A 72,089-nucleotide genomic window follows, 5' to 3' on the forward strand; every position below is an offset into this window, starting at 1 on the left:
CAGTGCAGTGATGAAGTAGACAGATACCTTCAACATATCAATTAAAGGGTCATGGTCCATTTACTGGTTCAATGAAGTGAATTAGGTGGACTGGTAAACTTTTTTCACACTACTTAGTATTTACTGTAATGCAAATCTGGAGAGGACTCCTTTCTTCAGGATATATTTTTCAATGAGAATTTCCTTTTCATATTTTCCTCTTAGAATTTGCAGAACTCCGCACTAAATTCGTGTAGACAAGGGGAACGAGTGCCACAAGAAGAATGTTAATGCAAGAACTATCAAAATTATTGCTCTTTATGTAAGAGAATAAGCCACAAGGAGCCCATTGTAATGAGAGAAATATTGATCGACATACTAAGATATAATATGCGACGATTGGGTCCGAAAGGATCACGTTGATTGACTAAAAAAACTCAAGGATCCCATGCGCACAATGGTCACAGAATTCCTCATTTGTGGTAGTAGATGTAGAAGAAATATTTTAAGTTATTCACATGAGTACATTCTAGATCACTATAAGAACTAATTTAAAAAGTTATAGCTCCACAAATATTATATGTGCAGCAGTCTACTGTGTGTGTGTATGTATGCATATGTGTTGGGTGTGTGTGTGAGAGAGAAAATTTTGAAAAGTTATAGCACTACCAATATTCATATGGGCAACACTCTACTCTATGTGTGTATGTGCATGTGCACGCGTGTGTATGTGTGTGTGAGAGAGAGAGAGATAATTTTGAAGATTGTGACATGTGTTATTGGGCATCTTAGACATTTGGATCAAACGCATGAGTGAATCTTATAGACATTTGCATCAATGTTATCAAGATCAGACTGGGGGTTTGGTCTAGTGAAAATTAATCCAACCACCAGTAGAACTAGATTTGAGGAAACAAAACAAAAGACAAATAAATATAATCATTCAAAAATATAAGCTATAGCACATTGATTTTGATTAGTTTTTTTAGCCAAACTCAATTTTTTCTTTGGACCAAACCGGCCAAGGCCTTAACATCATAAAGTGTAAAATCAGTTAAATCGGTCGACCGCCAGTTCGGTCCAGTCTTGATAACTATGATTTGGTCCAGTCTTGATAACTATGATTCATTATATCTCGAACTCTCTCTTCTTGGCTACAACTTATTTGTTATTACTTGGTGGAAAACTAGGAGCATATTTTATGGAGAGTACCAGTACAGTGGAAGTGGAGCCAATACAACATTGAGGGTTTCGTACACGCATATCCTCGATGATAGCCAGGCTGCTCCGTTCCTCAACATTTCTTACATTGATGGTCAGCAATGGTTGCAGCCCTTCACAAATTAAATGTGACACTTGTTGTCTAGACTACCCTACCCTCCCCCTCATGTTCTTCCACATATTTCTGCTGGTCGTATTATTTCAATATCTCTCTCTTTCTCTCTCTCTATCTATCTTTGTGTGTGTATGTGTGACATCTCTTGGTTAAGATATATTTTCTTAGACATAGAGGAACATTAAAAGGTGTCTACCATAAATATATTTCCAGTGTGTGCATCTAAGATTAGGTTCAAAAGACAAAAAAGTGGATCGCAATAGCACTCCCAAAGTTACAAACAAGTAAAAGAGAGGTGCCTAAATATTTCAACAGCAAAGAGAGAAATAATATTCGGAAGGACATATCAGTTTAACCATGTAGCATAATTTTTTACACATGGACTAAATGACTTCAACCCTGATGTTAAGGCCTAGACAATTTTACAGATTCTTGAAGCCACAAATAAAATTCACGGAACAACAAAGGTTTGAGATGAACCAGAAAGTTCACTACTGAAGCACTTACTACAGAAACCATTTCGAAGCAGAAAATGATACTCATGATTCAGATGAATATCGAACAAATTTGCAGCACAGTGCATATCAGAAGACAATCTTTCACTTCTCATGCCTATGACCATTAGCTTTGCTTCAGAGGGGGGCTGGAGGTGAAGCATCAGATCTGGAGAAACTAGGCTTTGCAATCTCCACATAGATGAACCTGCCATTCAAATACTAAGATAAAAGTGGATTTAAGCTTTCAAGACACGAAATGTTCAACAAATTCATATTCAAATTTACAGAAGTTTTCAGACCTTCCTGTCCATGTGCTTCACAGCATGGCATCTTCTTGGCATGAGTATTGTATGAAAACATATCCCTTTGACTGCTTGGTGGCCTTAATCTTTGCAAACTTAACTGTTGACACTAGGATAAGCAATCATAAGGAATGGTAATCTTACAAGGATTGCAAACAACCCTAGATCAAGCATAGCTGATATATGAGGCAAGCAATGTCATAACCCATTCCTTCTGCGAGGTGGCCAAATTGTGAAAATACATTACACAGGGTGGTCAAGAGGTAGAATATGACAAATCTGCACCAAAATTATGCCACTTATTGAAAAATAAAATGGATAAGAAACTTAATTCCTAGTACAAGACTGATTAATGAAAGGAAATTAAGACAACATAAATAAATGTTAGGGGACAAACGTAAAAGGAAAAACATTCCTCTATAAATTGTCAACTAGAAAGAATGTAGCTTACAGAAGGATCCACGTACCAAAAAAGAAAGAGACATTGTGGTACCCCAAATATATTTCAAAGGTCAAGAATCAAAGCTATTAAACATAACAAAATTTAATATTATATATTCAACTATTTTACATTTATCTAATATCTATTTTCTAAACTTTTCTTATTTCTTTTTATTTCATAGGTTGCAGAACCTCAACTTTTAGGCTATGTCTCGTATCGTGGACACATGTCAACCATTGAAATCATATCAGTGTCAAGGCGACACTGATCTCAAGCCACCCATGAAATACAACTACTTGCACTTCAATTATGATAATATAAATATCAATAAACTGAGATTTTTCATCCAAATTTCTTTTCAGAGGATTAAGGATCAAACCCTGGAAGTTTCTGGATTCCCATCAATACTAATGGAGAAATCCCCAGAAACGCATGATACAGCTAAAAAGCAAGCAAGGACATGCATTTCAGCTCTCATTTTTAAATGCACTCAAACAAGCAAGGAGTATAAACATCAAAGGATAGCTCAGCGTCTCCTAGATTAGAAGGTATCTCATCTCTCCATCATACTTCAATCTCATGCAAAACATTCCATTCATCCCTTCCTTTGCCTCTCCATGTCTATGTATTTCTCTTATCTGTAGTATATCTAGGATTTCTCTTAGAACAACTAATTGGTCGAGTGTCAGCTTCACTTGACAACACGTTAAAGTGGTTCCACGAAATCTTCTTATTATTGTCCCACACTTTGGCTATGTGCTAGAAATCCAGGCCACTACTCAATCTGGCCAGCATGGCTGAGGACTTCATCATGTTTCAAATTCTTGCTGCACCTGATTTAGCACTACATTCTGAAATGTTGAATCTCTTGATGCAACTTACACTGAATTCCATCTATCCACTGCTCCAACACTAAGATCATCAAGGGGCACTATACCATGTCTCTCCATATGCGACTTATAAGTTTTTGGCCTTATCTCAAATTCCATGATTCTCATTAGCAGAAGGTAACTGCCTCTAGCATGGTACTGATGCCCTCTACCATGGATTGTGCTTTCAAAACGCTTCACCAATCTATCATCCAGAAATAATGTGCTTCTCAAGTAGACAAGCTCCCAGCATCTCGAAAAAGCTTGAGGAGAAGTAAAGCCCAGCAATATACACCGCAGTAGTGATCAACACACAATTAAATTCGGTTCCCACCCTTAAGCTAGCAAATGATGCATGCATTATACCATAAAGTACCTCAATTTATTTTTCATATGAAAATATCCCATTTTTTTGTAATTACCAAAAATGAACCAGAAGCGAAGCGCTATGGCTGGGCAGGGGGACTTGAACTCAATCTATGAGGTCAACTTCTTATGATGCTTCCACCAAGTCAACGAGCTTTGAATTTGCTACAGGCACAAAAGCTGAAGGCGCAGGAGGTCAAAATGAACGTGGTAACAGTTCAAGTGCCGAAGAGAAAGAGTTCCTATCTGGAGAGCGCGGTATTGAGACTCCGGACCAGTTGAAAGCGAAAGTGCTTTGTTGCATTGTTCTATGTTTTATCGCTCTTTAAGGCAGTTGTTCAAGTTTTTTCCTTATTTGAAGCAGCTATTTAAGAGTTTTAAACGCTCTTTTATTACTAAGCAAGTGCAGTTGGCCCTTACTAGTAAAGGGGCTTAGATCAAAGCTTTGGTTTCCTTCTTTTTCGGTAGGCGAGTCAGCTACAGATTGTATCATTTCTTTTTTATTATCAGAAAAGTATCTCATTTTATTTTAATTAGCCAAAATTACCTCATTTCATAAACTACAAAAATTAAGGTTCTTTCTGTTCTATATACTTATAGCTATTATCATCAACTATTTCATTTTGATAGTTTCTGTAGTTACATGGATTATACCTATTTGTACAAAAACATCAGCGATTCCCAATCATTAATACATAGAAGCCAATAAGCATATCTTGAGTTGGTACAGAAATAGGATCTCCAATAGTCGGAGACAAGAGATTCATATGAGTATACATAAGTAAACGAGCTTCTGCTTGAGTTTTCAAAGACAGCAGTATATGAGCAGTTATGATCCCCATCGAAGTCTGCATTAAATCCCTTACAATCTAATGGACGTAAACAAATAGCACATCCCTCCACTAGAATTAATTGGAATTCCTATATGGCTAATCTATGCAAAATAGGTGCTGTATTCAACAATACAGGATGTCCTTCTATAACTTTTTGAAGTATTTCCCATACAATTGGTTCTTATTCCCGAATTTTACTTTTAGCAATCCCTATGTTGGAAGCAACATGTTGTCGGATTAGACCACAAATTAGTTAACCATAAAAATATTTTAGTTAATGGTAGTCTAGTAGTTATACCAAGTTATTATTGCAAATCCAGAGATTTTGTTACTACGAGGGAGAAAGAAAGATCCAAAGATCTGATTCAAAATCATATATTCATCCCCCAACGAGGATTTTCCAAAACATTTGACTCTTTAATCATTGCAGTATAAAGGATTATTAAATCAAATAATATATAGTAAATGGATCCGTTTGAAAATCAATGAATTGTTAGTCGTAGAATATTAATTCCATCAGTCTTAAACCTAAAATTATGATTTTTAATTTTTCTTGTATCAAGGGGTTTATTCATAGGTACTTTTGTTTGATTCGAATTTATAATTGTGTGAATTGTGTAATCTCCAACTACAGATATTGGTAATCGACCCAAAACAATTTGACTATAATTCAATTCATGACTATCGTAGGTGAGAAGCTCATATTCTTTAGTCATTGATTGTTTGAAGACATTTTTCAGCACCTTGGTCCTTGATGTGGAATAAAGAGGATCAATAAAGCGTAATATATAGTGGAATTCTTGACAGTCTCAGAATTTCCCCAGAATGGGTTACAATATTTCTAAGCACTTCAAAAGGCCACTTGCCAAGTTTCGTCGCAATCCGACATGTCTAAGGCAATGCAGACAAAGAAACAATTTTGAAATAATTAGTCTCTAGCATCCTGAAACGAACCCCGTGACTAGAACTATATTTTTGGTGCATCAAATTATTGTGGGACCACTGCCATTGGATCCGATACAGTCGAAAACCCTTATGGGTAAAATACCAAAAAGGGATTGGCCGCACACTATTCCCGTGTGGCCTCCTTGTACCAAATCACCATTAATGGTGACTATTTTTACAATTACGGACAATGAATTTGGAGGCCCATATCTCATTCTTCCTAAGCCAGATCATGTTCAAATTTTGTGAGCGTGTTCGTCTCATCAAGATGAGCATTTCGATATGTGGAATGGCCCTTGACGATGTCCGAGCAAGGAGAAAAGCTAGAGAGAAGTTGTTGATCCGTGAAAAACGTTGCAGAAAAATCAGCAGCAACATGCCTCGCTTGAGCGGCCAAATCACGGCGCTCACAGATCGGATTGACATGATACTAGTTCCATTGTGTGCATAAAGTCTAGGGCTATCTCTAATCTGAACTCCGTATATGATGAACGGTCTGATTTTGCACACGAAGCCAATAAAGTGACTAAAAATTCTGGCACCGAAATTCCAGATTCCGGCCAAAACTCTAAAGTTGCGAAATATTCGTCCGGGTATGAAATCGAGCTGCGTTTGTTGCCATGCGATCATGACAGTATGCTTAGTGTGACCCAATGAAGAAACCATGAATAAATATCAAGGAACGAGCACACTATCGAACTGTAGTTTTCACGATTCATCCAAATTTCACGTCGCATGATCGTGGCTTAAAAATACGATCCGTGACTCGAAATTGGTATCAAATAGATCGCCATGCCCCGCGCAACAAGAGAAAAATCATCTTTCAGTCGAACAGGCATCAAAGTACCCCCGGATCATCCACGAAAGATCATGCAATTTCTAGGGCAGCAATAGGGACTGTTTTTGAGTTCCATATATTGTTGGGCAGGGGCAAAACCATCATTTAGCACCCAATTTTAAAATTTTTTTTAATTCAATTAAATTATAATTATCATCAATTTAGGTAGTTTTTCGACATATACCATGTTTGGAATCAATTCTATAAGTACATGTTAAACACAACTGTCATGGAACCCTTTATTTTTCAATACTCATCAGTAAAGTTTGAGTGTTTTCATGTTCAAATTGTGGGCACGTCTTAGAGAGAGAGGAGAGAGAATAAAAGGTCTGGTACCCTTTGGTGAAGGTAAATTTCTCTCTCCTTCCTCATCTCTCTCTTTCTTTCTCCTCCTCTCATCTCTCTCCTCCTCTCATCTCTCTCGTACTCTCTCCTCTCATCTCTCGTTCTTTCTCCTCCTCTCATCTGTCCCTTTCTCTCTCCTCCTCTCATCTTTCTCTTTCTCTCTCCTCTCATCTAGATCTTTCTTTCCTATTTCTTCTCTAATCTTTTTTATCCACTTCCCTTTTTTTTCTTTATCTTTCTTTTCTCTTTCTTTTTTTTCTTATTCTCTCTTTGTTCTCTCTCCTTCCTCTCTGTTCATGCATGATGAAGTCTATCACCTAGCATTATGGCTTCTTGCTTCAGGGACACGAACAGTGATCCGGGCCTTAACCTAAGTGACGGGCTGGGTCCCTGTCAAAGTTCCTTGTTTTCCCTTTTTTCATGAACGACAGATGCTCATCACTGCCTATGTTTTCTCTCTTTTCTTAATCCTCTGTCATGGGTGGCGGAGGCTCATCGCCACTCATGTTTCCTCTCCCCTCTCACTCCCTTGTTATGGATGGTAGATGCTCATCGCCGTCTCTTGTCTTCCTCTCTGTCATGGACGATAGAAGCACATCGTCGTCCATATTTTCTTTTTCTTCTTAATCATCTGTCATGGACGGTGGAAGCACATTGCCATCCATATTTTCTCTCTCTTCTTCTTGATTGTTTGTCATGGACGGTAGAAGCTAATCGCCGTCCATGTCTTCTCTCTCTTCTCTCATTCTTCTGTCATGGACGGCGGAAGCTCATCGTTGTCTATCTCTTCTCCTTCTTCTTATTTCTATGTCATGGACGGTGGAAGCTTATCGCCGTCCTTGTCTTCTCTCTCTTCTTTCATTCTTTTTTTATGGACTGCGGAACCTCATCACTGTCTAGGTTTTATCTCTCTTCTTATGCCTCTGTCATGGACGGCGGGGGCTGATCGCCGCCCATGTTTGCTCTTTCTTCTTACCCTTCTATCATGAATGGTGGGAGATCATCACCATCCATGTTTTCTCTATCCTCTCTCTCCTCTGTCATGGATAGTGGAAGCTCATCACCGTCCATGTTCTTTCTTATCTTCTCTCTCATCGCCATCCATGTTCCCTTGCTCATTTCTCTCTCATTCTTCCTCATTCTTTTCCTTCTCTCTATCCTCCCCCTCTTTTTCTTTTCTCTCTCATTGCTCATCTTTTCTTCTTCTCACGTGCATGACATCGGTAGTACTGTGCATGTCTATTTTTCTTTCTATTCTTTCTTCTCTCACTCTTACTTGACCAAGAGAGGCTGAGACAAACATTGCCATGGTAGTCTCGTCGTCTAGCAGTATTGCTGTTGGGTTTGTCTTAGTTACCGTGTTCGCTTTACTGCCATGATAGGTTAGCCATTGTATCAGGCTGGCCAATGATCGTTCTGGCGTCTAGTAGTATTACTATTGTGTCGGTCTAGTTACCGTGCCCGTCTTGCTACCACGCCAGGTCAATCACTTGCTGATTTGGCTACTGTGTTAGTCTCGCCACCTAGTCAAAATTCCTTTGATCTATCTTCTTTCACTTATCCTCATACCCTTTCTTTTTTTAGATGTGCACACCCGTGTACATTCGCTCAAAGACAAGATGGGGTCTCTTTCAGCCCACTTGTTTTCTAAAATTAACCATGTGTGTGTATTGCAGAAACAAGAAAATACAGGCCAAGGAGGCGATTCTGAACCCTTTCTGACTTGGGGGCTTTCTTCGTGATCTAAGAGGGCGCCCACAAGAGCCAGCCCAAGTAAGTCCCGAACTCACCTTAAATTCCTCTCTCATCGGTTGGTGTTCTTACCCTCGCTCCTGAGCAAGGTTCCTAAGAGAGCGATCTCAAAGTCCTGGGTTCCCTTGAAGCTCGATACGCATGCCGCCCGATCATTCTGATTCGGAGGGCGAGATGGAGGTACCTAACCATCTTGGTGAATCTACTAGGAACTTACTACCCCTTCATCGGGTCGTTCTGATTTGGCTAGTTTTCCCTTTGTTTTTCTCACACACCACATGGATGTTGGGTTTCTTAAGCCTTTTATCCGAATCGGGGATTTTTTGATCCCCGCATTTGCGAGCGTTCCTCAAGAACAAGTTCCTCGACTTCATTTTCAACCTTCCTTTTGAGCAAAGACCCAATGTCTAGCTCTCAGATCTTAACCTGGATTGGTGTGAGGAGGAACTTAAAGGTCCCTAACTCCCCATCTCCAAGCTCTGGTAGAACTTTCGCCATGACACCCTGCATTGGTGGCACATACGCCATCACTCACAGCATGCACTCTGTCACCGACAAGTCACTTGTCGGTCGTATTGTCGAGGTACGCCGGAAGGCTGCCCAATCCCTTTCTGGAAAAGGCAAGCAAGTTGTTGTTGGGTCGCTGCAAGGCTACCCCCCACATTATTGCACCACCATGAGTCTCTATGCTTTGAGGCTCGACACATCGAGGCAGAGACCCTGGTGCCTCTACCTCTCGTACACACCATAAGGCTCATGAGTCATCCACTAGAGCCACACCTCGGGGCAACCCTTATGTTACCTCTGGTCAAAGTCCAAGATCAGGCCTCCTAGGGCTAGGTACTGCACACGTTGTGCATATGTATCCCACCACTCAGGGCAACACTGCCGTTGCACCAATCCGAGTACAAGGAAGATGAACTCCTTGTCCTCCTACTCAGCACACACTAGCGCACCCTCTAAGGGGCAAGCTTCCATCTGTTCTTTTACAGACATTTGCTCACAGTTCTCGACCCCCTAAGGTCAGACCCCTTGCTCGAGCCCGGGCTGACTCCGAAGTCACACGTTATCCTTCTACAAGGGGCGTACACAAGTCACCGTCACAGATAGCCCCTCGCTCTTGACTCAGGCACCCTTATGAGTCAACCCTTCTCCTGCTTGCCCCTCCTCTTTTGGGTAAGCATCTCCAACCTTGGTACTCGATGACCTTCCCCAAGAGTACCATCTTTAACTAGCCCCATCATCTTAGTCATGTCTCTAGAGCACATAAGAGAGCTCGAGGCATAGACTTGCTGAGAGATCAAGTCCTTCATCCTTCCCAGCTCAGGATGACCCTAGTACCTTGCCCACACCCATTGCTTCACTTAATAGAAACAACTCTTTCTTGCGCAAGAAAGGCTGACCAGCTGCATTCCCAATCGCAAGTTTGACATGAGGTCTATCAAAACCTCAAAGCCAAATGCGATAGGTGTTTGCAAATTCTAACTAGCGTAGCAACCAAGATGGTCGGGGAAACCAAATCTGATGACCTTCTTCACTTGAACCCCTTTTACCCTCTTCAGGTGACAAAGCCTGAAGAAGAAGTCTATGAACCTTACATTGTGGTTACTGTTGTAGAAGATGACCTAGACACTTAGCAGCCACGGTCCCAAGACCGTCGAGAACCGGTCCTCATGAGATCGACATACAATACTCGAGTCCAGTCAGGGCATGCTGATACCTTGCTGACCGATCTGCCACGTGCTACATTGACCAGGTGTCATTTCCCTCAGATTACAAGAAAGGGAAGTTGCCCTTGTTCAATTGAACCACATCCCCAAACCAGCATATTGCCCACTTCCAAGCATATCTCCATCAGTTTGTTGAAACCCTTGATTGCCCGACTTTTTAGTGGTGTATTCGATTTCCCCCAAACTCAGTACATACTTGGGAGGAAATGGAGAAACTGTTTCACCACGTTTCTATGAGGTCGAGAGAGAGGTTCAAACCATCCAGCTTCTCACCTTGACCCAAGATCTCGATGAGCCCGTTGATGAATTGATAACAAGATGAAGAGATTTGACTACTTGCCATCCTAATCTTATGCTTGAGAAGGAAGCGGTTCAAACCTGTGTGCAGAACATGCGACCTGAGATTGCTCTACATGTTGAGGCCTCCAATCCTACTTCCATGTCAAAGATGATCTCTAAATCAGTCCACATAGAAAGCTTGTCATGCCACCACGGTCGGTCACCACAACAGTATGCAAGCTCATGAAATAACCGGGGCAATGGTAGCTCTCGGACTAATACCTAGGGCAACCAACAAAAAGGAGTGATCAATGCGGCCGTCACTATAAGAAATCTAAAGAAGGCTCCCATCCAAACTTTAGACCTCTCTAAAGGGTAAAACACAGTCGTACAACTGAGTACCCCCACCTACGAACCTTAATCAGGATGATTATTGGACTAGGCATAAGAATAAATTCTACCCCTTCAAGAAGGAATGGGTCCCTGCACTACTCTGATTATTATTGGAACAGAATATGATCGAGCTCTCAGAGACCAAGTTCCCCAATCAAGCTGGACTCCATACCAAGGAAAATTACTGTGCTTAACATCGAAGGATCAACCACCCCACAGAAGACTACTACACGTTAAAAGCAATTATTGAAGCCCTGATTCAGAAGGGTCAGATAAAGCTTTAAGTGCTAAAGAAGGCATTCAGGGTGGTAGAAACGTCCCACGCAGTGACAGTCCAAGAGGAAGATAAAGTGCCTAATCTTCTTCGCACCTTGTTCGTTATGATGCTTAAAGAAGGCCTTATCGCACCAAAACTGACAAGGCAGCCCTGACGCCTTGCTTAGGGTACTGAGGACCATTGGTGCCCATACCACCAGAAATGAGGCCACGACCTGTGCGAATGTTCCAATTTCCATGACATAATCGCAAAGAAATACAAGGATGCCAAAAGCCTTGTAATGTGCCAGAAAGTGATCCCTAAGTCATTGCTCCAATGGTGTGAGAGGGCCTCCCAACACCAAACTAGGGAAATGATGATTCAAATCTTGCTGAACCCTCAACTTCCCAACCATGGAGAGTCTACCACGAGTGAAGAACACTCAAGTCCTTAACGCAAGAAGCAATTTGCCAAGCTAGGGCAGTTCACAAGCCTAGCGACACGAATCAAGAACTTCCAATGAAAACCAGGAGAAGATGGGCACCAAGGGCTGCTCGCTGGAGAAAGATGACTGCTCAACCTCCAGTCGATCAAGAATTTCTCATGCCTCTTCCCCCATTGTCATCTTTACTGGATTTCATCCCTAACACGATCATCCTTCCTTTCTCATCATATCAAGAGGATGTCCCCAAGCCATCTTCTCCTCATAGGACGTCCAATGAGGGTGACGACGTTAAAAGCACTCCCCAACGGTCTAAGCAAGGAAAGACCTAAAAGATTCACTGCACACGTCCAACTCTGGTGATGACGTAAAAAGCTACTTAGATCGGTTTGATGAGGGAAAAGACCTTAAAAGTCCCTCACTTACTGACCCTTCTCCTTCTTCTTCTTATGCTTCTCATCCTTCCTCTTCTATGTCTCATGCAAGTACAACCTTGAAGTGTCCAGACTTCGACGCTGTTGACAAAGAACTTGAAGGAACCAATATAAGCAGGACACAATGGAGGCGGTTGAAAAAGACGATGGCCCAGGCAGCTAGATTCTTAATAGTTGCTGATGCTCTAGCAGCTCGAGCTAAGGCAGAACCATCTCTTTCTACTGAGAAGCACAAGAAGTTAAAACTAAAGAAACCTCAGTGGTCCCCTGAGCCTGACTTTGATAGAGGCAGAGATAATCAAGAGGGTAGAGCTTCTATTCTTAAAAAGTCTATCACATGGTGCAGATATCTGAAGCATCACCTAGCACGAGGCAAATGAGTCTGAGATCGGGGAAAACGCTCCAACCTCCACCTCAGAAGCTAGGTATTTTGAACATTCTTGGTCCACTAATTCTCCCTTACCCCAATGCTTCAAACAATACACCCATCCTCTGGCTCCCTGGGCTCCTTCATTCCCCAAGTACCCTGGAGAATTCCTGTATCCTCCAATTCCTTGGGATGCCGTTGGTCCATATACCCAGCCACCTCCTCCACCTAAACTTGCTCCTCAACTCAAACCAATGGCAAGGCCATGAATACAAAAGGCTGACAAGGAAAAAGTGAAATATGATGTGATGGGGCACTTAAGGAAGCTTCCAGGCCTTCTTAGAATCTACGATGCTCTCATGCTCTCTAGGGATTATCGTATGGCTTTCATCCAGGCTCTTCCCGATTCAGAGGTGTATGAGACTGAAGTGGAACCCATTGAGGTGGACTCATCGATCTTGAGTAGATGTATGGTGATCACCTTCTTGAGTAGATGTATGGAGATCACCTTCTCAGGGGATGATTTCACAATCTTCCTCTCTTTGTCACTGGTGAATTACATGCATACCCCATCAACCGAATTATGTTGAATGGAGGGTCACCGATCAACCTTATCCCCAGGACAATCCTCACTCAATAGGGATTAGGTTCTAAAGATCTGACACCTATGCATAGCACAGTTCAGGGATTCAACCTATCAAGAAAGAAGCCGGCTGACACTATCCGCCTTTGTCTCAGGATTGGTGAATTAAACGACTACACTCAGTTTCATGTAAGCGACACAGATACCTTCTACAACATCCTTCTCGGCCGCCCATGGCTCCATGATTAGGGGGTGGTTCCTTTCACATTGCACTAGTGCTTCAAGTATAGTCGAGATGGGAGACAACATACAGTCTATGCTAACAAACGACCATTTCCTGTAGATAAAGCTCAATATGCTGATGTTAAGTATTACTTCACAGATTTTGTGTCATCCCAAAAGCCAAATGATGGTGACTACAAGTCTGTAAGAAAGGCAGAACCTTTGTCACATGAAGATGTTGAGGACATCAGGCGAACACTGGTTGACATGTTCAAAGAAGAGGAAAGACAAGGCAAAATTCTCCCTATAATTCCCCTTCATCTTAGCATGCTATTCACTACCCCTGAAGAAGCTCCATCTTCGCCTAAGGATGAAGCTTCCCCCTCTGCTTCCAGTCTAAAGCCACCTTTGCCAGAAGATGAACTAGAGATCACTTCTGAGATTGAGCAAGTCATGGGGATAGAATTCCCGGCTCCAAAGGTCACCTATACGCCAGACCATCAAAAAGTTCTGCAAGTCCCTATTGCACTCTTGAAAGCGAAAGCGACGCTCCATCCACCGTAGAAGATTTTTCAAAACCCGGTTGCTGTAAGCATAGAGGATGCTCCTCGTCCCACTGTAGAGCAAATTCAGTCCAATAGTCAACCACAAGTCTTGAACTTCCCTAGTTTGGTGGGAGAAGAGTAGTTTGCTAAAGGACAACCTTCTTGCCCTCAGGGATATGATCCCCTAATAGAGTTAAGAAGCGAAGTTCGCAGTCTCCAGATTGGAGGTTATGTGTATCGTTCCAAAACATCTGAAGGAGTTCGTGCCTAAGATCAAGAGCTATAACGGGGCTTGAAGTGAATGCAACTCAAATGGAGGCCAAAGCCCCTCCTGATTGAAGTATTTATAGTGAGAAAGCTCATCAAATGATGAGGAAAATGAATTATGAGCCCTTAGCCAATCAAACGTTAAGGGAAGAAGAAGCAATTGCTCCCCCATTCGAAGTCATTGAAGCCACAACAAATCGCCAAAAGACTAAACAAGGTCTAGGGTATTAGCCCCTTGAGATAATAAACATTTCATGAGGCGTTCAAGCTCAAAAAGAGCATATGAGGTGCAGCAAAGTAAAAGCAGCATGAAATCATGCAGTAAAATCAACCAGAAAAGAAAAACAAGCATTTCATTCATAAATTCAAAATTTTTACAAGTGCGAATAAAGAAAGGACACTCTTAAAAATGATCAATGATCATATTGATCTCTGCTCTTGATGTGGCGAAAGAAGCCTCGGCATGTTGGATACGCTCCTTCAGCTCGCCCACCATTTGAGTGTCCTGCTCCATGGAGGCGGTTTCTGATTCGATGGTGCAAGTGAGTTCTAATAGATCCTCAGCCAAAGAAATATCCAAAGCCCTTCTCTGAATCATCTCCTTCTGAAGATCATCGAATTCCTTTCGTAATTTTCGCATTTCCTCCCTTATTCCACTCATCCTATTGAAGCAAGTTCTCCCCTCCATCTTGAGGTCGAGCTGACGAGCAACCATAGTGGCCTTTTTCTCAGCACAGAAATCTATTCCCTCACGACGACATGAGATTGATACCTCCAAGGAAGCCACCCTAATGGTTTCTTCCTCATGATGCAGTCTTCCCGACCACCAGCTCTCCAACTCATTTAAAGTAGCATCAAACTGAGAAAGGACTTCTGGCGCACTCCAAAAAACAATGGTCGCAGCAGCAAGTTCCCTGAGTTTGGCCAAGGCCTAGCCCAGCTCATTGAGAGGAAGCTCCCTTAAACCAAGAAGGCCTGCACGAATCATTCCTGAAATTATACCAGAAACCCCGCTGAAAATGGGCCTGGATGATACTATTAGGTTTACCATTGCTGAAGAGGCTTCGGTTTCAAGGACCAGGCAAGTAGTGGTGATAGCTATCTGATTCACTGGCTCTTCTGAGGCAATTGTGAAGTCCAGAGCTTTGTGAATCTCAGATCTAGAGGCATCTCCTACCTACACCTGCCTAGATTCCTCAATACCAGCCTCGTCACCTTGACCCTCGCTCGTTGGGCCCACCAGTTCTGCCTCAGCATGCTCCAAAGAAACCTCTTCCCATTGTCTCTCACCCTCGACCATGGCCTCAACAAGTTCAAGGCTAGTATTCCCCCCTTATTTCTCACCCTCCTGAACTGTCACGTCAGTATTGGCAAGTTCAGGAGCTGCTTCTTCCCTTTGGCCTTTATCTTCTAAGACTACTGCTACAGGCTCAGCCATGGCCTCTTCCACTTGCATCCTCTACAATCAAAACTTCTACAACAAAAAGCGTAAGCCCCTCATCATCCATTACCGCAGCCCTTATCTCAATCGGGGCAGTAACTTCCTGAGGGTCAGAGGCCATGTTAGTGTTAGGTTCCTCCCCTTGGGCAATGATTGTAGGGCCTTTAACCTCATTGACCTCCATTGGAATCGGATCTTATTCAAGAACAACCCTTGGATCTGGAGACACCACCCCAAGTTCTAGAGTCACCTCTCGATAAAAAGTGATAATAATCGGCTCGTAGGGGCTAGATTCATCCACTTCAGTCTCTGAAGAAGTAGAAAATAGTTTAGGAGAAGCAGAAGATGATCGAGAAAGTGCAGAAGGTGACATTGAAGGAGCAGCTAATGAATTAGAGGAGGAAGAGCTACCTTCTAATTCCAAAATCAAAGGAAGTTTGACACCCCTACATTTCCGAGCAGGTCTACTAGCCTAAGCCGGTGCACGAGTACCAGTAGGGGTAGAGCGTTTCCTTTGCTTTCCTCCTGCTAGAGGAGGAGTAGTCGCTTCAAAACTCCTTCCTTGAGAAGGGCCTGTAGTAAGTCTACTGTGAGGACCACTCTCGATCAGTGAGTTCAAGTTCTGGAGTGGACTCTCCTCATGACCTGGGATCTTTCGGCCCTCCTTCCATTCAAAGATAGAGTTGAGTTTATCAAAGATGCTCCCAGTCTTTTTCTTCATGGCAAGAAATTGCGATGAAGGGTCATCAGCCGCAATCCCTCGAGGGATCCCAAGAGTCTGCCAATTTCATGGATACCCAATGTCGAAAACCTCTCCAAGAGTGGGAGCATTGACAATCGTCCTCTCTCTAACCTCTTGACACCAATTGTTGTTTTCCCCTTTCCAGGGGTGATCAACTTTCCAGTTCCCCGAGCTGCTAAGCCTCCATTAGCGTGCAAAGCCCTCGGTTACCCGGACCCTTTAATCAAAGTGGGGTAGCACATACTTACTAATCTCTGTCACCTCCAAACATGTGGACCATGGTCCGTACATGCTCTGGTAACCAGCATTCTCAAAGAGTCCCAAGCTCTTCCTTTTTCCCGGTGTTTACTCTGCAGCGGCGCTTTTCGAAAAACACAAAGAAAGGGCAGCGGTGATCTAGCCCATACTGATGGGCGAAGCGATGAGGGAAGTAACCTTCCAATTTGGCACAGTTCAGGGTTCGATAGGGCAAAACCCCCTCTAACACTCAACATGAACATGAGCTCCTTGATACTCGTCAAAGCGCCGTCCAACTCCTTCCCCTAGCCACCCATACACATAATGGATGGGGAACAGAGTCTTAAAATCTCTAGGAAAGGCTTCTCCCCCAACAATGCCATTGGCCCCCTCTTTCCCTTTGTAAGCTTTCCCCCTGGAAATGGCTCGCAGTCCGTGGTAGATGTTGCATAGGACTGGTTGAGCTAGAGCGTACTGACGTCCCCTTGCCATATCGCAAGCTACATAGAGAGTGCTGGTCAGATGTCATCTGCCCCTCCAGGAAACGAATTTGCATGAGAATAAGGCAAGCTAAGTGGCCAAGAAGACGGAATCATCACTTGTCTCAGATTCATAGATGGAAAGCATCCCCTTTACAACTGCCTTCCCCTTCTTTCTTGAAGTAGCTCGACCATCTTTAGGGTAATCCCTGCAAAAGAATTTCACCCATTCGGTGAAGGCTACCCAACTGTTGCTAGACTTAGAATGAAACAATTGGTATATCTAAAAAATTCTCTGAAGATTGGCAGGCGATTCCTCTAGCCCTAGCCGAGCACTACAAAAAATGACCGAGTTCTGAGGCACAAACTCGCCATACATTGCCTCAATGACCGGAAGGCCGCCAATGAAATGAAGATCCAACAAGGATATTCCTGCCTCCCTGTGCCCAAGGAACCATGTGTTGCTAACATGACTCCGTGTCTCTAACAATACTTTAACAATATTGGAGCATCGATCATAATAGCTAGCTGAGCATTGAACTGCTGCTAGGAAAGAAACATGCTCAGGAATGCTTCTGTGTGACCCTAGCACCTCATTTGTCTAGGAAGGTAAATATTGATGCTCCCCCTGCACATGGAAACCAGAAGAAGACCACATCATCCCTTTGGTCTTCACCATTCTCTTCCCCAAAGTGGGTACATTGGCATTGGACGCCACATTCCTATGCATGCAATGAAGAAGGGCCACTCCTTCTTCGATATGAACATTTCCTTCATCATCCTCCCGGACTTCAAAACAAATGGGGTCAGTAACAAAGGTGACGTTAAGAGGCCACTCTGGCCTGCACAATGCATCAATGAGCCAAATGGGCTTGCCCCTCTCAGTAACAAAGGTGACGTTAAGAGGCCACTCTGGCCTGCACAATGCATCAATGAGCCAAATGGGCTTGCCCCTCACTAGACTCTCACCAGTAAATTCACCGGTGCTGACCTCTCCTCCCCTCGAAAGGTTCTTCACATTAGGGATCCGGTGAGAAGGCTCGGCCATCTTATCAAGCTCAAGGACTCACTCTTGTGCGCAGGCTAGTGCCCGCTCTGTTTGCCAAAACCCACTGCTGGCTGCGTTCTCAGATGCTTAGCATTAGCTGTGTTCGCTAATGCCAAGCGCCGGCTATGTTCGTCAATGGCTAGCACCGGCTATGTTCGCCAATGCCTAGCACCGGTTGTGTTCGCCAATGCCTAGTGCCGGCTGTGTTCTAAATGCCTAGCGTTGACTGTCTGCCAATGCTTAATACTGACTATGTTCAGCAACCTGTAGTGCCGACTATGTTTTCGAAGGACTATCACCGCTCATGTTCAAATCTCCCGCACGTGCCATAGATCGCACATGTGTCACCTTGAGCTCCGGTGCGCCGCCTAACAACTGACGATTGTGACATGGACAGACACATGTCCTCACACGAGTTATTTGACAAACCTTCGTCTCTTAGCGACTGTTCACCTTCAAGAGATTGGTCAGTACCCTGTGACCTCTCAGTTTCCCACCGAAAACTTCCACAACCCTAGCTGGAAACCGACTGTGACGCCTCTTTTTCTCCTTCCCACTACTGAAAACTATTGGAAAACCAGCTGAAGTTCATCGACAACAGTGACTTGGACTCTTTTCCTCTTTTCAATAACTCTTGTACCATGGCTAGAACCTTGGCTAGCGAAAAATTGCTTCCCTACTTCAAACCCCGGCACGAAAAATCCCTGTGCTCCTTGTGTACCTCTGGCAATATTCTCTCTTTTACCAGGAGTCCTCTCCTTCTTCCCTACAAATTCCGGCAAACTTCACTAAAGACCTTGCGTGCTTGTCAAAAATTTGTGCTGAAGTTTGTTCTTTCTCTCTCACTGTGAAACTTGCTGTTTTTATCTTCGTTGAAAAACAGTGAAAATGGGGTTTACCCTTTATATAGGCAAAGCTTCCTTGAAATGCCCCCCACAAATCAGGAATTTCAGTCACGTCCTAAAAGGCTAAACGACAATGGGCCAGATAGGGTCGGGCTCAAACCTGAGGCCCGAATAAAGGTTTACCACCGCCCATGAAAACTCAAGCAAACAGAGACCAGGACCGGGTTGGGCTTAGGCCGGAGGCCTAAACATTAACCCGTACCCATTGCTAGATGTGTTCTTAATGATCCAGTATCGGCTGTGTTCTCAACGACCCAATGCCGGCTGTGTTCTCAACGACCCAGCTCCGACTGTGTTCTCAATGACTCAATGCCGATTGTATTCTCAACATCCCAATGTCTGCTGTGTCCTCAATAACCCGCCGCCGCATGTGTTCTCAATGACACAACACTGGTTGTGTTCTAAATGACCTAGCACCGGCTGTGTCCTTAGAAATCTTGCTTCGATTGCATTTTCAAGTTTATCACCACGTGTGTGGTTAGATGCCTCGATCTCGCTCTTCGAATCTAGACGATCGGGCAGCACGTGTCTTGGGTTTCAAGGGAAGAACCGGGAAATTTTTGAGATCTCTCTCTTGGGAACCTCATTCGAAAAAGGGGGCAGGTGTTACTAACCGGTGGGAGAGGAATTTAAAGGTGGGTTCGGGACTTACTTGAGCTGACTCGCATGGGCACCCTCTTAGATCACGAAGAACGCCCCCCAGTAATGAAACTGGCTTGGAATAGCCTCTCTTGGATCGTATTCTGCCGACTCAGAAATGATTGGCCTCATCTTTTAGCTTGTAACCATCCTCTTTGGTGGCGCTTGTCAGATGAATTGAAGCTAACTTCTCGAAGTGGTTTTGCTTCTTCTTCATGAGGAGAGCATTTCTTTGGTTGGTTTGCTTCTTCATGAGGAAGGCATTTCTTTTGGCTTGTCACCGTCTCTTATCCTCAGATGCAAGAGCAACGCTACAGGTTTTGGTTTGTAACTGTCCTCTTATCCTCAGATGCAAAAGCAACACCTTTTGGTGTCAACTGTTTTCTTTTCCTCCGATATAAGAGAATTGTAATCTCCCTAATAATGGTCTTTTTGGCTTGTATCTTATAATTCGTTTTTACTATAATAAAAAGAGTTAGATTTTGTTCAGACTATCTTACTTGCTTTGCATTGAGTCTCTTTTCTTGAATATGCATCACGGATAACACTTCGTTAGATATCGCCCGTTGATTGGGGGCATCGCCTCCTCTCCATTAGGATGTGCCAGTATGTAGCCTCCATTTGGTGAGACCTTTTTTACTATAAAGGGACCCTCCCATTTGGTTCAAATTTCCCTTTACACAGGTCAAGCATAACAATAGGCCTCTTGACGACTAGAACTAGATCACCATGGGCGAATGAGCGGACGTTGACAGACTTATCAAAAGCCCTCTTCATTCTTCCTTGGTTGAGTTCGAGGTTCTGCTGAGCCTCTAGCCTCTTTTCATCGAGTGCATCCAATTCTTGATATCGAAGTTTGACTCTCTCATCTTCGGTTAATCCTTGATGTATAGCGACACGCAATGAAGGGATTTGAATTTCGAGATGTAAAAGTGCTTCGCCCCATAGACCAAAGAATAAGGAGTGGAATCAGTACCATTTCGTGTAGTAGTACGATAACCCCATAGTGCTTCAGGAAGTTTCTCATGCCAGTTCTTCTTTGTTTTTTATACTGGCTTCCTTAAACGTTGCACAAAGTCTTATTGAGGGCCTATGCTAATCCGTTCGCCCGAGGGTGGTACATAGTCGAGTACTTCCACTCAAAACCAAATTGGTTGACCAAGCGATCAATATGATGACCTCTAAATTGAGGGCCATCGTCTGATATAATTCGGTCAGGCACTCCGAACCGATATATGATGTGATGTCGAATGAAGTTGACCACTGTTGTCCGAAGGACTTGCATAAGGGGGACCACTTCGGTCCACTTGGAGAAATAATCTGTTGCAGCTAGAACAAAGACGTGACCCATTGCCGAAGGAGGGTCAATGAGTCCTACAATGTCCATACCCCATTGTGAAAAGGGCCAGGCTCTGGAGGTTGATGAACAAGGCTTGAATGTATTTGGCATACCGGGCACTTTTAGCATAGTTTAAGGAATCAGCAATCGTGGAAGGCCAATAATACCCCAATCGTGTGTCCGTTCATAGAGCTTAGGACCGGACTCGTGTAGTCAACAAATGTCGGAGTGTACTTCTTTTAACGCCTTATTTGCCTCTTGCACGTCCACACATCTAAGAAGAATACCATCAAATGAATGTCTGGAGAGAGCCCGTCCTTCAAAGAGGTTATACTTAGTAGACTTTCGACATACGTTGTTGTGTTTGGCATGATTTTTCGAGAGCCTGCCATGTTTAGGAAACTAGTGGTGGGCTCTCTCCAATCTTCTACCTGCTCAATTTGCATGCATATTGGGTCAAAGAAATCTAGTCCTTGGACAAGTTCCCACCTTGTCCCCCACAAACACAAGCTCGTGGGTCTTGGCCTCCTCAGGCTGAACTCATTGACCGAGCTCGGGTGGATCCTCAAGTCAGTCGAACGACTAACCTTAAAGGTGCACACACACACCATCTTTGCAGATCCGTCTCGGAGCAAGACTCAGGCGGAGTCACGAGCAGGCCCCTCTTCCCTCTGTCGCTCTCTCGTCGTCAGGGAAGCACCTCGAGCCTTGATACTCAATGGTCTTCCCTAAGAGTACCATCTTGAGCCAGCCCTTGGTCAGCCGAGCACCCTGGCCTCACAAAGGACTTTGGGGCAACGGCTTGATTTCGAACAGAGGCCTCCAACCTCCAAGACAAGAACCCAAGCTGCCCTCCATTCTTGGGCCCCACTCCCTGCTCCAGCTCATAAACATGGCCCTCGCCTCTTCGAAGAAAATGGGGCAACCCAAGTCCCAGGCTCTGTTCTAGAATGAGGTCCACAGCTGCCTCAGGATGACATAGAAAAGAGGCCTACAGATCCGGATCAGGGAATACTCCAAGGCAGTTGAGCTCACCACCTCTGACGACCTCCTACCTTGTAATCCTTTTTTCCCTCTACAAATTTTGGATCCTGAGCAAGTCCAAGAGTATTATTCAGTGATCACCACCCAAAAGCAATGGTCTCAAGACCGTCAAGAACTGGTCCTCACAAGATCGGCATACAAAGCCCGGGTCAAGTCAAGGCAAGTTGAGCCCCTCCAGACTGACTTGCCACACATGACTCGCCAACCTCTGCAGTCTGTCGCATCACCTGACTTTAACTCCCTATAGGAAACGGTCAGTGTCATGGTTATCAATGACCCGATCCACGTTCAAGAGGAACAGATCAACAGGTTCGAGGAAATGATGCAAGCCATCCTCGGAAAGATGGAGCGCATTCTTCATCGAACTTCCCTACTGGTGAGGACACAGCTCCCGAGCACACTCTCTCGTTGGTCTCTCAAAATAGCTCTCCTTCTCACGGGGTCTCCCAAACTGACATGAATACTATGGTGGTCCATAGTCTCAAGAACAGGTCTTAGGCATACAGGAGACGCCATTGTAGCAAAAGCCATATCCTTCGTACATCGACCAGGTGTTGTTTCCCCCAAACAACCAAAAAGGTAAACTCTCCCTGTTCAATGGTAGTACGTCTCCTTATCAGCATACTGCCCACTTCCAAGTAGCCTGTCAGGAGAAGGTAACTGATGGATGACTTCCCCTCTCCCAATTCGTTGAGACTCTCGAAGGATCAGCTTTTCAGTGGTATGCTCGGTTGCCTCCAAACTCGATGCGTACTTGGCAAGAATTGGAGGAGTTGTTCTACCAACGCTTCTACGAAGTTGAAAGGAATGTGGAGACCATCGAGCTCCTCATTCTGATGCAAGAACCTGGTGAGCCGATTGACAAGTTCATCACCCGATGGAGAGAGATGACAACCTTCCATGCTACCCCCATGACTGAGAAGGAAGCAGTCCAGACCTGCATATGGAACATGCTTCCCGAGATCGCCCTACATGTCGAGGAATCCAATCCACTGTCCATGTCAGAACTCATCTTTAAGAAAATTCATATTGAGGGATTGTTTAAGCACGGTAGCTCTCGCTAGAAACCCTCCGCCTCAAACTCCCACTCCAGTAGTCAGGGCAATCAAAAGGTAGTAATCAGCACGGCCATCACCATAACTAACACTAAAGGGATGGCTCCTTAGACTCTCGACCACTCCAAGGCAAAGACGCCTCAGGTGGGGAGCAAGCAGCAGTCTTACAACATGGTCCTGCCTCTTAAAAAAAGTAAACGGAATGACTACTGGACCTAGCATCAAAATAAGGTTTATCCCATTGACATAGAGTGGACCCCTGCAGTGCTCCAACTTCTGTTATCACAGAACATAATCTAGCTGCTATAGGTCACCACTATAGAGCCATCGGAGTAGGAGGCAAATGAGAGGTACTACGCCTATCACAGGAGAGTAAGCCACCCCACTCACAACTGTTATAAGCTCAACGACACTATCGAAGCCCTTATCAACAAGGGTTAGATAAAGCTCGAAGAGTTGAAAAAGGCATTCGAGGCAGCTGAGGCATCTCACATAGTCACGATTCAGAAAGATGATGGGGCACCCGCTATTCTTCATTCATTTTAATCCATGATGCTTGAAGAAGGAATCGCTGCTCTAAAGCCGACAAGGCAGCCTAAAGTCCTGGCTCCAGGGACTGAGAACCTCTGGTGCGCATACCACCCGATACGAGGCGATGACATCAGTGAGTGCACTGGCTTCCATAAGCTCTTGGCCGAGAAGATGCAGCAGTGCTAGGAAGTTCAAGGTGACCCGACAAGACGCCCTTACTTTCCTCTCATTCCTATAGAACAAGACCTCCCAACGTAAGCCCAGTGAAACACCGAGCAAGACCCTCTCTAAGCCCTCTTCGAAGCAATGCTCCACTAGGGTCTCGTCACCCCCAAGTCTGCCAGACAGCCTAAGCATCTTGCCCGGGGCAAGGAAAAACTGTGGTGCCCATACCATCAAGTGTGAGACCACGTACTCAAAGACTTCTTTGGGTTCGAGGCCATAGTCACGGAGAAAGTCCAACAAGTCACGGAGAAAGTCCAACAAGGCATCATCATTTGTGCAGTTTTCCCAGAACACGTCTGGGACCTCGCTCCCATCCAAGAGGAAACCACGCTATAAGCCCCTCACAAGCATGTACTGGATCCCTCAGAGCCCTCGAGCTCTCAGCGCTAGGAAGTCTACCATGGATGAAGTAGACTCAAATCCCTTAAATGTGAGGTAGTCTACTAAGCTAGGGCTACTCACCAACCTAACAGGGCGATCCAAACACCCCCTCAGGGATCCCAAAGGAGACGGTGAACACCTAAGTCAACTCGCTGAAGGAATCAACCTCCTCAGCCACCAATTGAGGAAGAATTCCTTAGGCCCCATCATCTGCTGCCAACCTTAAGGGACTTCATCCCAGGCGCAGCTTGCCTCATCTTATTGTCCAAATAAGCAGACGACCCAGAGTCATCAATATCTCAAGAGTTGGCCAAAATGGGTGACGACGTTAAAAGCACCCTACAACGGTCAAAGTCGAGGCATGATCTTAAATACCCCCTGCAAGTATCCAATTCCGGCGATGACGTAAAAAGTTGTCCGGAATGTTCTAACCCTTCTTCTCCTACCCCCTCCTCTATTTCTTCTACAGGTGCAGCTCAACGGTGCTCAAACTTCGACTCTCTAAACAGAGAGCTCGAAGACACCAGCCTCACCATGCCGTAGCAAGAGCGCCTTAGAGAAATGCTCGCACAAGCGGCAGGATTCTCGACAGCCGTTGACACCCTATCAACCCGATCCAAGACCGAGTCATCCTCAAGCCCCTCCTATAAAGAAGACTCCCACATGGTGCAAATCTTGGAAGTATCAGCCAACACGGGGAAAATGGGTCTAAGATCGGGAAAGAGGCTATAAGCCACAGCTCAAAAGCTCAAGGTCCTCAAGTTTCCTGATCCTTCACTCTTTCGTAAGCCCAAACTTCAAACCTCTATATCTTAAGACAAATTCCTATTACTATCCCATCAACCCAAATCACACCGGCAGAACAAAGTCAGTCAGTGTCGCAAACCAGAACTCAACCAAACCCTAATCCTAAGCCTACCCTATAACCTACACCAGTGACTGGATTAGGAACACATAAGACAAATGAAGGTAAAGTAAAATACGATGTAATTGGGAACTGGAGAAAGCTTTCAGCCCTTTTAAGTAGCTATGATGCCCTCCTGTTGTCTAGAGACTATCGTATGGCTCTGGTCTAAGCTCTTTCTAACCCAGAGGTGTACAAGACTGAGGTGGAATCTATTGAGGTCGACCCAGCCATTCTAAGAGGGTGCCTAGTGATCTCCTTTTCCTAAGATGACCTTCAGTTGGAAGGCAAATTCCATAATCGCCCCCTCTTCGTGAATGGTGAACTGCACGCCTACCCTCTCAATCGGATTATGCTGGACGGAGGGTCAACTGTTAACCTGATTCCAAGAAGGATTCTCACCCGACTAGGATTAGGGTCTGACGATCTATCTCCTACCCACATCACCATGTAAGGGTTAAACTAATCAGGAGAAAAGCCAACTGGCGCGGTGTGTCTTCTCCTCAAGATCGGTGACCCTCTAAGTGACACTGATACCTCTTACAACGTCCTGCTTGGTCGCCCTTAGATTCACAATCAGGGGGTGGTTCCTTCCACGCTTCACTAATGATTCAAGTACAACCAAGATGGAAGACAACACACGGTCTATGCTGACAAAAGACCATTCCCTGTAGCTGAGACTCACTCTGCCGACGCCAAATACTATTTCACCGACCTCCCAGCACCAGAAAAGTCAAAAGATGATGAGCGGAAGTCTGTGAGAGAGACAGGACCTTCGTCTCATGACAACATTGAGGACCTGGGGAAAATGATCATGGATATATTCAATGAAAAGGAAATACAAGACAAGATCCTCCCTTTGACCCCCATCCACCCAAGTATACCATGCCACCTCTCCGAGGTCATGATATCCTCTCCTAAAGGTAAAGCTTCTCCTTCTACTTATGATTCGCTAGAACAAAATCACGAGTCAAAAGTAGCCCCTGAGCCCGAGGAAGCCCTAGAGGTGGACCTTCCAGCACCAAGGGTCTCTTACACATCAGACCAACAAAAGGTTCTGCATGTCCTTATCGCTCTTCTAGAGGCGGAACTGGCACACCAACCGCCATGGGAGGTGCTCCAAGTTCGCTCCTCCTTGAACAAGGTGATAGCCGACAGCTAAAAGAAGGTCTTGCACTTCTTTGGAGTCATCGAAGATGTACAACCGATAGAGTCAACCCTCTAGCTCTCACGAGAAAGACCACATGGTGGAGCTGAGAAGCGAGGTGCGTAGCCTTCAGAATCAGCTAAAGGTTATGCACATTGCTTCAAAGCACTTAAAAGAGTTTGTTCTTGAGACCATGACTTATGATGAACTCATAAGCAGTGTACCTAAAGTCAAAGCCAAAACTCCCCCAAACTGTTGCATTTACAACGAGCAAGCTCATCAAATCATGAGAACCATGAACTATGAGACCGATCCAATCAAACACTCAGGGGTGAGGTAGCAACTGCTCTCCCATTCGAGATCATTGAAGCCACAAAAAGCTATCACAAGATGAAGCAAGGAATGGACTATTCCTTTTCGTCTCAAACCATGAAAGAGAGACGGTAATGAAGTAGAAAGAAAAGGAAAAATAATTGTTTCATTTACAAATCAAGAGGGCATTACAAACTTCTTTCCTTTACAATGAATAAAAAAGAAAGAGAACCATTTCTGCAGACTGTTACAAAAGGGCGAAGGAAGGCATTTTTGTTACTATCACTGACAATTTGTATACAAGGAATCGTAAGTCAAAATATCCATCTAATTCTCAACCCATAATGGTCTTTTTGTAACCACTTGATTCCATCCTTCAGGGCTGTCGTCTAAAGGAGGGAAAACTTTCTGACCAAGGGAGGGTATTCTCGATGTACCAGTTGAGGAGAAAATGGATCTTTTCCTACCTCCGTCCACAACAAGCAAGCCTTTCAAATCGTCCATGTTATGTTCAAGAATTGCCATGTCATCCTCAGTTTCAAAACTTTTGATATCTTGAAATATCGTAGGAACCTCTGAAATCTCAGAATCTAGGTGAACGAATTGGCTCATGAACAAGTTGGTTCTAAGGTTACACAAGTGTGCTGCCACAGAATCCGTGACAGTCAAAGGACTAAGAAAGAGCCTAAGTAAAGGCCTAACGGGGGGATATTCCTCAATAGACGCTAATTCTTCTACAAGCATAATTTCCTTAGCCTGGCAAGCCACTTCGGTCACTTTCGTTTTAAACAAGTATGTGCAAGGAACATTGAAGTCTAAGAGGTTGTCTATCAGCCTGTTTGCTAGAAAAGGGAACACGACCAATTCAAAGAGAGAAGCCCAGCTGAAGAGTTGATAAGCGATTCTAAGAAGATCACGTCCGTTGACTGCAGAAACATTACGGCAATTAAGCTGGGTGAATTGTATAGGGAAAGGCATCATGGCCTACGATAAAACAAAGCCACCCCCCCCCCCGGAGTGCGCTAGACAAGAAGATGAATAACCTATCCTGAAACGGAGGTGACCACCAAGGCTGAACCTAAGATGGGATCCCTTCGATCAGAAGATGTGTGGATCTCTCTCACCTCTCAAGAGACAGGTGATTTAAGAAAGGGATGTGGTTCATTCTCAGAAATAAGGGGCTCTTCGTCCTCAATAACCACGAGGTCCCTGCTGAAAGAGGCCTGCCTTCTGGAAGCTTTGGAGGCCCTGGTCAAATGTTGAGAAGACATCTGTCGGAAGGCTTTTATCAGCACTAATTGAGCGCGACCTTGTTTCTCTTCTTCCTCTGTTATGTCATGCACGACAGTGAACACTACCGAGCACAACTTTTTCTCTCTTTTTCTCTCTCTTCTTCTTTCCTTTTCCTCTCTTATTCTTTGCTTTATCTCTCTTCTTCTCTTTCTCTCTCTTATTTCTTTCTTCTATCATGCACGACAGTGAACACTGTCGAGCACTACCTTCTCTCTCTTCTTTCTTTCTCCTATCATGCATGGCAGTGAACACTGTTGAGCACGACCTTCTCTCTCTTCTGTCATGCACGGCATAGCGACCTTCTCTCTCTTTTTCCGCTTTTCTGTCGTATGCGGTAGTGAACAATGTTGAGCGCAACCTTCTCTTCCTTCCCTCTTTTCTTTATCTCACACGGTAGTGAACATTGTCGAGAGCGACCCTCTCTCTGTTCTTTCTTCTCTCTGTCTCACACAGCAGTGATCACCACCAAGCGTGACCTTTCTTCCCTCCCCCTTCTTGTCTTGCACGGAAGCACACACTGCTGGGCGTGGCACTTCTTTCTCTATTTTTTCTTCTTTCTTGCACGACAGTGCATACTACCAAGAACGATCTCTTTATCCTTTCTCTTTTCTCCCTCCTTTGGTTGTTTGACCAGAGGGCAGGCTACATCTTGTGCTGTCATGCTAGTTTGTCACCGTCGTGCCGGTCTAGTTACTGTGCCCATCTAACTGTCGTGTGAGACCAGTCGCTGCACCAGACCAGTCCCCGTGCCAGTCTCGTCGTGGAGCAGGCTAACAATCTTGCAGGTCTAGTTACCATGCCCGTCTATCTGCTGCGCCAGACTAGCCGCTGTGTGGGTCTTGCCACTGTGACAATCTAACCGTCCAGTCAAACTTCTTCTCTCACTTTCACCTTCTCTCATCTCTTTTCTTCTTCCTCTCTCTAAAGAAAATACTTCTTTTTCTCCATCTTTGAAGGATCTAGGTGAAAAACAAACCAACCTTTGTTCCTCTTTCTCTCTTCTCAAAAATACATTTTATCTCCGAAGCTTTAAGTGAAAGCCAAACCAGGCTTCGTCTCTCTTTTCTCTTTAAAATAAAAATTTTCTCTGGAGGACTAATTGAAAGACATATTAGCCTTCATTCTTTTTCTTCCTTTTCTCCTTCTTTTCCAAAATATACATTACCTTTGGAGTGCTGAGTGAACAGACCAGCCTTCAATTTCTTTCCCTTTCTTTTCTTTAGACTACTAGGTGAAAAGCATATTGGTCTTCAAATTCTTCTTTCTTTCTTCTTTTCTTCTCTTTCACTCTCTCTATCTCACCCCTTTTCTTTCTTTCTTTACTATAAGATATGTACTAAGAGTCCCTAGTCAAGGAGACGTCATAAGTCTGTCGAATTGACGTGGACTCCATCATATTATTTTCCATTTTTCTTTGAGTACACACGCACATGTGCGCTCACCCTATGACAAGGTGGGTCCTCAAACCCATTTGTCTGTACTCTAATGTGTGTGTGTAGTCACAGGTTAGAAGAAATAAGCCCAGGGAGATGATTTTGAACCGGCCATAGGCTAAAGGGGCATTCAATGTGATCTAAGAGGGCACCCATATGAGTTAGCCTGAGCGTGTCACGGACGTATGTGAGGTAAGTCTCACCTCACGACTCAATTCCTCTCTCACAGGTTAGTATTTCTGCCTGCGTCATCCTTATGTGGTTTCCGAGAGAGCGGTCTCTAGTCCCGGGTCCATCTCGAACCTGAAACCATGCCATCAAATCATCCCGACTCGAAGGGTGAGATCGAGGCATCTAACCAATCGGCTGACAAAACTACCCACTTCTTACCGATCTGCACGACCTATACTTTGGACCGACTGGTTCAGTTCTACATCAAATAGATAGTGAGGCTGTATGGAGTTCTGGTCGGTATTGTGTCAAACACGAACACTCGTTTTACCTTGAGATTTTAGATTAGGCTGCAATCATTCCTAGAGATGAGACTCACCATCAGCACAGCCTTTTACCCCCAGGCTGATGGACGATCGGAGAGAACCATTTGTACCATGAAAGATATGTTATGGGTCTGTTTCACGAACTTTAAAGGAAACTGGATGATCATTTACCCTTGATTGAATTTCCTATAATAACAATTTTCATGCTAGTATTCAGATGGCACCATATGAAGCTCCATATAGAAAGAAATGCAAGTCACCCATCAGTTGCGATGAGATTGGTGAGAGAAGGATTTTGGGGTAGAAAATCATCCAAGTGACCTCCAATAAGATAGCATTGATTCGAAAAAGGCGTAAGACAACCCCAAGTCGATAGAAGAGTTACACCTGTAATCGAAGGAGAGACCTGGAATTCGCGATGGGTGATCGAATCTTCCTAAAAGTGTGACCAACAAAGGGCATCATGAGGTTCGGCAAGGAAGGGAAAAGCGTGACATATAGATTTTAAGGTGTTTGTGTCACCAACAAAGGGCATCAAACACCTTAAAATCCCGGAGAAGGTCAAAAGCGTGACATATAGACTTTCCTTACCATCCGAGTTGGCTAACATCCATAATGTCTTCCATATATCTTTATTGCAAAAGTATAAGCCCGACTTACCCTATGTTCATAAATATGAGCCTATACCGATTAGAGGGGACCTAACCTTCATTAAGCAACCAATTCAGATATTGGATAGGAGGTTGTAGATGGTACGTAAAAAGGAGATTCCTCTAGTATGTGTATTGTGGCAATACCATTCGAGGGAAGAATCCACCTACGAACGAGAAGATGAGATCCAAAAAAAAAATAAAAAATGCCCCTTCTTTTTCAACAATCAGTTACGAAAAATTTAGAGGACTAAATTTCTATAAGGGGGGAGAATGTGACATCCCAATATTTTTTGAAACGGAAAAATAATAATAATAATAATAGTAATAATAATAGTAATAGTAATAGTAATAGTAATAGTATAGTAAAAGTAATCATAATAGTAATAGTAATAAAAATAATAATAATAATAATATAAAAATAAAACAAAATACCTATATAAAGAAATAGATTTGAGTGATAGTTCATTGTGTCAAGAATACACCGTATGGACCATTCTTTTTAGCTTTCCTGATATGTTTGGAAGGAGGTCTTGTTATTTAAAATATGCAGTATAGTTAGCTTTTTGTTGAAGATAAAGTGTCTCAAAACCACTTAAAAGTTGTGTTGGTCTATTTTGCTAGTGTGGACCTTAGGTCCACCAGCTTTTACAAACGTTTGAACCTTAAAAGGTGGGTACAACCACCTACGTTGGCAATTCAATATTCCCTGCTTATGTATATGGAACATGAGGTGGCAATCCAATACTCTCTCATTAAAGGCTATAAGACATCTCTTACATGAGGTGTAATAATTTAAAAGGTCTCTTTCTCATTATGCTTTCTCTCTCTCATAGAAGGCCCTTTACAGGATCAGTATAAACAAGGGGGCTAGGACTCTCTGTCAACCAGGCATGTCGTACTGTCTGGCAGCGATAAGGCCATCACCCGGTAAATGAAGTCACTTACTTGACAATGAAGTCACTTACTGAAAGGATTGCTCAAGTAAGTGACTTCTCAAAAATATTTCTGCTTTAATTATAATATGCCAAAATTGTAAATTTTACCTAATTTTGTATTTAGCTGTAATAATGACAACATGCCTCTGATAAGATATGTGTGCATCGCAACATGCTTCTGATAAGATATGTGTGCATAGCAGGATGTTTTTGATAAAATATGTGTGTATGACAACATGCTTCTGGTAAGATATGTGTGCATGGCAACATGCTTCTGATAAGATATGTGTGCATGGCAATATACTTGTGATAAGATATGAGCACATGGAAACATGCGTCTATTATGATCTGATGAGATATTTGCACCGGCAGCTGTGACTTATCCTGACTTTATATGATAGGATGAGAGTTAGGAGTGGATTGCGTTTGGGAGGTCGTACTCCGAAGATTATGTGTTAGGCTCTACTCATTGGGACTCCTTTGGTAGTGTAACGCTCTCTCGCCATTATGGCAATGAGAGGGCCGTGTCTTGCAAGGTCAGTGCCTATCAAAAGCCCCAAAGCGTGTTGGGACTGTGTACGTGTGTGAGATACTACCTAACGGATTTACCCGATGGTGGTGCTTCTTCTTGTGGGATAGTAGAAGTTCTAACCTTGGACCGAGATCTAGGACCTGAGGTTAGTGCTTCTACTCCAGGACTTATGTTTTTGTGAATGTTTATTTGATTCTAGTTGATACTTAATTGCAAAAATGTTAGACTATTGTTGATCTTGTTATGAATCATGTGTTTAAGTGGACTCATCCGGTACATCGGTGAGATATGATTGGACCCATCCAGGATGCTGGTGGGGTATATAGATGACCTACTTGGGACACTAGTAGGGTATTTTGTGAAGTCCTTTGTATTATGTTAAACTCAGTATTTCTGTTAAAGGAATTATATATATACTGGTTGAGTATACATTCAAATCTTCTGAATTATGCTAAATTATGTGTTTCTGAATTTGAATATTTTCTCCATGTTTGTTCTTCTTCATGTTATGCATTCTTTTAGAAAATATTTACACTTTCCAATCATGATTTTTTTAAGGATAATGATGGTCACTTACTGAATAGCCAAACACATCAAGGTATTGTGAAAGTTTTCAGAGTAATTACAGTCTCCTTGTCCGAGTGTATAGCTGGAGTAGCTTTGAAGAAGTTTATAGTTATGGATAGATTAGCCTTTCCAACTTTTGTCTATCAAAGTTGTATGTATGTAAAGATCCTCATAAGTTGTAAAATACAATTTTGAAAGTTCCTGAATAATAAAAATTTCTTTTGATACAATATATGGTGAAAATCTTAAATTGGTTTAGTTCTTTAAGATTGACTATCTCATCTCAAGTACTTTAATGATATAAAAACTTGGGGTGTGACAATACGAGCTCCCCTCTTACTAAACAAGCACCAGTAAAGGTGGCAATCCCCAGCTCGCCTGGTTTGGGAAGATTTTTTACCGACGGTTTGGGAAGACTTTTTACCAAACCAGCTCGCCTGGTTTGGGAAAATTACGCAAGAATTCAAAGAAGAGTCAAAATAAAAGAAGATAAGGGCCTAGCAAAAATTCGGCAGCATCTCCCCTATGAACTAGACTTTTGACAAAAAACGAGCCCAAAGGAGTCAAGACGCCCCAGAGGATGCCCAAGGAACTGAACTGTGGGACGCACCCAAACCAGACGAACCCCGGCAGATCACCCTTCCAATAAGGTAAAATCCATGCAAAATGCTTAGAAAAGCATAAAAAATGCCTAAAATGCATCAAAAGTGCTTAAAAAGCACTAAAAAATTCTTTAAATGCTAAAAAGGCTCAAAAGGCACTTAAGATGCTTAAAAGAAAGTGCCCAAAATGTTCACAAGGTACTTAAAATCCCAAAAAATCATTTTAAAGGCTCAAAAGGCATTTTAAATGTGCAAGTGCTAATTAAGTATCCAAAATACATAAAGATGCATAACAATGCAAGAATGCACAAAAAGACTCTTTTAAGTGCTAACAAATGGCATTTAATTATGCTAAGATAAGCAGTAAAAAAAAGCATGGAAAAGAAAGCATGAAGAACGAAAGGATACTCACCAAACTCTCGGGTGCCATATATCTCGGCCATCAGCATGAAGAAAATGTATGTGCGAGGTACCTTGACCACCTGCGCTCCATGCCCCTCCATGACCACCTGCGCTCCACCCAGCTTGGCTTCCTCCCCAAATTCTCCCTCACGATTTCCCGCTCTAAATTCTTTCAAATGAGACCAACGACGCAAATGATGGGCCCTCAAGCCTTTTTATACCCCACCTCATAAAGTTACCTTTTCCCTTTCCATTTTTCTCCCTCACAAAGTCCATATTCCGCCCACATCTATGATGCTTTTTGGGTCATTAGCAGGAAAGAAAATGGATGTTTTACGAAAACAAAAAGCAAAAAGACCCAACTGACCTTAGACCCCTTTGTTAAAACAAAAATGGGTCAAGGGCAAAACGGTCAAAAGGGGTCAAACGGTGTCGGAATTGTGCGAAATCGGTGTCAGAACGTGCAAAAACAATTGCCGGTCAGGGAGGGTCACCTTTCCGTCCAAAATGAGCTTCAATTTCGAGTCTTTGAGCACAAATAGGGCCCAACAGACTATTTTATCTTTCTTTCCCTCTTAGGCAAGCAGACGGGTCGGGTTGGGCCGTGTGCCCGAGCCCAAGGTCCCATCGCAGCCGCTCCTTACGCACCCCTTTGTCACGCAGATGGGACAAGCGGGCTGTGAGCTCGAGCCTGAGCCCGAGGCCCCTACGCAGCAGCCGCTTGCCCACCCCGTTGTCACATAGACAAGCTGGGCTGGGCTGTGAGCCCGAGCCCGAGCTTGAGGCCCCTTAGCAGCCGCCGGCTGCACAATCCTTCATCCCGAACTGGGCCAAGCCGGGCCAAGAGCCCGAGACAAGCCCGAAGGCTCGTCTCCCCTATGCAGCCGTCTCACGTGCTCCTCTCTCGTGCGCGTCTCCCTGCGCAGCCGCTACACGCACTCCTCTCTTGTGCGCATCACACGCGCGTCTCTCCCACCCAGCCACCACATGCATTCCTGTCATGTGTGTCACGCACGCGTGCTGCCCCACTAGCTTCCGTGTGCACCCTCGCATGCCTCCTTCTCTATGAGCTGGGCCAATCCATTCTTTGCCCCGAGCTCGAACCCGGGTTGTTACCCTCGTTCACCCTCGTGCCAGGCCTAGCCTCTCGCACCAAGCCAAGGCCTAATGCACCGAGCCTAGAGCCTCACCCTCTTCGTGCATGCCCCCTCCGTGTGTGCATACCTCCTTCCCCAATGGATCGAGTTAAGCCCTCCCTTACCATGTGCTACCCTAGATGCGCATGCTTTTCCCCCAGTGGGTCAAGTCACGTCCCCGTGACCTCATCCATGTACACGTGCCACCGTGACTCACCAACCCCAATGAGTCACACCATCCTCACCCTCATTATTCCCTTCATCACGCACATCCATGCTCATCATCCCCAGTGAGTCACATTGCTCACCACTCTCAATTACCTGATGGGTCAAACCACCCCAAACCCATCTTTCGCCTCCATATCCACCATCAAACCATTGTCACCTCATCATCCCCATCATCATGCGTGAAATTCGCCATCCCCCAATAAATTACCCTCATCACCCAAACACTTGTTCCAACCTCAGGCAAGCAGCACCCTCTCCCAAATCATTACCCCAGTGAATCACATATTCCACCATCAACCTTTCATCCCTCATAAAAAACTCATGCCATTCCCCAGTGAGTCTCACCTTCCATTGCCATCCCATTCATTTCCCACAAAAGCTCACCCCTATACCAGTGGGTCAAACCACCCCAATTTCCCATCTTTAACTTGCAAACCACCGTTCATTTTTATCATCATTCAAACACCACCAATTCATTGCCATTTATTTATATATATATAGTAGAAAATAAAAATGAGAAGACATGGTCATGAAACCATGGGTAAAAGTTCTCAAAGAAAATGAAAGAGAAACGGGTACGGTAAAAACCCGAAAGGGCGTCGTGAGTAAAAATGACAAACGGGCATGGTCATGAAACCATGAGTAAGACCATTTTGTAAAGAAAAAGCTGGGCATGGTGAAAACCCACAATAGAACCATGATTAAAAATGGAAAGAAAGGCAAACGTGACCAAGATGTCAAGGGTAAAAGAGCCCAATAAAAAATAAGTTGGTGAATACTACTCTACAGTGCCACTTCCCTCTCTGTTCAGGTGAAAACCCGGAAGGGCATCTGAACCAATAAGCAAGTTGATGCAGCGCTCGCCTTCACAGGCAGCTTTAGCCAGCAATCTAGACAAGGAAAGCCTAGTAGTTTACGAGTCAGTACCATGCTATTGGAACCACAAAGAGCTTAAGAAAATTCCAACATCATGGGTCCATCCTTGAAAAGTACCCAAAGTCATAAAAATCAACAAGGCGGCTAACAAGGATTCCATGCTAAAGAGTTCATTTATAAGAACTCACCAAAAACAAGAGTCTCACGCCGATAAGCCAAGGATGCTCCCAAAATGCGGATGACTGTCATGCAAGACCAACACCCTCCACTGAAATTCAAAGTGATGTCTCCTCAAGGTTCTCAGGTGCTATTGTTAGAAGACAGTTTTCATCATCATGGGTCCCCGATGCGGAATAAAAGGGAGAAGCTGGTCTATAAATCCTAACAAACAGTGGAAATTTCGACTATTTCAAAATGGCCCCAAAACTAGTCAAATTCTTCATAAGCACTTCAAAAGGCCTCCTGCTAAGTTTCGTCACAATCCAACATGTCTAAAGTAGTGTAGACAAAGAAACAATTTCAGCAGAATCAACCCACCCTGAAACGGACCCTATAACTAGAACTATATTTTCGGTGTCTCAAATTGCTATTGGACCACTTTCATTGGATTCGACACAATTGAGAACCCCCAGGGGTCAAATTTCATTTTAAACGGACGTTCCAAGAAGAAGTTATAGATAAAAGATCAAAATATGAGGAGCCACACACTATTCCCGTGCGGCCACCCTGCAACTAAGCTCCATTAAAGGAACAGTCACGAACAGTGACTTGCAATGCTCATATCTCACCCATCTTGAGTCGGATCATGCTCAAATTTTGTAAGCATGTTCATCTTGTCAAGACGAGCATTTTGATATGTGGTATGTCTGATGACGACGCCTGATGGAGAAGAAACACTAGAGAGAAGTTGTTGATATGTGAAGAAAGTTGCAGATAAATCAGCAGCGTTGTGCCTCGCTCGAGCGGTCAAATCACGGCTCTCAAGAACCCGATCGATGTAAAACAAGTTTCATCACGTGTGTAAGGTCCAAGACAATCTTTAGTTCGAATCCCATACATGATGAACGATCGGATTCCTCACATGAAGCTGAAGAAGGGACTTAAAATTCTGGCACCGGAATCCAAGATTCCGGCAAAAACTCCAAAGTTTTAAAATCCTCCTCTAGACACAAAATCGAGCTACGTTTGTTGCCATGCGATCATGATGACATGCTCAGTGTGATCCAATGAAGAAATAACAGAAAAACATCAAGGAATGAGCACAATATCGATCTGAAGTTTCAAGATTCATCCAAATTTCAAGTCGCATGATCGTGGCCTAAAAACACGATCTGTGGCTTGAAGTTGTTATCAAATCGATCGCCATGCCAATCCCTACAAGTGAACAATTATCTTTCGATCAAACTGGCATCAGAACAACCCCGGATCATCCATGATCACGCACATTCTAGGGCAGCACAGGGACTGTTCTGGAATTCCAAAAATTGTTAGGAAGTGGTAAATCAGTCATTTTGCACCCTATTTTCTAATAATTTTTAATTTAATTAAATTTTAATTTCTGGTAATTAGTTTTAATTTTGATCAATCCACTCACGTTTGGGCACAACTCTATGTATAACACGTACTACCATTGTACGCAGACCCTTCGCCAAAGAGAACTTTGCTTAGAAACTTTTCTCTTGCTTCTTATTGTTGGGTCACGTTTGGAGAGGGAGAGGAAGGAGAGAGAAAATTTTGAAACGGTACCTCTAGGCTCTAGGTAAATCTTTTTCTCTCTTATTTTCTTTTCTTTTCTTTTTGTCTTCTCTTTCTTCTTCTCTCTCTTCTTCTCTTTCTTCTTCGTCAGAGCCTCCCTCTGAGGCCCTGCACGGCAGTGCCAATGTCGTGCATGCCTCTTTCTTTTCTTTTTCCCGCTCCAGTGGCATCACAGGTTACGCATGGCGATGGCAGCACCATGCACGAACGTTTTTCCCCTCCTTTTCATTCATCTATATTTCTCAGCGAGGTTTGCTGATGGCGCTGCTCATCGCCGTCCGCAGATGTGTTCTTGAATTCTCAGTGAGGAGCACAGACGGCAAAGCTTATTACCACCCACAGAGGTCTTCCCTTGTTGGGCATCTATCGCAAATGGCGATGCCTATCGTAGATGGCGATGCCTATCGCCGTCCATGAGCTTCCTTTGTGCGCTCGGTTCCTATCACCATCAACGAGCTTCCTTCGCGCACTCGGTGCCTATCGTCTTCCGTGAGCTTCCTTCTCACGCTCGGTGCCCATCGCCTTCCGCAGGCCTCCTTCATGCACTCAGTGCCCATCGTCATTGGTAGGTTTCTTTTGGGTCCCATGCCTATCGCCTTGTGCCTCAGAAGGAACTATCGCCGCATGCTTGACAATGGGCTATCACCGCATGCTTCACAAGGGGCTATCACCCCTCGCTTCACAAGAGGCTATTGCTGCCTGTGATGGGGCGTGTTACCTTCTCGTGTTACTAACGACGATGCCTAGTGCCACCTGTAGTTCATTGCTCGCCCTCCAACCGTGTGTAGCAGTGTCTAGCGCCATCCAAGGGCCATGACACTGCTACCCCAAGGTTGTGGGTGGCGATGCTTAGTGCCGTCGGGAACCCATCTCTTCACCGCCTCGCGCCTTATTCTCATTCTCTTCTCTCCTTAGTTGGTTGAGGGTTGACTTAATCCAACACTGCCATAGCGGTCTGGTTGTCGAGTAGTATTATTGTCGTGCTGATCTTGAGTACCATGGGCGTCTTACTGCCACACAAGATTAGGACGGTCATATCCACCTCAGTTTGAGTATTATTGCCATCATGCTGGTTTTGAGTACCATGCTCATCTTGCTACCACTCTGAGTCGGTCACTATCCAGCTATGATGTTAGTCTCGTGCCTTCATCAAGTTCTCTTCTCTTTTCAACCTTTATTCAAACATTCCACTTCTTTGCCCTAATTTCTCATCTTTTTTTCCATATGAGTGTGCATTGCCCTAAGACAAGGGTGTCTCCTTCGGCTCACTTATCGTACAAGTTAACCAAGATAGTGTTGTGCAGAAAACAAGGAGATTGCATGTCAAGGGAGGTGATTCCTAACTAGCTTAAGCAGTTGGGAGGCTTTCTGTCGTGATCTAAGAGGGCATCCACTCGAGTCAGCCCGAGTAAGTCACGGACCCAAGTGAGGTTGGTCCCCACTTCACATCCAAAATTCCTCTCTCACTAGTTGGACACCTGCCCTTGTTCTATTAACGAGGTTCCTGAGAGAGTGATCTCAAGTCCTTGGTCTTCTAAACTCGTGACACTTGTCACCCGATTACCTAGATCCGGGGAGGCGAGATCGAGGCACCTAACCAGCTTGGCAACTCCACTGGGGACTTATTGCCCCTTCGTTGGTTCGCTCTTGCTTGATGAGTATCACCATTTATTTTCTGCACTACATTCTATGGCATCTAGTTTGTTCAACCTATTTATCCAAGTTGGGGATTTTCTCATCCCCACACTGGTGACCATCTCGGGGAAGCGAACTGTTCAAGCTTCCTTTCCTACACTTCTTCTGTGTCAAGACTCACAGTTTGGCTCCAAGGTTCTTTCCTGAACTGATGCGAGAAGGGATTTGAAGGTCCTTGAGCCCTCGCTTCCTCACCTTGGTGGACCCTCCACTAAGGCCCCTCGCATTAGTTGCACAACTGCTACCGCACACAGCACGCACCTTGCTACTGGCAAGTCCCTTGCCGGTCACATTGCTGAGGTATGCAAGAAGGCTACCCCGATCACTTTTGCAAGAGGCAACTAGGTTGCATCGCTTCTGAAGGTCGTCATAAGGCAACCCCACATACTCCTTCACCACTCCGAACCTCTACACTTAGAGGCTCGACACATCGAGGCAGAGACCCTACGGTCTCTACCTCTCGCTCACACCTAAAGGCTCGTGGTCCAACAACTCCAGCAACACCTCGGGGAAACATTCATGCTTCCTTGAGCTCACCTCCAAGGCAAGGCCTTCTTGAACCTAACCCCGAACGCGCCATGCATCTGCATCCCATAGCTCAGGGCAGCGCCAGTCCTGCGTCAGCTCAAGCATACGAGGGTCGACCGCTCTGTCCTCCCCCTCAGCACATACATCTTTACCCTGTGACCGATACCCTCCCACCCGGTCCCTCACAGACACAAGCTCATGGGTCTCGACCTCCTAAGGTTGAGCTAGCTAATCGAGCCTGGGCGGACCCCCAAGTCACCCGGACAGCTAACCCTAAAGGTGCACACACACCAGCTTTGCGAGTTCCTCCCCGATCTTTACTCAGGCGGAGTCATGAACCAGTTCTTTCTTCTATCACTCTTCCTTCACCAAGCAAGCACCTCGAGACTTGGTACTCCAAGGTTTTCCCTTATAGTACCATCATGATTCAGCCGCCTTAAGTCAGGCATGCAGGGAGGCCTCACAAGGTAATTCGAGGCAAAGACCTGATGTCAGGCAGAAGCCTCCAACCTCTAATGCTGCAACCCAGATTGCCTTGCGTCCTTGGACCCTATTCTCTGCTCCAAATAATGGACACAACCCTAACTTGCTCAAGAAAGATGGGGCAGTCCAAATCTTAGGCTTGGTCCTGGAGTGAAGTCCATCACAGCCTCAAGAACAAGCAAAAGTGAGGCCTACAAATCCTTGCCAAAGAGGCCTTGAGGTCGTTGAGGTTACCACCTTTGATGACCTCCTGCCTCATAATCCCTTTTTCCCTCTTCAGATGTCAGAACCTGAGTAAGTTCAAGAATATTGCTCAGTGATTACTATCAAGAAATCACAGTCCCAAGACCGTCAAGAACCGGTCCTCACACGATCGGCATACAAGGCTCGAGTCTAGTCGGGGCATGTTGAGCCCTTGCAAACAACCTGTCCTCGGCAGTCCACTACTCCACTTGGCTCTGACCCTCCAGAAGAAATGGTCAGTGTCATGGTGATCAACGAGCCGAATGATGCCCAAGAAGAGTGGATGAACATGTTCGAGGAAATGATGGAGTCCATCCTCGAAAAGATGGATCGCCTAGAAACCTCTAGGTTCCCTTCTTCTCACCATGAGACCGATCCCGCGTTTGGTGAAGAAACAGTTCCTAAGCAAAGTCCCCAACCGGTCTTCCAAGACAACTTTGCTTCCCGCATGGTTTCGCAAGCTGATATAGATGCCATGGTGACCCACAGTCTCAAGAACAAGGTCCTAAGCATGCAAGAGGTGCCGCTTTACCAAAGTCGTACCCCGCGTACATCGATAAGGTGCCGTTTCCCCCAAACTACCAAAAATGGAAGCTCCCCCTATTCAATGGTACTACATCCCCGTGCCAGCATACTTCTCACTTCCAAGTGGCCTGTCGAGCGATGACGACCGACCGGTGACTCCTCCTCCGTCAGTTCGTTGAGACACTCGAAGGGCCAACCTTCCAGTGGTATGCTCAGTTTCCTCTAAACTCGGTGCACACATGGCCATAAATGGAGCAGTTGTTTTACCAACTCTTGTATGAAGTCCAGAGAACTGTGGAAACCATCAAGCTCCTCACTTTGACTAAAGACCCTAGTAAGCCAGTTGACAAGTTCATCGCTCTATGGAGAGAGTTGGCAACCTTTCATGCCAGTTGCATAATTGAAAAAGAAGCAATTCAGACCTACATACGAAATATGTTGCCCGAAATTTTCCTGCAGGTTGAGGCCTCCAATCCACCCTCCATGTCAGAGCTCATCTCTAAAGCAGTTCGTATAGAAGGTCTATCCAGGCACCAGGGTCTCGTTAGCAACCCTCTGGCTCGAACTCCCGCTCCAACAATCAGGGAAACTAGCAAAAGGTGGTGATTAGTGTGGCTGTCACCATGACTGATACTAAGAAAGCCACCCCTCAAACCTTGGACCTCTCCAAGGCACAAACATCTCAGGCTGGGGGCAAGCATCAGTCCTACAACAGGTTCCCGCTCTCTAAAAATATAAATCGAAGAACAAGCTGGACAACAGACACACAAGAAGTAGTTTGCCTTGTAAACACCCCATTTTAAATCTGGCAAGTTCTATGGTTTCCTGAACCCTTAGGATCGCACTTAACCTAGTAGACCCAAATCTATAGTTCACACAACCTACCTTGCAACCCAAAACCAATTTGCCTGTTCAAAAGCCTGTAGAAACCTTGTTTTGACCCAAATTTCTCTAAATGCTCTGTTTTACCAAATAAATCATTAAAAATAGTAAACAAATCCGTTTTGACCCAAATTTTTTCTAAGAGCTTCACAAGACGAGGAAGAAGAATTAAAGTTAAGCAACATGAATTTGGACAAGTTTTAGCTTAGGCGACATGGGGCGTGCCACCCAGGCGACAAAGGGTGTTTCACCCAAGTCATCTTACAATTGCCTTGTTTTACCAAACAAATCATTAAAAATAATAAAAAAATTTGTTGTAATCCAAATTTCATGGAGAGATTCACAACATACTAAGGAACACACCAGATGTGAAAAATGTCAATTTGGATGAAAATTGGTGTGGGTGACACCAGGCGTGCCACCCAGGCGACACGACCCGTGCCACTCTGGCGCCACAAGGAGTGCTGCCCAGGCGACACGAATCGCGCTGCCCAGGCAACACGGCCCATGCCACCCTGATTCGTACCTCTAAAAACTTGTTTTTGACTGGGGGGATTTCTTTGTTGCGGGAGGATATCATTCCCAATGGATTTTGACCCCTATAAACTGTCTTTTCGTGGAATTTCGAGGGGAAAGAGAGAAAATCCCTAGCAGAGAAAGAAGAAATAGAAGAGATAGAGAAAGAAACCTCATAGAGATTAGAAAACCTAGAGATAGCTTCAAGGAACCCCCAACCTCCTGGAACTTCTACCCTTAAGCCTGAGAGAGTCTAGACCTAGGACACCTAGAACCATCTATAGGGCATAACCACCTGATACTAAAAAGACTTGATGGTTAATATCCGGATCATAGAGAAAAAAGTGGATCGGTTCTGATACGGGCGAGCACTAAAAGGCTTGGGAGTTCCGGGCTATTCGGCCCCATTCGGTACCATTTTCTTCCATTTTATCTATTTTTCTTTTATTGTTTTCAATTTATTTTGATCTGTTTGTTTTCTTCAAAATCATATTTTTTAATGTCTTGGATTATGCTAGCCCTGTCATAGATATGAGAGTAGATCTGCACGTTTCCGAGCATATCTGGCCTCAGATTTGAATTCAATTTGTCCCACCTTCTCTACCACATTATTTTATTAATTTTATTTTTTATTAGTTTAATGTGTCAAGATTCGAGAGATCTTCACTACCAGATATATCTGATTTTGCACCATAAATAGTTTGGCGCCCACTGTGGAGCATTTCGAGCTTGATTCAATAGCCAAAATACAATTTTTATTCATCGTTTTTCACTGTTTTCAGTCACAAAAAGTCTAAGAAGTTGGCAATAACAAGGATCTTGGGTTTTGGTGCTTCAAAAATATGATTTTTCTCGGTGACATCAGCCGTGTCGCTTGGGCGACACCACCAGTGCCACCCAGATCCAGGGCAACACTCCCCGTGTCGACCAAACTGAAAATTTTTTAGAATTTTCTGAAACTTTGCAAATATATTCCTGGGGGTTTATTGTAACTACCACAAACCTTTAATGCAAAATTAAAATTTGAAAAATATCAAACAAATATTTTGCTGTTCTGTTTACACTATTCTACTTTACTCTGTTTTAATTTATTTCGTCATAAATAAGTTTTTTCATACTTATTCCAAGTTTAAAGTTGTCTTATTTCATCAATATTATTAAGATAAACATATATATAAAAAAAAAAATCAGCTTTTTTGGGCGACCCTATTTGCCTTGTGCGACACAAGGCATGCCGCCCAGGTCCAGGGCGACACGCCCTCTGGTGCCCCCCTTCTCCAAAGTTAGAGTTTTATGAAATTTTTTAGGCTGGGTCCTGGGACTCTCTTGTGACTGTCCACAATATTTCAAAGCAAAATAAAACTTTTAAAAATACCAAAAAAATATTTTGCTACAGATAGGTCTATGTTGTTTTTTAATATTTTATTTTATTTTAGTTTGTTAATTTTGATTGAAACCATGTTTTCCCTGCTTTAACCATAATTAGTTTAACTTTATTTCATCAAGGTTAAAAAAAATAAAAATAAAAAAAAAATAAAAAAAATATACATCGAGGGCTGCTTGCATCCTCCCTAAACCGTGTCCCGTTCGAGTCACCCTCGACTCGGGCAAGGCTCGACATAGGACGGACCATGCCTGGTCTCATTGTTCTGACTTTACTTTCTTAGGGGTTGCTTACCCCTCCATCTATAATGTGTTTCAAGGGAGTTTCGCCTGGAAGCACGCATCTCTAAGCACGATCAGTGTCTAGCGCTCACTTATTTCCGTTCTTGTTCTGTGTGCATTGTGTGCATAAGTTTATTTTAATTGTGTGATTCTTTACATACTGTAGCAAACACCCGACCAGGAGTGCCAAAAAAACTAGCAAACAAATATTTTAAAAACTCCCAAAGTCCGCATTAACGACGTGAGGGGAACCTAGCATTGTGAGCCGAGGAGGTTGGGATTCGCGTAACTTTAACTATGAGAGCCCCTCCGTAATCCTTTGCCTCAAAGAAACTTCATGTATAGTAGGACCTAGTGAACATCCTATAACAAGAGGGCAGGACCTATGTGGGGACCTACATCAGCCTAGCCGCATTTCAATAGTTTGGAACCCACTCTCAAGCCAAGCCTACCTATAATCATATTAGGTCAAGCGTTTTCGTGTGCTTGCTTCCTTATTTTTTTTGGTTAATCTTAGATCCCATTCCGGACCCACTTTTAGTCCGAGCTGAACTCTTTAGATCCAAGTCTAGGCTTGTACCCAGCTTAGCCCAGATCTGAACCAGGTTTCCCCTTGGTCCGAACTTAAGCCTCCTTTGGGTTCGAGTCGAAGTCTCATTCCTCGCCCATCCTTGATTCAATCCGGGTCCACACCTAGTTTGATCATCAGAACTCTCTGGGTCCAAGTTCAGGCTTATACTCAGCTTAGCCCAAGTTCGAACTTGGATCACACCCAAGTTCGAATCTTGGCCCCCTTTTTGTTCGAGCCAAGGGCTCATGCCTAAACCAACTTTGATCCAATCTGGGTCCACACCTGGTCTTATTATCACAACCCTCTTGATCTAAGCCCTGGATTGCACTCAACTAAGTCCAGGTCTAAACAAAGCTCACAACCAGGTATGAACCCAGATCCACTCTAGATTCGAGCCGAGACTCGTACCCATCTAGTCTAGGTCTAGGTTCTAGCATAGGTTTAACCTTAGAGTTGCCTCTAAAGTTAGACTAGGCTTACCCTAGCTCAGGGTTTAAACCAAAACCCATTGAGTCAAATAGGTTTCATCCAGTCTTGTCTTAGCCTAGATCTTAGTTAGGGATTTGCCCCTAGGGACATAATAGGTCTACCATGAGGCATCGAGTCTAGAACTCACCAAGTCCAGGAATTATGACCCATGGCAGAGTAAAGCCAACCCCATGGCCACTGCTCAATCTAGATACATAGAACCCAGTCGGTCCGAGAGGTTTCGTCACAGTGCTCCCTCACAGATCATCCATAGCAGTCGTATCAGTGAGCCGACTCTCGACCCGCATAAAACCAAACCTAACCGTCCAAGCTGCCTTCAAGGCCACCTTTAGAAGTCACGAGCCAACAGATTAATAAGGTTCGTAATACCATAAATAGTCATGGGATCAAGCCGGGGCAATCCTCCAAGACATAGGGGTTAATCTCAAATCTAGTTGGCACAACAAGAATAAGGCCCCGGCCCAAATCTCAGAGTCAGCCGATCTCAGTCAAATGAACCCCGATGGTCTTATAGCAACCCAACATTGAGTCTTGGCAATCAAACAGTTAGTGGGCTAGTAGTTTCATATACAACTAGAGAAAGTCTACTCTAGAAACCCATCACCGGTGAAGGTCAGAGTTTTGATGTAACTTGATATAAAGACAATCCCAAAGTGCATGCTTACTTTCAAGACCTCCTCAGTAGAGGATACACCATCCAGCGTACGCAATGTAGGAAAGTTAGGTCAGAGGCTCAAGCCATAGGCTAAGTCCAACATTTTGAATAAAACCAGGATCATCCTAGGGCTGTTAGTATGCCAATCCAACCCACTACATGCCGGGGGTCTAGTTCTAGTCATCACTTGAGCCAAAGATTACCTAGAGGGTAGACTCCCTCTGGCAGTAGTCATGGCATTCCTTCACTCTTTCAGTCCAATGCTGGGGCAAGAGAATACCCTAACCCTAGGGATAGATCATCTAATCAAGGTCAGGGTCAGGTAGCCTTAGCCGCCCAAGTTCAGAGGTCTAGTTATCATAGCAGCTTGAGTCGTTCATCTCAGTTAAGCGGTGATCCTATCTTGCATGCCTCCTTGGGTGGCCAAGTTGTGCAACCTCCGAGTAATGGGTATGTTCTGACCCAATTCAACTAGGATAAGCCTACAAGCCGATGACCGGCACATCAAGTTCAACACATTCCTCAGAGTCAGTCCTTGGGGCAACCCACTACATGGGCAAAACAGCCTGTTCATACGAATCACATACCAGAAAATCAGGTTCAACAGACCATACAACCGAGCCAGCTCATAGCTACAACGATGACTCAATTCGCTCGTATGAAACACCTCCAAGAATCTTTAGAGAAAATGGGAATATAGGATTTCTCCAGTCTTAAGGCTTATGTACAAGAAATTGTAGGAAACCTAGAAGATCTACTAGTGGGGTTTGTGATGCCACAGTTGAAAAACAGATTTTCAGGAAAAGAGGATCCTGAGGCACACATCAACGCCTACTTATTGATGGTCCACCTACTGTGAGACCGACGCAACCAACTTAAGGTCATGTTCTCGTATAGCTTAAAAGAAGAACCCTTAATGTGGCACCGAAGATTCATGAAGGAGGATCCTCAAGCAACTCTTGACGAAATGTTCAGGCAATTTTCCTCCCGCTATAGTGAAGGAAGTCCAAGACCCATCACCCTTGGTGAGTTAACTTCCACCAAACAAAAGTCGGATGAGTCTCTTTCCCTGTTTATAACCAGATTCCGAGAGCCCGATATGTAAGTCCTTGAAACTCCACTCCCTGAAGTCGCGAACCTAAGCATATCATTAGAGAGCATGACTCGAGAATATATCACGTTCTCCAGTGTGGGGACAGTCCCTTACCGATTTGAGGTTATGCTTGAAAGAATATCATGATATGACCGATCCAAGGAAGATAAAGCTACAGACAAAAAACCCTCTCAAGAAGGAGAGGTGAACATAATCAAGAAAAGCAACCCTTATACAAATCATTCACAAGGAAAGAGTAAGATTCATTCTACCACATGGAGAATGCAGACTTCTATAGAAATTCACTCCCATTGATGAGCGTATGACTGATGTCATGAAGAAGTTTCTTAAGGCAAGGTTCATAGAATTACCGACAGTAGCCAAGATTCCTCCTTTTCATGGAGGCGATATATCTCAATGGTGCAATTGGCATCAAAATTATGCCTATAGAATGATGGAATATTGAGCTTTCAGACATAGAGTTCAAGTTCTCATCGATAACAGAATGATAAGTGTCGAAAAGGAAGATGTTGATGGTAAAGAGGAATCAGAAACTCTAGATGTCTTGACAAAGAATACTAATGTCATCATGATTAACTCAAGAGAATCACAAGTTGTGCCTAAACTCGAAGAACATCTACAAAGGCCTTGGAGCATAAGAAGAAATCAATTGGAAAGTCTAGTAGATCAAGAACAAAGCGAGCATAACCTCACCCAGAAGTTAATGACCAAAGATACTCAATATCAAAGCAATGAGGATGATCTCAGCTCCAAGCCCACACCCCAAAACCACGACGACCCACCTAAGCCCTTCACACCAATTCCATTGTGTGCGTAAGGTTCAGGGCTTTCATTGGACCGAACCACGTACATGATGGACTGTCAGATTTCATGCACGAAGCTGACAAAGTAACTAAAATTTTACCGTCGGATTCTAGATTCCAGCAAAAACTCAAAAGTTACGAAATTTTCGTTCGGGCATCAAATCATGTTCCAATTGTTGCCACACGATCGTGATGGCATGCATAGTGCGTTGCAATGAAGAAATCATAGAAAAAAAATTAAGGAAAGACCTCACTATCGATCCGAAGTTTCCAAGATTCAAACAAATTTTAAGTCTCGTTATCATGACTCAAAAACAAGATTCATGGCTCGAAGTTAGTATAAAAACAATCGTCATGTCGAGCCCTACAAGAAAACAATAATCTTTCGATCAAACAAGCATCAAGATAACCCTAGGTCAGCCACGAAAGTTCACGCAAGTTCTCGGGCAGCCACAAGGATTGTGATGGAATTCCACACATTGTAGGCAGGGGCAAAACAATCATTTTTAAACCCATTTTAATTCAATTAAATCTTAATTTTCATCAATTAGGTCTAGTTTTGATCGATCCACCCATGTTTGGGCACAACTCTATATAAACAGGCACTGCCTCATTGTAGAAGCCCCCCCATCCACCAAAAAAACCTCAGCCTTTAGCTAACTTTTTTAGAAGATTGAATAGAAATTTTGATTCCTTGCTTAAGACTGTGAGTACGACTTGAAGATAGAGAGAGGAGAGAGAAGAAAAGGGAAGGTACCCTTCAAGCAAGTAACTCTCTTTTTCTCTCTTCTCTCTTTTACTCTCTTCTCTCTTGCCCTCTCTTCTTTCTCTCTCTTCTCTCTCTTTCTTCTCTTTCTCCCTTCTTTCTCTCTTCTTTCTCTCTTTCTTCTCTCTCTTTCTCTCTCCTTTCTGTCTCTTCTACACTCTCTACTTTCTCTATTCTTCCCTCTCTCCTCTCTCTTCTTTTATCTCCTTCTTTCTCTCTTTTCTTTCTCTCTTCTCTCTTTCTCTCTCTTCTTCTCCCTCTTTGTCTACCAGTCGACGAGACCTAGTGCCAGTTGGTTTTCTCTCTATTCGTCTACCAATCGGCGAGACCTAGCACTGGTTGGTTTTCTTTCAATTCCTCTACCAGTCGGTGAGACCTAGCGCTAGTTGGTCTTCTCCCTCTTCGTCTATTAGTCGGAGAGACGTAGCACCGGTTGGTTTTCCCTCTCTTGCTATGTTAGTCGGCGAGACCTAGTGCCGATTGGTCTTCACACCAGTTGGTTTCCTCTCTCTTCGTCTATCAGTCGGCGAGACCTAACATCGATTGATTTTCTCTCTCTTCCTCTATCGATTGATGAGGCTTAGCATCTGTTGTCTTTTCTCTCTCTACCAGTCAATGAGGTCTAGCACTGGTTGGTCTATTCCCTCTCTTCTTCTGTCAGATGGTGAGACTAAGTGCCAGTGGGTTCCCTTCCTCTCTTCACATCTGACACAGTCGACAAAACCTAATGCCGACTGCTTCCTCTCTCTCCCATCTCCTGAAATAGTAGATGATGTCTAGCACCAACTGCATCTCCTCTTCCTTCTCTCCTTACGTCTATCCTCTTCTTTCTCTTTAACCATTCCTCTACAGCTCTCTTGTTTGATCAAGAGTGATTGAGGTTAGCATCTCATGGCAGTCCTGTCATCTAGCTGTAATGTTGTTGTGGAACTATTCATTACTATCCTTTTAATGGAGCTAAGTTGCAGGGTGGCCACACGGGAATAACATGTGGCTCCTCCTGCTTTACTCTTTTTCCTATAACTTCTTCTTGGAATGCCCGTTTAAGCTGAAATTTGACCCTTAGGGGTTTTCAACCATGTTGGATCCAATGGCAGTGGTCTCATAGCAATTTGACATACTAAAAAATATAATTCTAGTTATAGGGTCAGTTTTAGGGTGCAAGAGGCCGATTCTGCTGAAACTGTTTCTTTGTCTGCACTGCCTTAGATATATCGAAATGCGAAAAAACTTAGCATAAGACTTTTAGGAGTCCTCATGAAGATCTTGACCAGTTTTGTGGTCATTTTGAGACTGTCAGAATTTCCATTGTTTGTTAGGCTTTATGGACTGGGGACCCATGATGATGAAAAATGTCTTCTCATGGATACGCACACACTATACGATCAGAGTTCCACTTAGTGATAAAGGAATTGAGGTCGTGAGGTGGGACTTACCTCATGATGGGTCCGTGATACGCTCGGGTTCCTTGCATGGACACCCTCTTAGATCACAAAGAAAGCCCCCGAAGCTTGAAGCCGGTTCGTACCTGACTCCCTTTATCTCCTTTCTTCCTTCCTGCAGCCACACACACACATCCATGAGATGTCCAGACAAGTGGGTTAGAGTTAAGGTGGGTACACACACATGTGTATACCCTTAAAGAAAAAATGGGGGGAATGGTGTCATATAATTCGTTTCAATTGGACAGCCTCACGAGGTCTTCTCAATCAAGGACTCATGATATATGACTTATTTTTCTTTAAGAGGGTGAGGGAGAAGGGAGATGAGAAGGGGGACAGTTGAGATTAGATGAAGCAGAGAAAGAAAGAAAGGAGAAAGGGAGAGCAAGTTGATGGCTTAAGCTGCTGCCTTAGAGATAAAATGAGAACAAAGAATGAGCTAATGTCACTCGAGAGTAAAGGAGAGAGAAATCAAATAGATAGAAGATAAAATGGGGGAAGAGAGACGAGACAAAATCTAAGGAAGGAGAGAGGAGAAGGGAAAAGAAAGAGAGAGGGGTAAGAAGAGTGGGGGAGCGAAAGTATGATGTCAACTTAAGCCGCCACCGAGGGAGAGGAGAGAGGAAAGTGAAGGAAAAGGAAGGGGGAGAGAGTGTGAAGGAGAAAGAGTGGCAAGAGGGGAGAGCGAGAAGAGAGACAGGAGCGAGAGAAGCAAAGTGAAAGAGAGAGTATAAGAAGAGAGGAAGGAGAGAGAGAAGAAAGAAGAGAGAGGAGAGGAGAAAAGAGATAGGAGAGGAGATAGAGAGATAGAAATAGAGCAAACAGAGAAAAAGAGTTGAGAGGAGAGAGGAAAGAAGATAGAGAGAAGAGAAGAGGAGAGAAGATATGAAGAGAGAGAAAGAGAGAAAGTGAGGCGGTAGCCTAGGACGCCGCTCAGGGAAAGAAGTGGGCAGATAAAAGAGAGAGAAGAAGTGGCTTAATAGGAGATGGAGGGCGAGACGGTGGTTGAGGCTGCCACTCGAGGAGGAGAGAGATGATAGAAAAGAAAAAGTTGTTAGAAGAAAGAGAGGGGGAGATATAGCTAAGGTCATCGCTTGGGGAGGAGAGAGAAGATAGAAGAGAGAAAGAGAGAAGAGTGAGAAAGAAGAAGATGTTAAAGGAAAGAGAGAGGTCGAGATGATGGCTGAGGTCACCGCTCAAGATAGAGAGAGAAAAGGGAAGAGAGAAGGAGAGAGAAGAAGAAGAATTTAGAAGAGAGATAGAGGAGGAAGAGAAGGAGAAAGAGTGAGACGACGACTGAGGTCGTCGCTCTTGAAGGAAAGCGAAAATAAAAGGGAGAAAGAGAGAAGAGTGAGAGAGAAGAAAGAGTTTAGAGGAAAGAGAGAGCTTGAGACAGTAGTTGAGGCCACCACTCACGGAGGAGAGGGAAGAAGAGAGAAAAGGAGAGAGAAAGAGGGAGAAAGAAGAGAGAGGAAGGAAGAGGAATAGGGAGAGGAGAGAGAAAGAAGAAGGATATAGAAGAGAGAAGAAGAAAGAAAAGGAGAGAGCGGAAGAAGAGAGAGGAAGGAAGAGAGATAAAGAGAGAATGAAGAGAGAGAAGAGGAGAGAGGAGAGAGATAATATGAGACAAAAGGATATAGAAGAGTGAGAGAGAGAGGAAGAGAGAAGAAGAGAGAAAGAAGAGAGAGGAAGGAAGAGAGATAAGGAGAGACGAAGGAGGGACAAGAAGAGAAAGAAGCAGACGGAGAAGAAAGAGAGTGGAAGGATGAGAGATAGGGAGAAGAGGAGAGATAAGAGAGATAAGAGGAGAGAAGAAGAATCCAGAAGAGTGAGCGAGGAAGCGAGAGAAAGAAGACAGAGGAAGGAAGAGAGATATGGAGGGAAGGAGAGAGGAGAAGATAGAGAATGAGAGGGAGAAAAAAGAGAGAGGAGAAAGAAGAGAGAGGAGGGAAGAGAGATCGGGAGAAGATAGAGGATAGAGAAAGGAAGGGAGGAGAGAGAAAGAAGAGAGAGAGTGGACTGCTGGCCCTACTTCCCATGTTGGAAGGGTGAAGGTTTACTTAAGGTTCTCGGCTCGACAGTTGGAACCAGAGGTAGTGATCAATTGTCGAAAATATTTTCTCCTCTCTCTTTGAGAGAAAGGGGCAAGCAAAATTTGAATCAACAGCAAGAACTAAATGTAAATAAAAAGGGCTATTACATGGGGAATCAAAGGATGCCAAAAAGGAACAAAAGATTAATGGAAAAAGATCCATCGGTTATTACATGCTGGGTATATATAGAAAACTAATAAAACATAGGTGGATGCTAAAAAACTAACTTAATTGCTGAAAATATACATTTTTTGAATTAAATAAAAGCCAAAAATTAGCGGTAAAAGGCGGATTTTACCCCACGCCCACAATCTTGCTAATTTCAAAACAGTCCATCAATGGCCATTAACGCTCTTATGATTTCACGTGGCTAGTATGGGGGCTTTCCAGCCATATTTCAACCAAAATAACATTGGAAACATGATGAGCTCAATGAGTTGCTCATTTTGGTATAGATTTCGAGCCATGGATCGAGGTTTAGAGCCATGAACTTGAAGTGGCAAAGATGTGAGAAACTTGCTATTTTAGTTTTGAGATTTCACTCGTTTCTTAATTCTTTTTACTTGATTTATTTGCTGTAAAATGATGAGCAAGTCTTCATTGTTTGAAGATATTTTTCAGCATCTTGGGTCCCCAATGCAAAATAAAGGAGAAGCTGGTCAATAAAGTCTTGATATACGGTGGAATTCTCAACAATCTCATTATTGCCTCAGAACAAGTTAAACTCTTCCTAAGGACTCCAAAAGCCCACCTACCAAGTTTTGTCACATTATGACATGTCTAAGGTAGTGCAGACAAATAAACATGTTCGAAAAAATAGCCTCTTGCACCTTAAAACTGACGCTATCGGTGGAATCCATTTTTGGTACATCAAATGGCTATGAGAACACTGCCATTGGATATGAAACAGTCAAAAACCCCTATGGGTCAAGTTTTGGCTCAAACAGACGCTTCAGGACAAAGTTAGGGGTAAAATACCAGAAAAGGGGTAGGCCGCACACTATTCTCGTGTGGCCTATTTGCACCAGATCACCATTAATGGTTACTATTTTCACAATTTCAGGCAGTGAATTTTGGGAGACATATCTCCCTCATTTTGAGTCGGATCGTGCTCAAATTTTATGAGCCTATTCATCTCGTCAAGACGCATTTCGATATGTGGCACGCCCCGTGACGATGCCCGAGCAAGGAGAAAAACTAGAGAGAAGTTGGTGCTTCGTGGTAAAAGTTGTGGGAAATTCAGCAGCGACATGTCTCGCTCAAGCGGCCATATCACGACACTCGCACATCGGATCAACAGGAAACCAGTTCTATCACATGCTACCATTGGTCTGAACCCCATGCGTGATGAACGATCAAATTTCACATGTGAAGCCGATAAACTTACTGTAAATTCCGGCCACCGAATTTCAAGATCCAGTAAAAAACCCAAGATGACAAAATGTTCTTCCGGACATGAAATCAAGCTGTCTTTGTTGCAACGTGATCGTGACGCAATTATTTGTGCAAATTAGCAAATAAATCACAAAGAAACATTAAGAAATGAGAAGTTTATAAGATTCATGCAATTTCAAGTTACGTGATCGTGGCGTAAAAACACGATATGTGGCTTAAAGTTGGTATCAAATCGATCGTCATGCCGAGCCCAATGAGAAAGTAATCACCTTTTGGATGAACGGGTAACGGAGCAACCTCAAATCAGCCATGGAAAATCATGCACGTTCTAAGAAGCAGTAGGGACTGTTTTGAAATGTTATGTATTATTGGGTAAGGGTAAAAACATCATTTTTTTCACCCACTTTTAGATTTTTCTTTAACTCAAATTAATTTTAATTATCATCAATTAGGGTAGATTTTGGGCATCCACTAATGTTTTAGACCCAATTCTATAAATACGTGTTAAACCTAATTGTAAAAGGCTTCCCTCAAGCTTCAATTTCATGAATAAACTTTGAGAATTTTGCATTAAGATTGTGGACACGTCTTGGAGAGATAGAGAGGATAGAGATAAAAAAAAGTCTCGTAACCCTCGTTGAAGGTAACTTTCTCTCTCCTCCTCTTTCTCTCTCATCTTCTTTCTCTCTCCTCTTTCTCTTTCCACCTCTCTTCTCTTTCCTCTCATCTCCATCTCATCTATATTTCTCTCTCCTCTCATCTTTATCTCTCTCTTTCTCTCCCCTCCGCTCTTCTCTCTTTCTCTCTCCTCTCCTTTCTTTCTCTCTTCTTTCTTTATTTCTCTCTCCTCTTCTTTTTTTCTCTATCCTCTTTATTTCTCACTTCTTTCACTGTCTTTCTATTTTCCCTCTCTAATATTTCCCTTCTCTCTTCTCCCTAGTTATGCACGATGGTACCCATTGTCGGGCATAACATTCTCTTTCCTTTCTTGTCTCTTGGAACATGAACAGTGAGCAGGGTCTCAACCAGAGTGGTGGGCGGGGCCTTTTTCCGTGTCCCTCATCCTCTAGTCATGAACGAAGGAACCTATCACCATCCATGTTCTATTCAAGTCCCTCTCCCTCTTGTCATGGACGGCATAACCTATCGCCGTCCATGCTCTTTCCAAGTTCCTCTCTCTTGACACGGACGACAGAACCCTATCGTTGTCCATTTTCTACCTCTCTTATCTCTTCTCTTGACATAGACAGCAGAACCCCATCGCCGTCCATGTTCTCCTCTTTCCTTCTCTCATATCATGAACGGTAATGACCATCACCGTTTTTTACTTGTCTCTCATCTCTCTCTAGCATGTCATGGATGGCAGAAGCCCATCACTGTTCATATTCTTTCTCTTTTATCACTCCGTTGTCATGGACGGTGGAAGCCCATCGCTATCCATATTCTTTCTCTTTTCTCTCTCTCATGTCATTGATGGCAGAAGCCCATCGCTGTCCATGTTTCTCTCTCTTTTCTCTCCATTGTCATGGATGGTGAAAGCCTACAGCTTGCCATGTTTCTCTTTCTTTTTTCTCCCTTGTCATGGACTGCGGAAGCCCATCACTTTCCATGTTTCTCTCCCTTGTCATGGACGGTGGAAGCCTATCGCCATCCATGTTTCTTTGTCTTTTCTTTCCTCACTGTCATGAACGGAGGAAGTCCATCACCATTCACATTTTTCTCTCTTTTCTCTCTCTTTTGATATGAACGACAGAAGCCCATCGCCATCCATGTTTCTCTTCTCCTCTCTCTCTTCTCTTCTCTCTCATCTCTTCTCTTTCCCCTCTCTCTTCTCTTCTCTCTCTCCTCCCCTTTACTTTATTTCCTCTCCTCTTTTCTGTTCTTCTATTTTCTCTTTTTCTCTTTTCTTCTTCTTCTCTCTTTTCAGCTATTTTCTTTTCGTCTTCTTCGCTTTCCTTCTCCTCTCACTTTTCATTTCTTCTCCCTTCTCTTATATTTTTTTTCTCCCTTCTCTCTTTTCTCTTCTTCTCTCTCATTTCTTTTTCTTTCTTTCCTTTATTTCTCTTGTTTATTTCTTCATTTCCTTCTATCTCTTGCTTCTTCTTTCCTCTATCTTCTTCCTTTTCTTCGCTTCTTCGTCTTCTCTTCTCTTATTCTTCTCTCTTCTTTTATCTTCTTCTTTTTCCCTTTCTCTTCATATCTTCTTCTCTTCTCTCTGTTCCCTCTTTTAATCTCTCTTTTCCTCGTTTTATCTTCTCCCTCATTTCTTCACTCTTCTTCTTCCTTGCGTTCATTTTCTCTTTTGTCTACTCTATTCTTCCCTTCTCTTCTTCTCTCCTTTCTTCTCTTATCTCTTTTCTCTTCTCGCTCCTTCTTTCTCTATTTTTCTTCTTTCTCTTCTTCCTCTTTTTTCTTTCTTCTTCTTCTCTCATTTGACCTAGGGACAGGCTCAGTCTAGCACTGTCATGGTAGTCTTGTCATCGAGCTGTATTGCTGCCATGCCGGTCTAAGTTATCATGGCGGTTTTGTTGTCACGTCCGGCTCGCCATTGTGTCAGGCAGGTTGGTGTTGATTCTGTCGTCGAGTAGTATTACCATCATGCCGGTTTGAGTTACCATGCCTGTCTTTCTACCATATCAAGTCAATTATCATGCCAGTCTAGTCACCGTATCAGGTTAGCCATCTGGTCAAATGCCTCTTCCTTCTCTTCCTTTTCTTTCCCCAACTTTCATCTCATCATCTTTTCCCTCTCTCTTTTGAATGTGCACACCTATGTGCATTCGCTCAAAGACAAGGTAGGGTCCCTTGGCCAACTTGTCTTTTAAAATTATCCATGTGCGTGATTGCAGAAACCAGAGAGTTGAGGTCAAAGGAGGCGATTTCGAACCAGAAAGTAGAGGTCAAAGGAGGCAATTTCGAACCAGTTTAAGGACTGGAGGGCTTTCCATCGTGATCTAAGAGGGTGCCCATGCGAGTCAGCCCGTGTGAGTTACGGACCCAGGTGAGGTGTGTCCCACCTCATATCAAATTCCTCTCTCATCGGTTGATTACCTGCTCTTATTTTCTAACAAGGTTCTTGAGAGAGCGGTCTCAAGTCTCGGGTTCTTCTTGAAACCTGATACTCATGCCACCAGATCATCTAGATCAGGAGGGCGAGGGCGAGATGGAGGGACTTAACCAGCTTGGCGACTCCACTGGGGACTTACTACCCCTTACTTGGATCGTCCTTATTTGGCTAGTCTCACCTTTGTTTTTTGTTTTTCTGCATTCACATGGCTGCTGGGTTCCTTAAGCCATTCACCTGGATAGGGGATTTTCTCATCCTCGAATTCACGAGCTTCCTTAGGGAGCAAGTTCCTCAAACTTCATTCCCAACTTTCCTTTTGAGCAAAGACCGAGTGTATAGCTTTTAGTTCTTGACCTGGATAGGTGCGAGGAGGGACTTAAAGGTCCCTAACTCCCCATCTCCTAACTCTGGTGGAACCTCCACCAAAGCAGTCTGCATCGGCAGCATGTCTGCTACCACCCACAGCACGCACCCTATCACTGGCAAATCACTTGCCGGTCGTTTTACCAAGGTACGCCAGAAGGGTACCCAGTCCTTAGCTGCAAAAGGCAAGCAAGTTCCCATTGCACCTGTAGGTCGTCATAAGGCCACCCCCTACATTCCTCTACCATCTTTGGTCTATATGTCTAGACTCAACACATCGAGGAGGTGGCCTTGGGGACTCCACCTCATGCACTCACCCTAAGGCTCGTGGGTCATCCACTAGAGCCACACCTCAGGGCAACTCTCGTGTTACCCTGAATACACGTCCAGAATCAGGCCTCCTTGGGCCGAAACCTGTGCCCATGCATCCGCAACCCACTACTCTACGAAATGTCATTGATGCGCTGATCCGAGTACATGGAAGACAACCCCCTCATGCTTCCTCTCAGCACACACTAGCGCACCCTGCAAGGGGAAAGCCCTCAGCTACTCCCTTGTAGACACATGCTCATGATTCTTGGCCTCCTAAGGCTGGATCGCCTGTTTGAGTCTGGGTCGACCCCCAAGTCACGCGTAATGCTACTTCTAGAGGCGCACTCATTCCACTTTCACATACCGCTTCTTCCTCTCGTCTCAGACACCGTCGGGAGTCGGACCCCTCTTCTTTGGCCCTTTCTCCTCCCTGCGGATACCTCAAGACCGGGTACTCAAAGGTTTTCCCTTAGAAAAGCATCCTCAGTCAGCCCCATCAGGTCAGCTATGCCACTGGAGCCCACAAAGGAACTCGAGGAAAAGGCATGATGATTGACGAAGTTCTGTAACTCCCAAGGCAGCAGCCCAAGCTGGCCCCTGCCCATGGTCTACATTCGCTACCCCAGCTAATGGGCACGACTCTCTCATGCTCTAAGAAGGCGGGCTAACCTCGACCCCAGACTTAGTCCTAGAAAGAGGTCTATCGCAGTCTCAAGCTCAAGCAAGACAGAGGACTACAAATCCTAACTAAGGATCCAACTAGAAACGTCAGGGCACCCAGCTTCAAGGGTCTCCTTCCTGAGAATCCTTTCTACCCTCTTCGAATTACAAAGCTCAAAGAGGAGGTGTGAGAGTCTTGTACAGTGGTTAGTGTCATAGAAGATGACCCAACCACCTAGCAGCCATGGTCTAAAGATCGTCAAGAACCGGTTCTCACGCGATCGGTGTAGAAGACTCAAGTTCAATCAGGGCATGTTGAGCCCTTGCTAACCGATCTGCTGTGCACGACCCACCAACCTTAGAAACCCTCAACCGCACCTAAGCCTGACCTCCCTGGAGAAATGGTCAGCATCATGGTTGTGAACAAACCTGGCGACTCTCAGGAAGAACGCATGGACAAGTTCGAACAAATGGTGCACGCCATGATGGAGAAGATTAATAGCATGGAAAGCATGCGGTCCCCAGTCAATGTATCCAATCATGAGGCCAATTCCCATCATTCGGAAGATGTAGCTCCAAGGCAGCCTCCTCCTCCAGCCTCACGGAACATTTCCATCTCTCACCCCATCTCACAGGCAGACATTGATGCTATGGTGACTCACAGCCTGAAGAATAGATAAATCCCGAGAATATAGGGTACAACGCTTAACCAAAAGCCATACCCCTCTTACATTGATGAGGTTCTGTTTCCCTCAGTTTATAAGAAAGGGAAGTTTCCCCTGTTCAATTGTACGACATCCCCGCACCAGCATATCGCACATTTCCAAGCAGCATGTCTAAAAACAACAGCTGATGGGAGACTCCTCCTCCGTCAGTTCGTTGAAACTCTCGATGGCCCGACCTTTCAGTGGTATGCTAGGCTTCCCCCAAATTCAATACAAACATTGGAGGAAATGGAGAAATTGTTCCACTAATGGTTCTATGAGGTCAAGAGAGAAGTCCAAACCATTGAGCTTCTCACCTTGACCCAGGAACCAGACGAATCTATGGATTAATTCAAAGCAAGATGGAGAGATTTGGCAGCTCGCCACTCTAATCCCATGCTTGTGAAGGAAGCAGTCCCGACCTGTGTGCGAAACATGCGACTTGAGATCGCTCTACATGTTGAGGCCTCCGATTCGACCTCCATGTCAGAGCTGATCTCTAACTCAGTGCTCATAGAGACTTTATCATGCCACCATAGCGGGCCACGACAACAATCTTCAAGCTCAGGAAATAACCGAGGCAATGGAAATTCTCGAACCAATGCCCGTGGCAATCAACAGAAAGTGGCAATTAGTGTGGCCATCACCGTAAGCGATCCAAAGAAGGCTGCCTCCCAGACTTTAAACCTCTCTAAATGGGTAGGAAAAACAAAGACAATGCCTCAGGCAGGCAAGCAACAATAATCATATAACCAGGTACTCCCACCTGCGAACCTTAATCAAGACGATTATTGGGCCAAGCATACGAATAAGGTTTCCCTTTTGAAAAGGAATGGGTTCCCACACTACTCCAGTTGTTACTGGAGCAAAACTTGGTCGAGCTGCCTGAGACTAAGTTCCCTGATAAAGCCGGACTCGACACCCATGCGAACTATTGTCCTTAAAATCGAAGGATAAACCACTCCATCTAGGAATGATACACACTTAAAATACATCATCGAGGCTCTAATTCAGAAGGGTTAGATAAACTCAAAGGGCTCAAGAAATCAGTCGGGGCAACTGAGGCTGCCCATGCAGTGACAGTCCAGGAGGAAAGAAAAGGCTTGAACTCTTCTGATGAGCTACCATCAGATCTCCTCCAGGCTTTGCTCTGTAAGATGCTCCAAAAGGGACGCGTCACACCAAAGCCGGCAAGGCAGCCCAAACGCCTTGCTCAACGAACCAAAAATCACTGGTGCTTGTATCACCAGATATGGGGCCACGAGCTGAGCGAATGCTATGGGTTCGAAGTCGTGGTTGGGGAGAAAGTCCAGATAGGTCACATTGCTTACGTTGAACACCCACAAGCCAGTACTCCCATTCAGGATAGAGTCTCAATACAAGACTCCTATAAGGATGCCTCTGAACCGGCTAAACCCTCAACTTCCCAGTCATGGAGAATCTATCACGGGCAGAGCAGACTCAAGTCTTTAAAACAAGAAGCAATTCGTCAAGCTAGGTCTTCTCACAAACCTAACGAGACGGACCAAGCACCTCCAAAGGTACCCAAGAGGAGATGGGCGCCAAGGGCTGCTCGACGAAGGAACAAGCCTCCTCAACTACCAGTCGGGGCGAGAATTTCTCAGGCCTCTTCCTCCTTTTCCGACCTTACAGAACTTCTTCCCTGGCACAATTATCCATAGTTCCTCATCTCACAAAGAGGATGTCCCTGAGCCATCTCTTACTTGGTGCACTAACAATGTTAAAAGCACTGCCCAACAGTCTAAGCAGGGGAAAGACCTAAAAGACTCTCTACACACTTCTAATGAGGGTGATGACATTAAAAGCACCCCCCAGTGGTCTAAGCAGGGGAAAGACCTATCAGACCCGGCTGCACACGTCTAATTCTGGTGATGACGTAAAAACCTACTCAGATCAATCTAATGAGGGGAATGACCCTCAAGGTCACTCACCTACTAACCCTTCTTCTTTTTCCTCTTCCCCCTTCTCCTTTTCTATGTCTCCTGTAGGTACCATCATGAAATGTCCAGACTTCGAGGCTCTTGACAGAAGACTCGAAGGAAGCAATATAAGTAAGACGCACCGGAGACGGCTGAGAAAGACATTAGCCTAGACCACTGGATTCTTGACAGTCGTTGATACCCTAACGGCTCAAGCCACGTCAGAGCCATCGTCTTCTAATGGAAAGCATAGGAAGTCAAAGCCAAAGAAACCCCAGTGGCTTCCTAAGCCTGATTTTACGTAGAGGCTGAGAGAATCAAGATAGCAGAGCTTCTATCCTCAGGAAGCTTGCCACATGGTACAGGTCTATGAAGTATCAGCTAGCGCGGGGCAAACACTACGGATACTCATGCAAAGACTGAGTGATTCATGTGAGGGTGCCTCTGGCCCCACACTTACTGAATCTTAACCTCCCTGTAACTTTCAAATCAAACTCCTGCAGCTTGATATGCTGTCCATGTTTGAGGTCGACCCTTCGGTCCCTCAATTCAAGAAAGTGCAGAAATCATGTTCTACACTAAAGCTCTATTGGATGCTGAGAGGTCAGGATCATGGGTTACTGCATTTGAGGTTAATGAGAAGACCTTTGAGTCCATTGATGAGGAGTTACAAAAGTCACCAGAGGAATGGGAAGAAGGAGGTCAAGCCACAACAGATGAACTTGAGGAGATAAATCTAGGGGATGAAGCTGACCCTAGACCCACTGTCATCTCGGCAAATATGTCGCCAGAGGAGAAAGAGAATTTTATTGCCTTCTTACCAGCGAAACGGGATATTTTTGCCTTGCATTACCATGAGATGCCTGGTTTAGATCCACAAGTCGCAGTCCATCATCTCGGCCTTGATCCATCTGCCAAACCTGTCAAGCAGAAATCAAGCAGGTTCAGGCTTGATCTCGAAATACAAATAGGTAGTGAGGTGACTAAGCTCTGGCAAGCAAGATTCATTCATGAGGTCAAGTACCTAAAATGGCTGGCAAACATTGTACCAGTCAAGAAGAAAGACGGCTAAATCAGTGTCTGCATTAAATTCCGTGACTTGACTACTGCCTGTCCAAAAGATGACTTCCTGCTATCGTTTACAGAGATGCTCATTGACTCCATAGATCACTGCCAGATCTTCTCCTTCATGGATGGATACTCCGGGTATAATCAAATATGGATGGCACTAGAAGATGAAGAGGCCATAGCCTTCTTAACTCCAAAAGGGGTCTTTTGCTACATAATGATGCCTTTCGGGTTCAAGAATGCCGGTGCCAAGTATCAAAGAGTGATGATGACCATCTTTAAAGATATGATGCACAAGGTGGTCAAATGGTATGTAGATCACATGGCGGTGAAATCTGAAAAGAAAGAAGCTCACATGGAAGACCCTGAAAAGGTGTTCAGAAGATTACGCCTTCATCAGCTCAAGATGAGCCTGCTGAGATGCGTTTTTGGAGTGCGTTCAGGAAAGTTCTTGGGGTTCATTGTCAGACACCGAGGGCTGGAAGTTGAGCCAGTCAAGATCAAGGCGATTCAAGAAATGCCACCACCAACTACACTGCGAGAACTGCGGTCCCTTCAAAGGCAGTTGGCTTATATCTGTAGGTTCATCTCGAACCTCTTAGGTCGATGTAAACCCTTTACGCATCTGTTAAAGATGGATACCCCATTCATCTGGGATGAAGCATGCCATGTAGCACTTGATGACATCGAGCAGTATTTACTCAACCCTCTAGTGCTCTCTACACCAGTGTTGGGAAAACCTGTCATCCTGTACGTGACCATTTTGGACAAGTCACTTGGGGCATTATTGGCCCAAAACAATGACGAGGGGAAAGAAACTGTGTTATACTATCTCAGCCATAGGATGCAAGGGGCTGAGAAGAATTACCCCCTATCGAGAAAATGTGTCTGGCCCTAATCTTCACGTTGCAAAAGCTTCACCATTACTTGCTCGGCCATGAAGTAAAGCTCATATCAAAAGCAGGCCCTATAAAGTTTCTCATGACATGCCCGTGCTTGTCAGGATGCCAAGTCGGCATTATTGGTGATGGAGTTCAACATCACATATGTACCATAAAAGGCCATCAAGGGTCAGATTTTCTGACAGCACATCCTGTACCGGCAGAATCTCCTTTATCAAGTGACCTCCCTGGTGAAGAAGTATTATATGCAGAACTTGCTCATGCTTGGGAGATGTACTTTGATGGAGCCTTTAAATTTGATCGAGGAGGCGCCAGAGTGGTATTCATGACTCCCAAAGGAGGGATGCTTCCTCTATCCTTCTCTCTCACTGAAGTGGGTTCTCATATTGTGGAAAAATATCCAGCCGTTATAATTGGGTTGGAGATAGCCTTTGATTTAGACTTGGAAAAGATTAATATCTTCGGTGACTTTGAGTTGGTTATTTGGCAGCTTAGGGGATCTATGACGTGAGAAATGACACCCTCAGTCATAACACTGCAAAATATTATATGGCTCAATTTGAGGATGTTCTTTAAGTCATAACCCTAGGAGGTTGAATTCGCAGGCTGATGCACTCGCATATCATGGAGCTACCATTCAACTGTCCTCACCAAGGCCAACGCTTTGGGTGGTGGACTGAAGACACATTAAATTGAGAACTGCAGTGGATGCAGATGATGAGAGTTTCTCACTGCTTGCTGAACTTCCTGCAACACTCATCTGAAAGCCCTGCGCTCTTACTAATGTTCTGACCGAAAGTCTCTCTCTCTCTCTCCTTAACCGTTTTAACCTTTGGTGAAATGGTGAAAAAAAGGGGTTTTACCCCTTATATAGCATGAACTTCCCCGTAGCACCCCTCAGAAACTGGAAATGCCAACCAGGTCACCGAAGGCCAAACGACGATGGACTAGACCTGGTCGGGCTCAGACCCGAGACCTGGACAGAGGTTTACTGTCACCCATGTAGCGTCGAGCATCAAAAGACAGTGGACCAGAGCTGGGTCGGGCCAGGCTCGAGCCCGAGGCCAGAACTCAAACCAACGCCACTTGCGACTAACGATGCACGTGATAGCCATTGACTAACGCCTGCTATGTTTACCAAGGCCCAGTGCCGCTACGTTTCTCAAGGGTTAATTCCAGCTATGCCTTCAAAAGCTAACGCCGACTGTGTTTTCAAAGGTTAATGCCGACCATGTTTTCAAGACTATCGCCGCTTGTGATCAACACTGTGTGTGACCAACGCCGCGTGCAACCAATGTCGTGCGTGTCACTTGAAATTGCTAGCATCGTTCGAGTCAATGTTACTGCACGACCTTAAGCTGCGTAGCCATGATCTAGATGCATGAACCTAAACTACATGATCCAAACTACGTGACCATAAACTGTAGCAGAGGTCTAGTTGCCGACCTTAAACTGCATGATCCTACCTGCATGACTTTAAACTACACAACCACGGTCCAAACTATACGACCTTAAACTATAGCAGAGGTCTAGTTGCGCGACCTTAAACTGCATGGTCCTAGCTACATGACTTTAAACTGTGCAGCCATGGTCCAAACTATACGAACTTAAACTGTAGCAGAGGTCTAGTTGTACGACTTTAAACTGCATGGTCGTAATGCATGACTCTAAACTGCATAGCCACAGTCCAAGCTATATGACCTTAAAACTATAGTGCACGTTCTGGCCGCATGACATTAAATTACTTTGCATAGGTTCAAGAGGCATGACCTTAAACTTGCTCCCACATATGCGAACGCGCTCTTTACATGCGTCTTCACGCACGTTTTCCCTAACCGACCCATCTGTGTGCACACCACCTTCATCAACTCCCCATAAATCCACCTTCCTTCATTACCATCATCTCTCACTCCCCAATGAGTCTTACCCGCGCTCACAAACAGCCGGCCATCCCACCACCTTACTTGTTGTCAATTAGTGTGTCACCACTTTCCACCTTGCATCCATACACCGTCCATCTTTCGTAGGTAGCCTCATGCCATCTCCCCAAAGTGTGTCAAACCACCATTATACTCTCTCATAGTTTCCATAGACTGGAATCCATCTCCACCACAGTCCAAGCTATATGACAAAAAACATTAGTGCACGTCCTGGCCGCATGACCTTACAAGGATTCTCACACGCCTTCACACAAGAAAAAAAAAAAGAGAAAAAGAAAAAGAAATAAAAAGAAATAACGGGCATGGTGTATACCTTAACAAGGGAACGTCATGAGTAAAAATGACAAATGGGCATGGTCACGAAAGCATGAGTAAGAGGCTTCCGTGAAAATAAAAACCTGGGCACGGTGAAAACCCAAAAAGGGCAAGTGAGTAAAAATAGAAGAAAATGGTGGACATGGCAAAAACATCATGGGTAAAAGGGCCCCAAATAAAAGGAGGTTGGTGAAAATTGTTTCTACGGTGCCACTTCCCAAGTCCAAGTGAAAATCCATCACAGATGCTTGGACCAATAAGTAGGCTGATACAGCACACGCCTCTCCAGGCGGCTTCAGCCACACTCTAAAGAGAAAGTATCCCTGTTTCACAATACCAGGACCCAAAAAGACGAGAATCAAGAAAATATTTTGACAGCTTGAGTCCATTTGTAAAAAGGACTCGAAGGAGAGAAGACTCACCAAGAAGGCAAGACAACTCTCATGAAGAAGAGCACCAATCCCAAGAGGTCACTAACGCTCTCCAAGATGTTGAAGATGCGCCAAGAAGGTTATGTTAGTCAGACCTTGATCCCTTAGGGGTCACCTTGAACAAAGTAGAGAGGTATCCTGCTTGTCGTAAGTGCTTGCAGAAAGCGGGGTTGAGCCCAAAGCCTGTCACCAAGAAAATGAGGTACCCTGTCCGTCAAGGACATTTTGGTTCACAAAGCAGACGGCCGCTAATCGAAGGCCCTTCGATAGACCATCAAGAATGCACAACAAAACAAAGAAACCCAAACCAAATGGGAAGAAGTTCCCTAAAGCATGGCACTAGGCCGCAATACAGACCTAATTCTAACTAACGAGGTCCGCACAAAATCCTCAGCTATCAAAATCACAAATTTCCCTTGAGGGTGAGGATTTCGACATGATCTCCCAAAAAATTCTCCATGGATGGACCTAAACATTGCATCCAAATGTTTGAGCATCCTAGTTACAGCATTGTGTGGATATCTCCTCGGCGTTCAAGTGGTGTTGTGGCTAGAACGAAGAAAGTAATAAAGCCAAAAGAAATTTTCCAAATGTTGTCTTTCTCGCTTCTCAAAGCACAACAATCGGCGGGACAAGCTGTTTGAAGACATTTTTCAGCTTCTTGGGTCCCCGATGCGGAATAAAGGAGAAGCTGGTCAATAAAGCCCTGATATACGGTGGAATTATCGATAGTCTCAAAATTACCCTAGAACAGGTTAGACTCTTCCCAAGGACTCCAAAAGGCCACCTGTCAAGTTTCATCACATTCTGACATGTCTAAGGCAATGTAGACAAAGAAACAGTTTCAAAAAAATCAGCCTCTCGTACTCTAAAACAGACCCTATAACTGGAACCCAATTTTTGGTACATCAATTAGCAGTGGGACTACCACCATTATATCCAACATGGCTGAAAACCCATATGAGTCAAGTTTCGGCTCAAACAGACGCTTTAGGATAAAGTTATGGGTAAAAGACTGAAAAAGGGGTAGGCTGCACACTATTCCTGTGTGGCCTCCCTGCACCACCATTAATGGTTACTATTTTCACAGTTTTGGAAGTGACTTCTGAGAGCCATATCTCTCTCGTTTCGAGTTGGATTGCGCTCAAATTTTGTGAACGTGTTCGTCTCGCCAAAATGAGCATTTCGATATGTGCACTCCCCGTGACGACACCCAAGTAGGGAGAAAATCTTGTGAGAAATTGGTGATTCATGGTAAAAGTTACTGGAAATTCAGCAGTGACACGTCTCTCTCGAATAGCCATATCACGACGCTCACACATTAGATCAATGTGAAACTAGTTCCAATGCGTGTGTAAGGTTCAGGGCTACCATTGGTTGGAACCCCATGCATGATGAACTGTCGGATTTCACACACGAAGCTGATAAATTTGTTGTAAATTTGAGCAGCCAGATTTCAAGATCCGGCCAAAAATCCAAGATGGAAAAATCTTCGTTCGAGCACAAAATCTAGTTGTGTTTGATTCAACGCGATTGTGACGGCATGCTCAGTGCAAATCAGCAAATAAATCACTAAGAAACAACAAGAAATGAATGCACTATCGATTGGAAGTTTCAAAGATTTTTGTAAATTTCAGGTTGCATGATAGTGGCCTCAAAACGCTATCCATAGCTCAAAGTTGGCATCAAATCAATCGTCATTTTGAGCCCAATGGGAAGGTAATCCTCTTTCAGCTGAACGGGTGTCGGAGCAATCACGAATCAGCCATGGAAGATCACGCATGTTCTATGGCAGCAACAGGGACTGTTTTGAAATTTTATGTATTGTTGGGCAGGGGCAAAAAAATCATTTTGTACCACTTTTAAAAAATTTTTTAATTCAAATAGATTGTAATTATCATCAATTAGGGTAGAGTTTGGGCATCCACTCATGTTTTGGGCCCAATTTTATAAATACGTGCTAAACCTAATTGTAAAGAGCTTCCCTCAGGCTTCAATTTCATGAATAAAGTTTGAGAATTTTTCATTGAGACTGTGAACACGTCTGGGAGAAAGAGAGAGGAAAGAGAATAAAAAATTCTGGTACCCCTCGATGAAGGTAACTTTCTCTCTCCTCCTCTCTTCTCTCTCCTCTCATCTTTATCTCGTCTCTCTTTCTTTATCCTCTCATCTCTAACTCTATCTCTTTCGCTCCCCTCCTCTCTTCTCTCTCCTTCTCTCTCTTCTTTCTTTCTCTCTCCTCTTTCTTTATTTTCCTCTCCTCTTCTTTCTCTCTCTATCCTCTTTGTTTCACTATTTTCTCTGTCTGTCTTTTTCTCTCTCTAATCTTTCCCTTCTTTCTCCTCAGTCATGCATGGCTATACTCATCGTCGCGCATGACATTCTCTTTCCTTTCTTGTCTCCTGGAACATGAATAGTGAGCTGGGTCACAACCCGAGTGGTGGGTCGGGCCTCTGTCCAAGTCCCTCATCCTCTTATCATGGACGGTGAAACTTATCACTATCCATGTTCTGTCCAAGTCCCTCTCGCTCTTATCATGGACAGCAAAACCTATCACCATCGATGCTCTTTTCAAGTTGCCCTCTCTCTTGACACGGACAATGGTACCCTCTCACTATTTGTTTTCTTCCTCTTATCTCTCCTCTTGACATGGACGGCAGAATCCTATCCCCATCCATCTTCTCCTCTTTCCCTTTCTCCTATCATGAACTGCAATGGCCATCGCCATTCATGACTTGTGTCTCATCTCTCTCTCTCTCCCATGTCATGGACGGTAGAAGTCCATCACCGTCCATGTTTGTTCTCTTTTCTCTCTCCCTTGTCATGGACGGCAAAAGTCCATCACCGTCCATGTTCTTTATCTTTTCTCTCTCCCTTGTCATGGAAGATCGAAGCCCAATGCCTTCCATGTTTCTCTCTCTTTTCTCTCCCATGTCATAGACGACGGAAGCCCATCACCATCCATGTTTCTCTCTCTTCTCTCCCTTATCATGGATGGCGAAAGCCCATCGCCGTCCATGTTTTTCTCTCTTTTCTGTCCCTTGTCATAGACTGCGGAAGCCCACCGCCGTCCATGCTTCTTTCTCTTTCATTTCCTCATTATCATGGACGGAGGAAGTCCATCACCATTCATGTTTCTCTATCTTTTCTCTCTCCTCTGACACAGACGGCGGAAGCCCATCCATGTTTCTCTTCTCGTCTCTCTTCTCTATCTTCTCCTCTCTTTCCTTTCTCTCTTCTATTCTCTCTCTTCTCACCTTTACTTTATTTTCTCTTTCCTCTTTTCTCTTCTTCTCTTTTCTTCTTCTTCCCTATTCTCATCTCCTTTGTTTTCTTCTTCTTCTTCCCTTTCCTTCTCTTCTCTTTTTCTTTTCTCCTTCCTTCACTTATCTTTTTCTTCTCACTTCTCTCCCTTCTCTTATCTTTTTATTCTCACTTCTCTCTTTCCTCTCTTTTCTCTTTTCTCTTTTCTCCCTCGTTTCTTTTTCTTCTCTCTCCTTTCTTTCTCTTGTTTATTTCTTCTCTTCCTTTTTTCTTTCCTTTATCTTCTTCGTCTTCTTTGCTTTTTTGTCTTCTCTTCTCTTCTTTTATCTTCTTCTTTTTCCCCTTCTCTTCATTTCTTCTTATCTTGTCTCTGTTCTCTCTTTTAATCTCTCTTCCCCTCCTTTTATCTTCTTCCTCATTTCTTTACTCGTTTCTTCCTACCTTTTTTTTTCTCCCTCATTTCTTCACTCTTCTTCTTCCTTCCTTTTTTTTTCTCTTTTCTTTACTCTATTCTTCCCTTCTCTTCTCCTCTTATTCTCTCTTCTTCTATCTATTTTCTCCTCTCTCTTATTCTTTCTTTGTTTTTCTTCTTTCTCTTCTTCCTCTTTTTTCTTTCTTCTTTTTCTCTCATTTGATCTAGGGAAAGGCCAAGTCTAGCAATGCCATGGTAGTTTCGTTGTCGTGCAGTATTGCCGCTGTGCTGGTCTGAGTTACCATACTCGTCTTGCTGCCATGTCAGGGTTGCCATTTTGCCTGGCTGGTTGGTGTTGATTCTGTCATCAAGTGGTATTGTCGTCGTGCCGGTTTGAATTACCGTGCCCATCTTGCTACCACGTCATGTTAATTATAATGCCAGTCTAGTCACTATGTCAAGCTAGCCACCTGGTCAAATGCTTCTTCCTTCTCTTCTTGTTTCTTTACCCCAACTTTCACCTCATCATCTCTTCCCTCTCTCTTTTGAATGTGCGCACCTATGTGCATTCTCTCAAAGAGAAGGTGGGGTCCCTTGGCCCACTTGTCTTGTAAAATTAACCATTTGTGCGTGACTGCAGAAACAAGAGAGTACAGGTAAAAGGAGGCGATTTCAAACCAGTTGACGAATTGGGGGCTTTCCATCATGATCTAAGAGGGCGCCCACATGAGTCAGCCCAAGTGAGTCACGAACCCAGGTGAGTTGTGTCCTGCCTCACAACAAATTCCTCTCTAATAGGTTGCTATACCTACCCTTGGTTTCTAACAAGGTTCCCGGGAGAGAGGTCTCAAGTCTCGGCTTCTTCTTGAAACCCCAGACATGGCCACCAGATAATCTAGATCCTGAGGGCGAGATCGAGGGACCTAACCCGTCATGAACATTGGCAATGAGAATGGCTCGATTTGGTCTCCGAATGTTCACTTTCTCAATTGAGGAATTTTGGCCAAAATTGGGATTCTGATGGTCGAAAATTACCTCTTCTTTATCCCTGACATGCAACAAATCCAATTGTTCATCATGCTCAAGGCTTGCCTCGAATGGAGTCCTTGACCTCGAGATCACAATGCATCAATTTTCAAGTCGTTCAGCAATGCGAGCACTATGATATGGTCATTTGATCAAAGTGTAAAGACCCAAAATTTTCCTAGAATAAAAAAACAATTAAATAAAAAATAATAATAATAATCATAAATAAGATTTTCTTAAGTGATGGTCCATGGAGTTGAATGTGCACCTTGAGACCACCCTTTTTCAATACCTTTCTTTTCAACCGAATTATTTAATGAAACATTTAATTAAAGACATTAATATATTATGTGGCATCATGACCTAATAACAAGAGATAAGGTGGCAACATAAGATAAAATAAGGGATTCTGTGGCATTATGAAAACAATTAACAAAAAAAGTGAAAATACAAAAGGAGGACACATGACTTGACAAGTGTCAAGTTAAGGAATGTCCTCCCTTACCTTGAAAACATTCTCCTCCCTCATGGGCTAATTATTGAGCTCAGTAAGGATTTCACTCTTTCTCTCTCTACGTAGGTCTCTCCTCTCTCTCACTCTTTTTATATCACTAGCTATCTCTCTCTCACTCTTTTTATATCTCTAGCTAAACACTTCTTATTCCAGTTCTGCTCCGGCAACTCGAAGAGAGTCTTATATGTAAGTGACATCATTTTCCTGAAAAATAATCGAAAAAATGGTATTATCACTTCCAATAAAATTGTAGTGTGTCCGTTTATTGTTATTAATTTTAGATGCCATAAGTTTTATATGTAAGTGACTTCATGTTTTCAATATTTGAAAAAATGATATTACTGCCAGAGATATCTCGGTATTTAATTGAAATATTCTCAGCATAAAGGTTAGGACTTGTAAGTGGCTTCATTTTCTTGATATTTCTATAATATTCATAGAGATATTTTTTCATTTAATTGGAATATTTTTGGCACTATAATTTTTATATATTTATGTTTTTATTCTTGGATAAATTTTAGATACGGTAAATGTTATGTGCAAGCGTTATGCATAAGTATTATGCAAGAGTGTTATGAACAATTGTTAAGTGCAAATGTTCTGTGCAAGTGATTTAAAGGATATTTTGAGACATTAATGTCTCTTGATATCTATTACATTGATATATAGCCTGCAATTGACATAATAATGTCTTTTAATTTATCAGCATAACAATACAACCTAGTATTGCCACTCGAGACTTTATGAATAACATAGACGTGGTTATGTTTCATGTGACTACATATGAGACGTGAGATATGTGTGATGTGATATGTACGCTTGGCAACATTCTTCTGATGAGATAAGTGTGATATGCTATGTATGCATGGCAACATGCTATTGATGAGATATGTGTGATATGATATGTATGCAAGGCAACATGCTTCTGATGAGGAATGTGTGATGTGATATGTATGCATGGTAACATGCTTTTGATGAGATATGTGTGATGTGATATGTATGCATGGCAGCATGCTTCTGATGAGATATGTGTGATGTGATATGTATGCATGGCAACATACTTTTGATCAGATATGTGTGATGTGATATGTTGCTTGGCAACATGCTTTTGGTCATATATGTGTGAAGTGATATGTATGCATGGCAATAGGCTTCTGATGAGAATATGTGTGATGAGATATGTGTGCATGCGATATGTGTGCATGACAACATGCTTCTGATGAGACACGTGTACATGGTATCATGCTTTTGAAAAGATATGAGCGCATGGAAACATGCCTCTATTATGATATGATGTGATGGTGTTCGCAGCTGTGATCTTTCCCTTACTCCCCATGATAGGAAGGAGAGTTAGGATATGAATGTTTACAAGGGTTGCCCCCCCGAACGTATGCTGGGCACTACGCATTGGGTCCTCCTTTGGTAGTGTATCGCTCTCTCGCCAGAAGGGCACATGAGAGGGTCGTGTCTTGTAAAGCCACTGCCTATCAAAAGCCCCAAAGCGCGCTGGGGACTATGTGATCTTATTGGTATTACTATGAATGCACGTTGATCTTATTATTATTACTGTGAATGCACGTTAATCTTATTTGTATTATTATGAATGCATGTTCATGTTATTCGTATTACTGTGAATGCATGTTAATATTATTTGTAATATTGTGAATGCACGTTGATCTCATTCTGTTGTTGAGAATGCGTATTGCTTATGTCTGATACTCAAATGCAGCAATGTTTCACTCTACTCCAATTAAATTATAATTGATCCTGATATGAATCCGATTCATTTAGTCTCTGTATCATGCCTAATTTATATTTGTTCAATTTTATTTGATCAATAAGGAACACATGATATGTGGGAAATTAGAAATGAATTTATTTAATGGCATGTAGTAGCAGAAATTGATACACAGAAATTTTGCTTAATATAATTTGTTTTATGAAAT

The 72,089-nt window shown here is 43.9% G+C and overlaps 1 protein-coding gene across 2 annotated transcripts; it reads right to left on the reverse strand.

Moving 5' to 3' along the window:
• Positions 1 to 1,619: 1,619 nt before the first annotated feature.
• On the reverse strand, positions 1,620 to 33,543 carry LOC110006567 (uncharacterized). Of its 2 annotated transcripts, none has more exons than XR_016050380.1 (3): positions 33,376 to 33,543; positions 2,112 to 2,393; positions 1,620 to 2,031 (listed from the first exon to the last, which is right to left on the reverse strand). XR_016050380.1 is itself a non-coding variant. In XM_020662433.2 (3 exons), the coding sequence occupies exons 1-3, from the start codon at positions 33,391 to 33,393 to the stop codon at positions 1,767 to 1,769; spliced, it is 372 nt and encodes a 123-aa protein (XP_020518092.1). In that variant the 5' UTR covers positions 33,394 to 33,533; the 3' UTR covers positions 1,620 to 1,766. The 2 variants fall into 2 exon arrangements, 1 of the variants encoding a protein (XP_020518092.1); XM_020662433.2 differs by having other exon boundaries at positions 1,620 to 2,017; positions 2,112 to 2,214; positions 33,376 to 33,533.
• Positions 33,544 to 72,089: the final 38,546 nt, after the last annotated feature.

This window comes from Amborella trichopoda, chromosome 2 (assembly GCF_054954075.1).
Source record: "Amborella trichopoda isolate Santa Cruz 75 chromosome 2, AtrichopodaSantaCruz75HAP2 v2.0, whole genome shotgun sequence".
NCBI lineage: Eukaryota > Viridiplantae > Streptophyta > Magnoliopsida > Amborellales > Amborellaceae > Amborella > Amborella trichopoda.

Bases quoted from the DNA above. Each gene is read 5' to 3' on its own strand.
- LOC110006567 (XM_020662433.2), bottom strand. The intron at 2,018-2,111 runs GTCTGAAAACTT...TTTGAATGGCAG, and splicing joins TGAAGCACATGGACAGGAAG to GTTCATCTATGTGGAGATTG.